At 49.9% G+C, this 71864-nt stretch overlaps 1 protein-coding gene and 1 long non-coding RNA gene across 11 annotated transcripts; one reads left to right on the forward strand and one right to left on the reverse strand.

The window, feature by feature from the left end:
• Positions 1-46700: 46700 nt before the first annotated feature.
• On the reverse strand, positions 46701-52811 carry LOC109742361 (uncharacterized). Of its 10 annotated transcripts, none has more exons than XM_040398223.3 (5): positions 52524-52811; positions 52239-52398; positions 50915-50997; positions 50406-50426; positions 46701-47016 (listed from the first exon to the last, which is right to left on the reverse strand). In XM_040398223.3, the coding sequence occupies exons 1-5, from the start codon at positions 52682-52684 to the stop codon at positions 46959-46961; spliced, it is 483 nt and encodes a 160-aa protein (XP_040254157.1). In that variant the 5' UTR covers positions 52685-52811; the 3' UTR covers positions 46701-46958. The 10 variants fall into 10 exon arrangements, 6 of the variants coding, with proteins under 6 accessions (XP_040254157.1, XP_020157038.2, XP_040254164.1 ...); XM_020301449.4 differs by having other exon boundaries at positions 52239-52410; positions 52524-52684; XM_040398230.3 differs by having other exon boundaries at positions 46914-47016; positions 50406-50475; positions 52239-52410; positions 52524-52684.
• LOC109742362 (uncharacterized) lies at positions 47756-52240 on the forward strand. Its single transcript, XR_012201729.1, has 5 exons — positions 47756-47993; positions 48080-48326; positions 49809-49924; positions 51109-51417; positions 51632-52240. It is a non-coding gene; the product is annotated as an uncharacterized lncRNA (long non-coding RNA).
• Positions 52812-71864: the final 19053 nt, after the last annotated feature.

Here is a 71864-nt window from a genome sequence, read left to right on the forward strand (position 1 = left end):
GCGGCGCCGTGTCTCCCGCTGGCGCCCGCAAAGTCGCCGCCGGCGTCGGTCACGGGGCGGCGCACCTTCTGCTGCTCATCGCCGATGCCCGCAAGGTGCCAGGCACTCGTGCGGTGCAGGAACGAGAGGGCGAGGACGAGGAGCAAGGCGACGCGAGGGTACTGGCGAGATCGACGCCCGTTTCTGAAGAAAACGACAGCAACCACTTGACTGATCTCTGAACTTACTGAAACTTGACAGTGACCAAGCATTGCAGGTGTTCGACAGTGGGTTTTGGTAAAGAGATAAATTTTTCTGGGGTTGTAACTTGGTGAGACGATCACTCAAAGCACCCAGGGGCTGCATGAATTTACTTGGAATTTTTGGAGAAGGTTTTGAATGAATTTCACCAAATTTGGCAAATCTGGTCCAAACTTGCAGCTGATGTAGTTTGAAATTTTTGAACTGGAGACCAGTGGATCTTCATGGTTCCAGGTTGAGGGTTCAAAGGACTAGGAGGGGGAAGAAGTTTGGGGCCAAAAATCAAAACAGAAAGAGGAGTTCCTTTGTAAATCTCCAAGTGGTAGAATAGTAGACAGAAAATATTTGAATAGAATTTGAATGGAAAATAAATACATGGGTGGGTTCAACTTGCTGGATTAGGTGCAAATCATGATCCATAGGTGAGGGAAGAGTTAGGAGAGATCATTTGCACTCGGGCCATGGCAAAGAGGAATTGTTGAAAGTGGCAAAAGACTTTCCAAAAGCCATAGTGCATAATTCAAAAAGATTTACCAAAGGTTATTTTCCCAAATGAAAACCATTTTGTCTTGAGCCCAAATGAAGAGCAAGAACTCCCAAGGTCAAAGGCAGATCTTGGGTGAATCCAAATAAAATTTTTGCCATAAAGAAAAATATTTGAGAGTGAGAGTTCTCTTGAAGAAAATTTTTTAAATCACTCCCTTCGAGTCCAATAAAAATCTTTTGAAAATTCCAAATAAAAACTTGGGTGTCACAACACCTACCCCCTTAGGAAAAATCTCGTCCTCGAGATTTCTGCTGATCCTCAAATAGATATGGATACTCTGCTCGGAGGAAATCTTCCCTTTCCCATGTGGCTTCATCCTCAGTGTGGTTGCTCCACTGGACCCTGAAAATTTTTGTCGTTTTCTGACGGGTCCTCCGTTCAGACTCTTCTAAAATCTTTACTGGCCTTTCTCTGTAGGTGAGATCTGGTTGCACATCAATGTCCTCATGAGGTACATGTTTCTCCGGGTTACTCACACATTTCCTCAACTGCGAGACGTGGAATACGTCATGGACGTCTGACAGCTCCTTGGGCAGGTCTAGTTGGTAGGCTACCGTGCCTCTTCGTGCCTTCACACAAAATGGTCCGATAAATCTTGGGGCTAGTTTCCCCTTTATTTTGAACCGTTACAGACCCCTCATAGGAGATACTCGGAGGTATACGGAATCACCAGGTTCAAAGCTGACCTCACGATGCTTCTGATCATAGTAGCTCTTTTGTCGGCTCTGTGCTGTCTTGAGTCTGTCCCTGATTTGTTTAACTTTTTCCTCGGCCTCCTTAAGCATATCTGGGCCGAAGATACGGCTGTCACCTGTTTCTGACCAATTCAATGGGGTACGACATCTCCGTCCGTACAATGCTTCAAAGGGTGCCATTTGCAAGCTGGCTTGGTAACTGTTGTTGTACGCAAATTCGGCATACGGCAAACTCTCTTCTCAACTGGATCCATAGGTGAGCACACAGGCTCTTAGCATATCCTCTAGGATTTGGTTTACACGTTCTGTTTGTCCATCTGTCTGAGGGTGGTATGCTGTACTGAAAGCTAGTTGCGTGCCCAGAGCTTGTTGTAGGTGATCCCAAAATTTGGAGACGAATTGGGTGCCTCGGTCCGATATTATAGTCTTTGGGACTCCATGCAAGCAAACTATACGGGAGAGATAAAGTTTTGCCAGTCTGTGTGTGGAGTAGGTAGTCTTCACGGGAATGAAATGAGCAACCTTGGTTAGTCGGTCTGTGATGACCCATATGGCGTCATTTCCGCGTTGTGATCGGGGTAATCCGACAATGAAGTCCATTCCTATTTCATCCCATTTCCACTCCGGTATTCTGTTTGGCTGGAGTAGCCCTGCTGGCTTTTGATGCTCGGCCTTGATACGCTGACATGAATCGCAACAAGCAATAAATGTGGCTATATCTCTTTTCATACCGTGCCACCAAAATCTTTCCTGGATGTCCTTGTACATTTTGGTTCCTCCAGGATGGATCGAGTATGGGGCGGTGTGGCTTTCCGTCAAGATCTGTTGCTTGAGTTCCTCAATGTTAGGTACGCAAAGCCTGTCCCGGTACCATAATGTTCCTTCACTGTCCATGACGAATTCTGAAGTCTTACTACGGTTCATTTTCTTCTTTATGCCTTCGATACTGGGATGTCCCTGTTGAGCCTTCTTGATTTGTTCCACTAGGGTGGGTTGTATCTCCAGGTTCGATATGGTGCCCTCAGAGACTAACATCATGTTGAGCCGAGTGAACTCTCGCTGAAACTCAGGCCTCAAACTTTGCTGACCGTCACTGTCCGGGCTGGGGTTTCGACTAAGGGCATCGGCCACTACATTTGCTTTCCCCGGGTGGTAGTGAATACCGACATCATAGTCCTTGACCAGTTCCAACCAGCGTCGTTGGCGTAAATTCAGCTCTGGTTGTGTGAAAATATATTTGAGGCTCTTATGGTCTGTATATATTTCACAGCGATTTCCCAATAGAAAGTGCCTCCACTCCTTGAGTGCATGTATGACCGCTGCTAGCTCCAAGTCATGTGTTGGGTAATTTTCCTCATGCTTTCGCAGATGCCTGGAGGCATATGCGACAAGTTTGCCATCCTGCATTAGTACACATCCGAGACCCTTTCGGGACGCGTCACAATACACTTCAAAACTCTTGTGTATGTCTGGCACAGTTAAGACTGGTGCGGTTGTCAGCTTTTTCTTGAGTTCTTGGAAGCTCTGCTCACATGTTTCCGTCCATACAAATTTCTTGTCCTTCTTGAGTAACTGTGTTATAGGTTTTGCCACAGTGGAGAATCCTTCAATAAACCTCCTGTAATATCCGGCCATTCCTAGGAAACTCCGCACATCTGTAACATTCGCGGGTGGCTTCCAGTCCAGTATGGCCTTGACTTTTTCTGGGTCTACGGCCACGCCTTCTTGGTTCAATATATGGCCCAAGAAACCAACTTGTCTTAGCCAAAATTCGCATTTGCTAAATTTGGCGTACAACTGATGTTTCCTTAATTCTCCCAAAACAATTCTAAGGTGCTCAGCATGTTCTTCTGCTGTCCTTGAGTAAACCAGAATATCGTCAATGAATACCACCACAAATTTGTCCATGAATTTCATGAACACTTTGTTCATGAGGTGGACGAAATATGCGGGGGCGTTTGTTAGTCCAAAAGGCATCACTGTAAACTCGTATAACCCATATCTGGAAGTGAAAGCTGTCTTGGGAATATCTTCCGTCCGTACCTTCAATTGGTGATATCCCGATCTCAAATCAATTTTTGAGAATACCTTGGCCTGTGCGAGCTGGTCAAAAAAATCATTTATTCGTGGCATCGGATATTTGTTTTTGATGGTGACCATATTGAGGGCTCGATAGTCTATGCATAGTCTCAGTGTCCCATCCTTCTTCTTGGCGAACAATACGGGCGAACCCCATGGTGAGGAGCTGGCTCGTATAAACCCCTTGTCCAGTAATTCCTTTATCTGCTTCTTCAACTCCACCAATTCTGAGGGTGCCATTCTATACGGCTTCTTATAAATGGGAGCGGTGCCAGGTGCTAATTCAATGCTGAATTCGATCTCTCGGTCTGGTGGCATACCTGGTAGTTCTTCCGGGAACACATCAGGGAACTCGCATACCACTGGCACTTTTCTTAATTCTGCGATGTCCATCTTGTTCAGTACTGGTTTCTGTGATCGTGGCCTTTCTTGAGCGGAAACTCTTATAGTCTTGCCGTGATGGTGAGTGAGAATCACTGTCCGATTGAAACATTCGATGAATCCTTTGTTGGTGGTTAACCAGTCCATTCCTAAAATGACATCCAGTCCTTTACTTTCCAATACGATGAGATTCGCGTGGAATGGTAGTCCTTCGAACTCAATGACCACTCCTTGGCAGTAACCCTGAGCAATTTGCTTGTTTCCGGGGGACTTGATGATCATAGATTTTTCCAAGGGGAGTGTCGGAAAACCATGTTGCGAAACAAAACTCTTCGAAACGAACGAATGGGAAGCTCCAGAATCAAACAAAACCGTGGCAGGTACTGTGTTGACAGGGAACGTACCGAGCACGATGTCTGGGGCATTCTGCGCTTCTTCCCTGGTCACATGGTTCAGGTGACCCTTCCTGTGGTTGTTGTTGGGATTGAAGTTGTTGCGCTTGGGGGCGGGATTGTTTCCACCATTGTTCGGCTTGGGTGCCGAGTCTCTTGGCTTCGGGCACTGTTTAGCATAATGCCCTTGCTGACCACAAGCATAGCAGGTGACTCCTGGACGGTATGTGAACTCCTTGTCTCTGGCATGAAATTGTCCGACGGGTCTTGGCTCAGTAGTCGTGGATCTCCTCGTGTCTGTCCTTGGGGCCTCAGCCTTGCCTCGGTTGCTGCGGGCAAGAGTCGTCTTGTCCCTCTCCCGCTTGCGGATATCTTCCAGACTACGGCGCTCATTCTCCAGGGTGATGGCCTTGTCCACCAGCGTCTTAAAATCCGGAAAGGTGTGTACAATCAGCTGGCATCTTAGCGTTGGTGCCAGGCCGTCCAGGAATTTTTTCCATCTTCTTATTTTCTGTCATGTGCTCGTCGTAGGCATAACGAGACAGCTGGGTGAACTGACCATTGTACTCTGTCACTGACATGCCTCTTTGCTTCAGGTCATCAAACTCTCTTTTCTTGATCTTTAGGATGCTCCTGGGGATGTGTGCCCCACGGAAGCCTTCCTTGAATTCCTCCCAGGTGATGTTGTGTTCCCTGGGATGCATGTGTAGGAAGTTCTCCCACCATGCTGCGGCTGCTCCAGTAAGGTAGTGTGGTGCATAAAGCACTTTCTCATGATCTGAGCATTGAGCGATAATCAGTTTCCTTTCAATCTCACGAAGCCAATCATCGGCTTCCAGCGGCCTATCGGTGTGAGCAAAAGTTGAGGGGCGAGTCTTCTGCAACTCGGATAACTTGGAATGTGGTTGATAGTGTTCGCGGTGGTTTCCCATGTTGATGACATGGTTCATCATCTCTTGGTGTTGTTGCTGACTTTGCTCGAAGAGACGGCATACTTGTGACCGTGATGCTTCGCTGTCCTGTTGGCTGGACTGACCCTGAGTGAAATTGTTGCTGGTCTGTGTTCCGTAAACCTCTTCTGGCTGATTGGGCATGGAGCGAGTCCACGGGCGAGACATTTTTCCAGTCTGGGGTATCATTTGCAAAACCCATGAGAAAAACCGTGTAGCGCAGGAAAACCCTTGCAAAGGCAATAATCAAAAAGGCTTCAAGGTTTTCAAGAAACACAAATGATTTTCACGGAGAAGAAGTGCTTAACCCAAATCTTACATGCGAAAGCAAACACAAGATACAGCACTCAGGTTGTGCGTACACAATCCTGACATGTTATTAAAAACTAGCGTACTACTCCGGAAGGCAGCAAACACACCAATACAAACTAGCGTACAGATAAAAATAACACATCATACAAGAAGGCATAACACGCGGCTACTCGGTGCTCTCAGTCAGAGATGGTGAAGATCTCCTTCCCCTTGCCGATGGCAAGGCTCAGCGGTCCAGGAGAATCAACCTCCTCCTCTCTAGCTGGCTCCTGGCGTGCGACGCTGCGCTGCGGTGATGGTGCGGGGGCGACTGGTGGTGGAGCGCGTGCGGCGGGCAGTGCGGCTCTGACTGGAGTAGGAGCGATGACTCGGTCGAACTCCTCAGTGGTAGGCAGACGGCGAGCAGTGGCCAAAACGGCCGGTGCATACGAGGCTGAAGACGAGACGAATGTCAGAGGCGGCGCCGTGTGGAGAAGCTCCTTCCTGCTGGCAGGACCGCCCCGGACTAAGTCCATGCGGGCAGCCACAAGATCATCTACGAGGTTGTCGAAAGACTCCTCCAGAGCCTTGAGATACTCCACAACCATCTCGATGGCTTCATCTCGCTCTCCCCGATGGCAGGCAAACGCATAGTGGCTGGTGTAAGGCACATGGCATGGGAGGTAGCGGTAGCGACGAGTCTTCATCGTAGGAAGGATGTCCCGAAGGCGAGCTATCGCCTCACGGGCAGCCATCTGCATGGCATGCCTCTCCGTAGGCATGGCCCTTCCCGTAAAACGGAAGTGGCGAGCAGCAGATCGTCCTCCCCTGAATTGCACCACAGCCTGGTGCATAGACACGTCGTCACTGAGCTTGTGCTGATAGAGTGTGAACTCCGGGCGAGCTGCTGGCCCGATCGCGAGCTTGGTGATGGAGACGAGGAGCTTGACAAACCCCTCGGGCACGTTGGTGAACACTCGATTCTCACAGCCGCTGCCAGCCATCTACAAAAGTAGGCAAAAATTCTGAGTAGTCATGTCATAAATTTTATGATGACCAACAGAAAATAGCTACAATTGCAAAATGCTGAAGAAGCACTAAAGATGCTAATAACCGATTAGCGATCGCACCTAGTGGCTTCCTACAGTCAGCCTGGCTCTGATACCAAGCTTGTCACGACCGGTTTTTCAATAAAATAATTATTGAGAAACCAATCCCTGTTACGGACCAGCGAGGAAGAATTCCTTCTCACTGATAGACAATACATTGGTCACAGAAGAAAAATACCAGGAGTACTAAATATAATACAAAGTTGAGCAGAGACTGCCCAACAATTTATTACATGCACGCCGATAAAACAACGCGGCGAATAGGGTGGCAAACTACTAACTCACGATAAAAACGGTGGTGGAAATATCATCGCGAAGCGAGTGATATGAATCCAGAATACTACAACTCTTCGAGCGTCGGAGTGAGGCTCGAGAAGACTTATTGCGGGTGGCGGAAGCGTAAACGATACAAGTGACCAATATTCGGGATCGCGCAGGACTGACTGGGACTCCTCTAGGCGTCAGACGCGCTATCAAACTCTTCATCCAAGAGATCGCCTTCGTCAACATCTGGCCAAATCAACAAGCCAGGTGAGTACTTTGAAAGTACTCGCAAGACAGTTCGGACATAAGGTATAACAAATGTAAACATGAAACATATGAACAGGTTAACCAGTGCGATCAGACATAGAGATAATAAATACTGGGTGCCAAGCGAGGGTCTGAATGACGCCTCGAGCGGAAACTGCAGAATAGTAATACTGGTGCCAAACGAGTGTCTGAAAGACTCCTCGAGAGGAAAATGCGGAATAGTAATACAGGTGCCAAACGAGTGTCTGAAAGACTCCTCGAGAGGAAAAATGCGGAATAATAATACAGGTGCCAAACAAGTGTCTGAAAGACTCCTCGAGAGGAAAATGCGGAATAATAATACAGGTGCCAAACGAGTGTCTGAAAGACTCCTCGAGAGGAAAATGCAGAATAATAATGCCACAGTCGGGCGTCGGGGCGACACCACATAAAGGGCTTATAACAGAAAGTAAAGACAGTGCATGCCGCAGTCGGACGTCTGAGCGACATCACATAAAGGGCTTATATCGAAAGTGAGAAACGAGTACACGCCACAGTCGGACGTCTGCGCGACGTCACATAAAGGGCTTAAATCACAACTCATCAATACAATAGCTCGGAGACATAAATTATCACAAGCATGAGACACAAAATAAAGTTAGTCCATCTACTGGAATAACAATAAATCTGGGATTTTTCCGCTTGAGCTTGTTCACCGGGGCAAGATTTTCACACGGATAGATTTGGATGTAAAGTCTACATTACTGATCATGGATACGATGATTTGGAAAGAATTGACTCTGCAGAGTTTGTACTTAACCACAGCCAACGGATTTCAGTAGTCACGGGGACTAGTTCCGTCTACGGTGTTCTGGAAGGAACACGTCTAACCAGTACACACCCAATTTAACCATCCGAAGCCAGGGATCACCCTCGGCAACATTCAGGAAAAACCCTGAGTCAGGGAGGCTACAACCTCGCGTAGCATGGGATCAAATTTCTATACGCGCGCTATAAGGGGGTGCCCCCCCTCTCGGTCCCAACCGGGAACACCCATGCCCCCTGACCGAATGACTGGCTTTAATCCTGGGCCAAGGTACCATCATCCCGGCCTCTCTGTTTGGTGTGTACACGGAAAGAGGTTACCAACTTACTAAACCGTATCCTGGCAATGAGACATGTGGTAGCACGGAAAGGGGAAGGGACGGTAACACGGCTCCAACCATGTTAACATCGGAAAAGTCGGATGACACAAGGCTGGCATGCTACAACAGTACCACCTTGCTGCCCTTCATGTCACCACATGATTAGGCCACCTCTCATCAGAGGTCATCGCAACTTCGGAACATGCGGGAAAAGATCGATAACGTGGCTCCAACCACGTTAACGTTGAAGAAAGTCGGATGACGCAAGGCTGGCATGCTACAACAGTACCACCTTGCTGCCCTTCATGTCACTACATGATTAGGCCACCTCTCATCAGAGGTCATCGCAACTTCGGAACAACCGGGTCGTTGCCTTACAAGCAACAAGGTGTTTATCGACACTCACATGCCACGCACAAACTTTCACATGAACATGCAAAACATCTGCCATATCAAATGTTCAAACATGCTTGCCTGGTTCGGAGAAGTCGGAGTCTAGCTCGGCGAAGTTCGCGGCTCCGTCCCCTCTCCCGGAACCTACGGCAATCACGAAACGGGGTACTAACGTGAAAACCAACACATGCACAGAAACTTTGCCAAATATTTTTCAAATAAATCCCATAAAAAACTAGACAAAATTTGGAGATTGACAGAAAAAGAATCACTCAAAAATACCTTTTCATTAAAAAGTTATAAAGGTTTCTGTCCAGGGACCTTTCTGTAATGAAACAGAAAAGTTCCAGGGTTTTAACTGAGAAAACAGAAAACGCTTCGGCTGGGAATGCGCAAGCGCAAGGAGAAAACGTATTTTGCCCGAAGGCGCCAACAGAAAACGGTTCGGGGAAATAAAACAGAGGCTGACACGCGGGGCCCGCATGTCAGGTTTGAAAGCTCGCCGGCGCCCGAAGACGGCGGTGGACGCCGGCGTCGAACCACGGCGAGTTAGGAGAAACGGAGGGTACCAAGAGCTTCAGTGTCTTCTTCCACGTCGGTGGGTGGTGGACTCGTCCAACGGGGAGTACCACGCCGACGGTGACACTATCTCCGGCGGACGGCGGTTCGGGTGAGGTTGGGGAACTCCGGTGGAGGGCTGCAAAGTACGAATTGAGGCGCGGGTCAGAACGGGTGATGCAAGGAGAAGCTACTGGCAAGAGAATGGGGGCTGCGGAGCACACACGGGGGCGAATCGGGCTGGACCCCGTGGCGGATCGCGGCGGCCGGAGTCGAGGAAGGAGACCCCCTCGCGGCTCTTCAAGTGGCTGGGCGTGCTCTAGGGGAAGTGTAGGGCTGGTGGGTGCTCGAGTTGAAGCTCGGGACCTCTATTTATAGGCAGTTCGACGGGGTGGCCGTGAACGGTGAATCTCCGGCGAGCGATTACGGCGGAGCAGTGGGTTGGCAGGGGGTTTGAGCGGTCGAGCAGCATCAGTGGATGTTACTGGACTCGATTTGCAGCTGAACGGGGTTGGTCTTGGCGTAATGGCGTCTGCCCACGGTGAGGTGACCGCACGGGCTCAACGGCGGCAGAGAGCGCGCTCCGCGCCCTGCGGTTCACGACGAGAGCGGCAGCGCATTCGGGGGAGTGGACGGCCACGCGGCGGGCTCCGGTGGTTTGGGCGGCGCTGGGTGGAGTCGGCGGCGCCGTGTCTCCCGCTAGCGCCCGCAAAGCCGCCGCCGGCGTCGGTCACGGGGCGGCGCACCTTCTGCTGCTCGTCGCCGACGCCCGCAAGGTGCCAGGCACTCGTGCGGTGCAGGAAAGAGAGGGCGAGGATGAGGAGCAAGGCGACGCGAGGGTACTGGCGAGATCGACGCCTGTTTCTGAAGAAAACGACAGCAGCCACTTGACTGATCTCTGAACTTACTGAAACTTGACAGTGACCAAGCATTGCAGGTGTTCGACAGTGGGTTTTGGTAAAGAGATAAATTTTTCTGGGGTTGTAACTTGGTGAGATGATCACTCAAAGCACCCAGGGGCTGCATGAATTTACTTGGAATTTTTGGAGAAGGTTTTGAATGAATTTCACCAAATTTGGCAAATCTGGTCCAAACTTGCAGCTGATGTAGTTTGAAATTTTTGAACTGGAGACCAGTGGATCTTCATGGTTCCAGGTTGAGGGTTCAAAGGACTAGGAGGGGGAAGAAGTTTGGGGCCAAAAATCAAAACAGAAAGAGGAGTTCCTTTGTAAATCTCCAAGTGGTAGAATAGTAGACAGAAAATATTTGAATAGAATTTGAATGGAAAATAAATACATGGGTGGGTTCAACTTGCTGGATTAGGTGCAAATCATGATCCATAGGCGAGGGATGAGTTAGGAGAGATCATTTGCACTTGGGCCATGGCAAAGAGGAATTGTTGAAAGTGTCAAAAGACTTTCCAAAAGCCATAGTGCATAATTCAAAAAGATTTACCAAAGGTTATTTTCCCAAATGAAAACCATTTTGTCTTGAGCCCAAATGAAGAGCAAGAACTCCCAAGGTCAAAGGCAGATCTTGGGTGAATCCAAATAAAATTTTTGGCATAAAGAAAAATATTTGAGAGTGAGAGTTCTCTTGAAGAAATTTTTTTAAATCACTCCCTTCGAGTCCAATAAAAATCTTTTGAAAATTCCAAATAAAAACTTGGGTGTCACACACGGCCTTTTCAAACAGGGTTAACATCACGTTGGAAGTTTTATTCATGGTCGAAAATGGAACTACCAGCCAGTTAACATCATGCTGATCAACATTCATGCATAGCACATCTTCATATGATGCACAGTCAAAATGCCCACATAATGTCGAGTGTGCGAAACACAGAGAAAACGAGGGACGAAGTTTTGGCAAGTGTTGGACATGGTTTTGGGCTACCCCGTCTAGGCTTTCATTTTTAACATGCACAACCCACGACCTCGGATGGGAGGTCCATAGGCCTGTTTGTATTTTCTTAGGGCCGTCATGTATCGACCGGCCTATGGACCTCCCATCCGAGGTTTTCTTTTTGGCAGCCCAATTTATGTATTTTTTAAAGAAAACGCAGAGGTCTGTTCTATTTTTCTATATAAGAATAGGAACGCTAGGTCCAACTTATGTTTCCCTTCTAACTATATTATATATATTTAAATTATTTTATATGTTATTATATATTATTTTTATTGTCATCATATATTTAACAGATACTTACATATGTAAGAAAACAATATCCCACATCTTATTAACTTATAAAAATAATTTCTTAACAAATAAAATCCTGGATTGTTTTGGCACGAAAATCCTAGTTGATTGTGTACAAAAGCTTGGTAAGATTTAAGGACGAATGTAATAATATCACTTATTATTTAAATATATTTATAACAAAATGCTCAGCCCCTTTTTATTTTTTGATAACATTGCTGGCCCAACCCAACATTATAATTAGAATCAGCCCAGCAAAATCATGTATTTCGAGAAAGTGCAAATGGCCTATAATTTTTTATGAAATAAAATAAATGGGCCGCATGGGCGCTACATTATTTGTTCATCCAGCCCAGCTAATGGCTGTAATTCAAAAAAAGAAGTCAAATTGACTGTAAATTCTACCGCGCAAAAAAAAAGACTGTAAATTCTGAAAAAATGGGTTGAATACGTGCCACATTTTTGGAGGCTGAAATGTGGGCCAATAGGTCGAAGCCAACGCAAGTCGTTGTCAATTTAGTCAAGAAATGATTCTAACATGTTAGCCGTTGGATTTACATCCAACGACCGGCATCCATCTTCAATCTCTCGTCTTCTTCCTCCAGCGCCGCCGGGACCGCCTCCTGCTGCTAGCAGCTCTGCTTAGCACGCTTCGCTATGAAGCGCTACTCCACCGTTGGCCAGGCCATCCCTCCACCCCTCCACACCTCCTGTTCTTCTCCACCGACTGCCGAACCACACCGCACTAGAACCAGTTAACCCTCGTACACCTCTCCGTCTGTGACTCTACTCCCGCGTCTTCCCATCTCCGACTCGTTACTGTCCGGGGCCTCGCCGTCGTCCACCACCTTGGATGCGCTCGGCGCGGCGTGGTCAACGTGGTCAACGAACGACACCATCGGAAGTAGATTGTGCGTGGAGAGGCTCACAGCTGGGTCCACGGCCGCACACAAGGAAATGCCTCCTTATTACGCGCAAAATAATGATTCCTCCACCTGACATCTGGGACCCACCGGAAGGGCCTCTGTATTTCGCGAAAATAACATGCCCCCCGCTGACATGTCGGACCCACCAGCTATGTTCGCATGCAAGGAAGTGCCTCCTTATTACGCACAAAAAAAATGAATACTCCCCCTGCCAGCTGGAACCCAGCATAGTGGGAGGCTGACTTGTGGGCCTACCAAGTTGACGGGGACGGAGGGCTTTGTCAACTTAGTCAATATGAACGATTCTAGCTCCTGTTACCGTACGATGTTCATCCAACGGCCGTAGTGATTCTTCAACCTCTGGTCTTCTTGCTCCAGCCGCCCAAACCAGCGCCGGTCGTGCCGCGTGCTCCTGCCTCCCGTGGCCGGCTGTGATGCTGCGGAGGCCTCACCGCCCCCTACTACTCCCACCGCTGGCCAGGCCATCCCTCTACTCACCCACACCCCCTGTTATTCTGCGGCGACAGCAGCCTCACACCGCAGCCAAACCAGTGAAACCTCGTACTCCTCTTCGTGTGGGCATCCACTGCTGCGTCTTCCCCGGCTCCGAGTCGTCCCCTTCCTAGTCCTCGCCGTTGTCCACCGCCGTGGTGCTCTCGGCGCGGCGTGGTCAACGTGGTCAAGGAACGACTTCCATCGGACGTGGACTGTACGTGGAGAGGCTGACAGCTGGGTCCACGGCCGCAGCAAGGAAGTGCCTCCTTATTACACGCAAAATAATGATTCCTCCACCTGACAGCGGGGACCCACCGGACGGGCCACCGTATTTCGCGAAAAAAACGTTTCCCCCTGACTGCTGGGACCCACAGCTACATATTCGCACGCAAGGACGTGCGTCCGGGAAAAAAAACGATTCGCCCACCTGACTGCTGGGACCCACCAGCTACATCTTCGCACGCAAGGAAGTGCGTCCGGGCAAAAAAAAAACGATTCGCCCCCTGACTGCTGGGACCCACCAGCTACATCTTCGCACGCAAGGAAGTGCCTGACAGTCGGGACCCACCTGGTCGAAGCGTACGTAGCGTTGTCATTCTCGTCGCGAACGTGTACGTACATATATACTGGTGGATGTAGAGGCGCGCACGTGTCGTAGTAGAGGCGCGTACGTGTCGTAGTAGAGGCGCGCACGTAGCATGTACACGTACGTACAGTGGCCAGGGTGCAAGAAAGAAAATACGGCCACGTATGTGTACATACGGGCGGGGTCTCGAACGCCTACTCGCGCATACGTACAGCCAGGACTCGTGTACATGGCTGAGTCGGAACAGAGAAACAACGTCGTCGTCGTGTTCATGGGGAGGCAACAGAATGCGTCGTGTTCATGGGGAGGCAACGGAATGCGTCGTGTTCATGGGGAGGCAACGGAATGCGTCGTGTTCATCGGGAGGCAACGGAACACGTGGGAGCCAACCGGCTGGGTCGGAACGGAATGCGTGGTCGTGTTCATCGGGAGGGCTTGGACGGAACAGGCGATGGAAACGAGGCCTGGCGTACCGCAAAACGGAGGAAACAGACCTCCTACGTTCAGAACGGGGTCCTGTTGATCGGGAGGGGTGTGGCGTACCGCAAAACGGAGGAAACGGACCTCCTACGGTCGAAACGGGGGTCCTGTTGATCGGGAGGGGTGTGGCGTACTGCAAAACGGAGGAAACGGACCTCCTACGGTCGAAACGGGGGTCCTGTTGATCGGGAGGGGTGTGGCGTACCGCAAAACGGACGAAACGGACCTCCTACGGTCGAAACGGGGGTCCTGTTCATCGGGAGGGGTGTGGCGTACCGCAAAACGGACGAAACGGACCTCCTACGGTCGAAACGGGGGTCCTGTTCATCGGGAGGGGTGTGGCGTACCGCAAAACGGGACTCCACGGGAAACTGTTCATCTCCACCGTCGACCTCCTCCAGCCTCCACGGGCTACCGTCGACCTCCTCCAGCCTCCACGGGCTCCTGTTCATCCAGCCTCCACCGCGCGCTACTCCACCGGCTACTGTTCAACCACCCCTCCACGGCACCCCTCCACCGTCTACTGTTCATGCAGCCCTCCACACCACGGGGTCCTGTTTAACCACCCCTCCACGGGCACCCCTCCATCGTCTACTGTTCATCCAGCCCTCCACACCACGGGGTCCTGTTCATCAAGAGGCAACGCCACCGCTCACTGTTCATCCAACCCCCCCCCCCCCCCGCAACGCTCACTGTTCATCCAATCGATCGGCTTCAGTTAGTAGCAGTAGCGAAGGAATCGCTCGATCGGATTCAGTTAACAGCCATCGATCGATCGCTCGGGTTCAGTAACGCGTAGCCTGCAGTGCAATCGCTCGGGTTCAGTTAGAGTCCAACGCCTCGCTCGGGTTCAGTTAGAGCCAACGCCCCGCACACACGCGCGTACGTGTACGAGAGAAACGCGCATCGCTCGGCCCCCGACCTCCCACCGTAACCGGGAACTCCCCGAAATTTTCCGCCCCCTCGCTTCTACCACGGTTTTTTCCGTCATGGACGGCCCAAAGAATGTCATGAAGCTGCGTCTCCGGCCCGCCCAGGACGAAAAGCCCATTTTCTGTCATGATTTTTTGTCATAGAAGTAGGAGCCCACCACATCTATGATGATACCGGGTTTTGTCACAATTATCGTCATAGAAGTGTCATATGTATGACAGAAAAAAAATTCGTTCGGCCCAAAATGTCACGGATGTGTCTTTTTTTGTAGTGCTCAGCTGTAGACAGCGCAGTCACCACCTCCATAGCCTGACCGGATAGCGCCGGCGTCTGACCGGGATCGGCCACCTCCGCGGAACCCGTCTGCTCAACGACGACAGGCGGAGGAGGCTGACGGTGCCGGTACCGGCCACCTCGACCACCACGATGACCACGGTAACCACCTTGCTGCCGGTAGTCTGGGCCAGATGCCCCCTCAACAAAGCCACCCGGAGGACCATAAAAAGGTCTCTCAACTGTACCATCGCTCTGCCAAGCATAACCACGCCCGCCACCCATCGACGACGAACCTCGGTGTTGGCCATCACCATACGCATTGTAACCAGCGTCGCCCCATTGTCCCCGGGGCGGTCCGTTAGCACCACTGTTGGCCGGGCCACGGGGCAAACCCGCACCTCCAGCACACTTGTCAGACTGAGGCGGCGGTGTATGCGTCTGCGCCGGCCCAGGCCGCTTTTGCAGCGGCCTCGCGACGTAGTGTGGCGGCGGCGCAGCCTGAGGCTGATGGCCGGGCGTCTGAACATGGTTGCGGGGAGGCACGACGGCAGGCCCAGGCGGCGGCGGCCTTGTACCTTGCGCAGCGCCGCCCCGTCCTGCCGCAACCACCGCAACCGGTCCCTGCGGCGGTGGCCGAGGCGCATGAGCAGCCCTGCCCCGACCCGCGGCAGCCACCGCAGACGGTCCCTGCGCCGGCGACCTCAGCCCTAGCTGGCCTCCCCCGCGTCCCGCAGCGGCCGTCGCTGCACGGGGCTACTGGGTCGAGGCCCCCGCACCCGGCGGAAGCAGCTGCTGGACCAGCGAACGAGGCGCCACAGAAGACCCGGGCGCCGCCGGCTTAGGCTCCGGCGGTCTGGCTCCGCGACCCGCCATGCACGCCGCTAAGGGTGGGATGCGCGCCGCACGGCCTGCCGGGCACGACGGGAATCCAGGGACGGCATAATGTCGAACCCTAGGCGGCGACGGAGCTTCACGATGCGAGGAGTCGCTCGTGCATGCAGGAAAGACGTCGTCTACAGTAGGAGTCGGTTTTGCCTGGGCCTCATGCCCAGCTAGTCCCGGTCCACACTGCAATGACTCCCGCTGGACCAAAAGCCCAATCGACGGCCCACCCGAACCTCGCTCCGCAGCCGCCAGCACCTCAAGGCCCAACAGCGTTTTCAAACGCACGAACCGCGCTTCACGGATCACAGCTGGTCGGTCGACCGCCGGCGCCGGCGCCTGCGCCGCTGGCGGCCACCGCCTCTTCTTTCTCTTCACGACTTTCCACGAATGTTCCGTAACGAAATCAGACAAAGTCGGTTTCGGAAGACTAACCTTAGGTAACGGCCCCTTCCAAGGCTGGATCGCCGTCGCCGCTGTTCGCCGATGGACTATTCGCCAGACGATCTCGATCTTGTCCTCCGCCCGCAGCCCTAGCCTTGCCGGATCATCGGGACGGATCGCCTGATCCACAAGCTGAGCCACCTCATACTCAGGGTATCCAATTCTAAGGGCTTCGCAGATCGCGTCGGAAGGGGTGGGAGACGGCACGCCTGCCGGCCGAGTCGCTGTCCTCGTCGTCCGAGTCGCCGGCGCATTCGGCCAACCCCCAGAACCGGCCTCCTACGTGCCTCCTCCCGCCGGATAGGGTAGCGCCGGTGATCACCGGAGGCGGCCCTGAAGCCGCCCCCAGAGTCGCCCCACTAGTCGCCCCTCTCATCATACAGCCTTCACCACCCGCGCATGGTTGGAATGATCTTTTTTGCAGACGTGAAAATGGTTAATATAAAAGAGAGTTTCTTAATTTATCGTGTCTTCGATTTGCCAAAGACTAGCAAATGATTCAGGTCTAGCACAATTTTCATGGTTGGTCGAAGGGGTCGAGGAGGAGAGGATTCTGCCGATGCCACTGCCGCCAGACGCATGGTACAAAGGAGGGAATATATGGACATGCGTGGAGTAGAGGAAGAACAAGGAGCGTCATGGTAACTGCCCTTGCAATAATCGGCCCAGGCGAGTGGTGTGCATCGATCGACATTAAAGCTGAATTGCTCTTCAATCGCCGGTGAGTGGAACCGAATCAATATGTGGCGATTGGCGGCCCCCACCGCTCTCCTTGCCGATGCATCGCCTCTCCCTGAATCGATTGGTGAGGTCCACACTACGTCGGCTCTTGTACACGCTCGATAGGATCGAGGCCCAGTTTTGTTTCCTCTCCAAGAAGAACGATGTGGATAGGATTTTATCCTTTCTCGGTGGTTTTTTAGGGATAACCAAGTTTTATTCATCATAAGCCATAAAATATGTGTTAACTAATCTAGTCACTAAGAATAAACTCGTACTCCCTCCGTTCCAAAATAGATGACTCGACTTTATACCAATTTAGTATAAAGTTGAGTCATCTATTTTGAAACGGAGGGAGTAGCAGTTAGCTTGTTTCTAGCTTAGTTTGTTTGGCAAGAGCCCGCGACTTGTGCGTGCCTTGCATGTAGGCTGCATAGGCCTGTAGCGCGATGTGACCACGTCACATCAGCCCATGCGTTTAGCTCGGGTGGTTTAGCACGACGCGAACTCGTGGGATGGCACGAGTGGTCAGGGTCGTGGCGGATAGGTAGGAAACTACCGGTCACTCCGTTTCCCTTCTGTACCCAATAAATAGAGGAAGAAAAAACGAGAAAAGTCGCAAGTTTTGCACGCAACGCAAAATCCACGGAGTCATTCCTTGTGTGATCGAGTGATTAGCACAAACTAGACTCTGACAATTGGCATGAGAGCCGCTTGCGATCCTGGCAATCATGTCGACGTCGGTGGAGCGGGCAAAGGCAGAAGCCGCGGCGGCTGCGGCGGAGCGCGCGCCAGTCGTACCAGGCGCCGGCGTGACCTTCCCCATGCTCACTCCGACCAACTACATTGAGTGGGCCTTGTTGATGCAGGTTCACATGGAGTCTTGGGGACTCTGGGACTCCGTCAAGGGCAACCCCGCAACGGTGCGCGACGACAAGAGCGCCCTGGGCGTGATCCTTCGGGCGGTGCCACCGGAGGTGCTCAGCGTGCTCGTGGTGAAGAAGACAGCGAAGGACGCCTGGGACACGCTGAAGGTGATGCGGATGGGCGTGCACCGCATCCGCGAGGCCACCGCGCAACGCCTGCGCGTGGAGTTCGAGCAGATCACCTTCCGCGACGGCGAAACTCTCGACGCCTTCGGCATGAGGATCACCGCCCTGGTCAACCAGCTGCCCACGCTGGGGGACAACGTGGAGGAGGTACGCGTGGTCCAGAAGGTGCTCCGCGTTGTTCCCTCACGCTACGCACAGATCGCTCTCGCGATCGAGACGCTCCTTGACCTGACCACGATCTCGGTCGAGGAGCTGATCGGGCGGCTGCGGACTGCTGAGGAGCGCTGCGGTAACAACCCGGCGTAGACCAGCGGCAGCCAGCTGCTCATGACGGAGCAGCAGTGGTATGCGCGGCATCGGGAGCGCGAGCAAGGCCGGAGCTCGGGCTCCTTCGGCGGTGGCAGCAACGGCGGCGGAGGGAACCGCCGTCGTGGCAAGCCGCAGAACCAGAAGCGCGGCAATGACAACCAAGGTAACGGCAGCGGCGCTAGCCGCGAGTGCGCCGGCAACGGCGGCCGCGACATGAGCAAGGTGAAGTACTACAACTGCAACAAAAACGGGCACTTCTCTCGCGACTGCACCGAGCCGCGGCGTGAGCGCAAGGAGCAGGGTGCACCTGGCTCAGGAGGGCACGCACGAGTCCGCGCTCCTCCTCGCAAACGCACACGAGCTCGCGGTGACCACGGTCGGCGCTGGTGAGCACGTGCTTCTCAACGAGGAGCATTCCCAGGCGCGCGCAGCGGCGGATGGCCAGCTGTGCGACATGTCATGGTACCTGGACACCGGCGCCAGCAACCACATGTCCGAGCGGCGAGACATCTTCTCCGAGCTAGACACCGGGGTGCGCGGCACAGTCAAGCTCGGCGACGGATCGGCCGTGCACATCGAAGGGAAGGGAAGGGCACGATACTGTTCCAGTGCCGCAATGGTGAGCATCTTGTATTATCTGAGGTGTGTTTCATTCCGGGACTGTGTAGGAACATAGTTAGCATCGGGCAATTAGATGAGATTGCCTACGAGACGACCATACACCACGGCGTACTCCAGCTTCGTGACCGGGAGGGCGACTTCTCGCCCATGTGGAGCGCAACCCTGGCCGGCTCTACATCCTGCAGCTCACCCCGGCACGGCCGGTGTGCCTCGCCGTACACGGCGGCGAGGACGCGTGGCGGTGGCATGCGCGCTATGGCCATGTCAACTTCCGGGCTCTATGTCAACTTGCCCGGGACGGCATGGTGCATGGCCTACCACTCGTTGACGAGGATGATCGGGTGTGCGAGGCCTGCCTCGCCGGCAAGCATCGACGCGCACCCTTCCCCGACAGGGCGCACAACCGAGCCACAGCATCGCTGGAGCTGGTCCACGCCAACTTGTGTGGACCGATCAGCCTGCCAACGCCGGGCAGGAAGAGGTACTTCCTCCTACTGGTCGATGACCATAGCAGGCATATGTAGCTGGTACTACTCGCCGCCAAGGACGAGGTGTCGGCGGCGCTGAAGCGGTTCCAGGCCATGACGGAGCTCGAGTCCGGGCACAAGCTCAAGGTGCTGCGCACAGACCGAGGGGGTGAATTCACCTCCCACAGCCTCGGCGAGTACTTCGCTGACCAGAGGGTGCGACGGCAGCTCACCGCGCCCTACACGCCCCAGCCAAACGATCGTCGGCATGGCACGCATCCTTCTGAAGGCCAAGGGCATGCCGGGACGCTTCTGGGGCGAGACCGTAACGACGGCCGTGTATCTCCTCAACAGATCCACGACAAAGAGCATTGAGAAGATGACCCCACACGAGGCGTGGTGTGGGCGTCGTCCAAGCGTTCAGCACCTGCGCACTTTTGGGTGCATCGCACACGTCAAGGTAACGAAACCAAGCCTGAAGAAACTTGATGATAGGAGTGTGCCCATGGTGTTCCTGGGGTACGAGCCCGGCTCGGCGGCGTACCACGTTCTGCATCCCTCGACGAACCGCGTGCATGTCTCGAGGGACGTCGTCTTCGACGAGGATGACGCGTGGGATTGGGACGCCGACGCGGGTGGAGAGAACCACTCGTCGGTGCTAGAGACGTTCACCGTCGAGCTCGAGCACGGCCTGCGGGCCGACCCCTACGACGCACATGATGCCGCATCGACGGCAACCTCTCCACCTCCGTCACCTCCCGGGGTCGGCGCCGGAGGCGCTACACCATCCACTCCCACGACGCCGGCTCCCACGACGCCAGTCCCAGAAACGTCCAGCATTGAGTTCGCTTCCCCGCCCACCGGTGTGTTAGTGCCATCTATCGATGTGGAGGCGCCACGGCGGTACCGCACATTGGAGAATTCGTGGGACACCACGGATGAGGTTGAGACGGTGTACAGTCCTCTCTGCCTGTTTGCAGGGGAGGAGCCAGCCTCGTATCTCAAGGCGGAGAAGGAACCAGGGTGGCGGAGCGGCATGGACGAAGAGATGCAGAGCATCATCGACAACTGCACTTGGCAACTCACCGAGCTCCCGCCTAGACACCGCGCCATAGGCCTCAAGTGGTCTATAAGCTCAAGAAGGACGCCCACAGCACGGTGGTGAAGCGCAAGGCGAGGTTGGTGGAGAAGGGATACGTCCAAGTTCAGGGAGTAGACTTCGAGAACGTGTTCACGCCGGTGGCCCGGATGGACTCTGTGTGCGTCCTCATCGCCCTCGCAGCGCACCACGCCTGGCCGGTTCATCACATGGACATCAGGTCCGCCTTCTTGAACGGCAACCTACTCGAGGAGGTCTACGTCGTCCAGCCACCGGGGTACGCCGTGCCCGGCAAGGAGGAGAAGGTGCTGCGCCTACGGAAGGCGTTGTACGGGCTTCGTCAGGCGCCAAGGGCATGGAACGTCAAAACCGGCGGATCTCGGGTAGGGGGTCCCGAACTGTGTGTCTAGGATTGATGGTAACAGGAGACGGGGGACACAATGTTTACCCAGGTTCGGGCCCTCTCTATGGAGGTAATACCCTACTTCCTGCTTGATTGATCTTGATGAATATGAGTGTTACAAGAGTTGATCTACCATGAGATCGTAATGGCTAAACCCTAGAAGTCTAGCCTATGAGTATATGGTCATGAATCTGTCCTATCCGGACTATGCTCTCCGGTTTATATAGACACCGGAGAGATCTAGGGTTACATGAGGTCGGTTACATAGGAGGAAATCTTCATAATAGGTCGCCTAGCTTGCCTTCCACGCCAAGTAGAGTCCAATCCGGTCACGGGTATTGTCTTCGGCCTTCGTATCTTCAGAGCCCATCAGTCCGGCCCATGGATAACAGGCCGGACGCCCGAGGACCCCTTAGTCCAGGACTCCCTCAGTAGCCCCTGAACCTGGCTTCAGTGACGAGGAGTCCGGCGTGCAGATTGTCTTCGGCATTGCAAGGCGGGTTCCCTTCTTCCGAACTCCAGGATAGTCTTCAGATGTGATCATTGTATCCGGACCTGTAACGCACTCCACACACAACCGTAGAGAGAATATAATATTTGCACGAGTCTGGTCTGCTGACAGCTTTTTACAACACGACGTATGCCTGTCCGGCCATAATCGAACCGTTTCTTTTTATCTGCCATCCCACGTCTCAAAACGCGGTTGCTACTGGCACGTCTTGTCAAAGCAGAGATCGTGTCCCCCGATCACGGGATTCTCATCAATGCGGGCATGGGTAACCCAACCGCGTTGTTTGCACGACCCTTGGGAATAGGCGAGTTTAAGGCGAGCGGGGAGGCGCTTGACATTCGCGGCCTCTATAAGGGGGTAAGGATTCCCCTCTTTTACCCACGCCCCTTTTATTTCTCAGCCCTTCCATCCTCGAGCTCCAGCGCCCAAGCTTTAGCTTTTCCCTTGTTCAAGAAAGCACTCCAAAGATGTCCGGATCCGGAGCTGGAGGTAAGTGGATGGCCTCTTCCGTCAAGAAGAAGGATATCAGGGAGCTCCGGGAGGCCGGATATCTGGCCAAAGAGATCGCTCATCGACTCCCGGCCAAGGGACAGGTCGTCCCCACTACCGAGCCCCACGAGAGGGTTGTGTTTCTCACACACTTCGTCCGTGGGCTTGGGTTCCCTCTTCACCCATTCGTCCGCGGGTTAATGTTTTACTACGGGCTGGATTTCCATGACCTAGCCCCTAACTTCATCCTCAATATTTCGGCGTTTATCGTCGTTTGTGAGGCTTTTCTCTGCATCCCGCCTCACTTCGTCCTGTGGCTGAAGACCTTCAATGTGAGGCCGAAAGTAGTGCGCAGTCAACAAGCAGAATGCGGAGGCGCTATGGTGGGCAAGATGCCCAACGTCACCTGGCCTGAAGTTTCATTTGCGGAGACGGTAAAGGGGTGGCAATCGGGGTGGTTCTACATCACTGAGCCGTGCAACGCTGACTGGTTGGCGGCTCCCGAATTCCGATCCGGAATCCCGATGTGGCTCACCTCCTGGCAAGAGAGGGGCCTAACCTGGGGTCCCTCGGACGAGCTGACTGGGCTCCAGACGTGCATCCAAAACATGATAGTAAGGAAAATCAAGCTCGTCAACGTGGTCCAGGTCATGGTTGTTTGTCGGGTCCTTCCATGCAAACGCCGAACTTGTAATTTGTGGGAGTTCGAGCCAGCCAAGCACCGGACGCTACTGGAGCTCTTCGGCACGACGCACGAAGAAATCTGGAAGGTGCTCTTCAAGGCCGGCGAGGCGCCACCGCCTACGACCGAAGACCGCGGGCTTAGCTTGAAGCGCCAGCCCAACCCGGTAAGCTCCTTTAAAGTTTTGAAGGAGTATCCCCTATTAGCATATTTTGAGAGGAATTTTAAGCTTCCTTCCCCTATTTTCAGGCCTGGATTAAGTTGGCCGAGGAGATTAACTGTCCGGCTCCGCTGCCCGAGGACCAAGAATTTCCATTATTGGAGAAGATGTTGTTCCCTGCACCTTATGAGGTGCCGGAGAAGACGGCTAAGAAGGCGGCCCAAGGGGCCAAGAAGAGCCTTCGCCGAAGACGCACTCCGGACGCGACGTCCGAAAGCGAGACTTCCTCTTCGTCCACTGATGACGATGATGAAGAGGAAGAGGAAAACGACTCCCCACCCGAAGCGGGGAGGAAGAAGAGAGCGGCCCCCACAAGCCCGGAGGCGAAAGCGCCTAAGAGGGTTAAAGGCTCCCTCGCGGATAACTCTGCGTGGGTTGTTGACAGCAGTCCGGAACAACCTCGCCGGACCAAGCCTCGGGCCGCTTCGTAAGCACCAGAATTCGCAAATGTCTGGCTTTTCCGGTTTGTAATATTGACATATTGTAAACCTTGTCTTTGCAGTCCGGCGCGCGATAACTCCTCGCGATCCTCGACAGAGGATTCGCTGGACACAGAGGAGATGGCTAGCATATCTCCGCCGCCTGCTCATTCCGTCTCACCCAGGGGTGATGACGAGGTGGTGTCCAAAAAGGCCTTCCTGGGCCAGGGGGAGGTTATCATCGGGGTGACACCCCAGGATGACCCCTCGTACGCCGGACACCTGGGGGAAAAAGCCCCCATGGGGACTGCTGATGGGGCCTGATACGTCTCCGTCGTATCTATAATTTTTTATTGTTCCATGCCAATATTATTAAACTTTCATATACTTTTGGCAACTTTTTATATTATTTTTGGGACTAACATATTGATCCAGTGCCCAGTGCCAGTTCCTGTTTGTTGCATGTTTTTGTTTCGCAGAATATCCATGTCACGGAGTCCAAACGGGATAAAACGGACGGAGAATTATTTTGGAATATTTATGATTTTTGGGAAGTAAAATCAACGCGAGACGGTGCCCGAGGGGGCCACGAGGCAGGGGGCGCGCCCTGGACCCTCATGGGCACCCCGTAAGGCGGTTGCCGCTCTTCTTTTGTCGCATGAAAGCTAATTTTATGAGAAAAATCTGGGCGAAAGATTCAACCCAGTTGGAGTTACGGATCTCCGGATATAAAAGAAACGGTGAAAGGGCAACAGAAAAGAACGCAGAAACAGAGAGTGACAGAGAGGAAACCATGGACCAGAGGGGAAACCCTTCTCCCATCTAGGGAGAAGGTCAAGGAAGAAGAAGAAGGAGGGGGGCTCTCTCCCCCTCGCTTTCGGTGGCGCCGGAACGCCGCCGGGGGCCATCATCATCACCGCGATCTACACCAACACCTCCGCCCTCTTCACCAACATCTCCATCACCTCCCCCCCTATCTACAGCGGTCCACTCTCCCGCAACCCGCTGTACCCTCTACTTGAACATGGTGCTTTATGCTTCATATTATTATCCAATGATGTGTTGCCATCCTATGATGTCTGAGTAGATTTTCGTTGTCCTATCGGTGGTTGATGAATTGCTATGATTGATTTAATTTGCTTGTGGTTATGTTGCTGTCCTTTGGTGCCCATCATATGAGCGTGCGCGTGGATCACACCATAGGGTTAGTTGTATGTTGATAGGACTATGTATTGGAGGGCAAGAGTGACAGAAGCTTCAACCTAGCATAGAAATTGATGCATACGGGATTGAAGGGGGACCAATATAACTTAATGCTATGGTTGGGTTTTACCTTAATGAATGTTAGTAGTTGCGGATGCTTGCTAATAGTTCCAATCATAAGTGCATAGAATTCCAAGTAAGGGATGACATGCTAGCAGTGGCCTCTCCCACATAAAACTTGCTATCGATCTAGTAAAGTAGTCAATTGCTTAGGGACAATTTCGCAACTCCTACCACCACTTTTTTACACTCGCTATATTTACTTTATTGTGTTTTTATCTAATCAGCCCCTAGCTTTTATTTACGCGCTCTTTATTATCTTGCAAACCTATCCAAAAACACCTACAAAGTACTTCTAGTTTCATACTCGTTCTAGGTAAAGCAAACGTCAAGCGTGCGTAGAGTTGTATCGGTGGTCGATAGAACTTGAGGGAATATTTGTTCTACCTTTAGCTCCTCGTTGGGTTCGACACTCTTACTTATCGAAAGAGGCTACAATTGATCCCCTATACTTGTGGGTTATCAGGGCCCGAATTCCCTTCAGCCCTCAGCCGGATACCATCCCGGAAACCTATATGGCTCCGGGGTCCAGCGAACGGCATTCCCCACCAGGAGGGGGTGTGCCTGTTCCACCGGTGACCTCTGTCCAACCAGAGGCACCGGATAATCTGCTGGAGGCGCTACGAGGCGCCTCTATCATGGATGAACATTGTGTCCTTATGGACACGGTAATAGAGAAGGTTCAGTCTGTTAAAAGCAGACTGACCGAAGCCTGCACTAGCCTTCTAACGGGCTTTGAGGTAAGTAATGTGATTATGGGAAAAATATCACAGTATAGACAGTAGCCCCTGATGCTCTGTTTGGTGTTCGGGAAGAAAAGCCGAACAGAGGATAAAAAAATCGCAGGAGTCTAACATAAGTTGTCTATGTGAATAAGCAGGTATCGCTGCAGGCTGCCACTGCTCATGCTGCGGAGGTTTCCAGACTAAAGCAGAAATTGGAGCGGGCCGAGAAGGAGCTCGGCCACGTGAAGAAGCAGTTGGAGGATAGCCGAGGTATGCGATAACCTGTGTGTAAATTTGAAAAGAAATGAATAGTCCGACTGGACTAAAGTGTCATAAACTTTATTAGGGGCCACGGCCGAGGTGGTAGCCCTGAAGAAGGCGCTAGCCGAGGCCGAGGATAAAGCGGCCAAAGAGCATGTCTCACGCGAGAAACACGCGGCCCGGGTTGGCGAGGCACAGCAACAGCTCCAGGGCGCGATAGAGAGATTTGAGGCCCTGGAGCGCGATTGTAAGGCGCAAGAGTCCGAATTGGTGAAGGCTCGCCAGAGCGCTCAGGATGCGCGCCCGAAGCCCAGAGCGCCCTCCAGGAAATCGAGATGGCCAAGAGGATTGTGGCAGGTAAGTTCTTCACCATGCAGAGCAAGCGTGTAGAGGCAACGTCCCTTGTACTTATCCTGAATTTTGGTTTTTCAGGGGCATTTACAGGTCTACCGCACAGTGTGTCGGATGCGGCCGAGCATTATAGAGCCGAGGAAGGGATGTCTACGGAGAAGCTGTTCTGGTCCCAATATCTGGGATCCGAACATCCGGTGCCCTTCAGCGACCAGCTGAAGCAGTTGGTCGAGCTGCACAGGTTGGCAGAGTTAGCCATGAAGGACTTTATAGTCCGGCTATGGCCTGTCGATCCTATACCGACCAGCTACTTCGGACTTGTGCAGCGGCTTGTGAGTGCCTGTCCGCGGCTCGAAGCCGTGAAGCGGTCGGTCTGTATTGAAGGTGCGCGTATGGCCTTTGCCCGCGTCAAGACGCATTGGGCGAAGCTGGATGCCAAGAAGCTGATGACCGAGGGACCGCCGGAGGGCAAGGAGCATCGTCGACCCGAACACTATTTTGATGGTGTCCTGGAGGGGTCCCGTCTTGCGGTGGAGCAATGTTCAAAGGATATTATATTCCCATAAGAACATGTGTACTATCTTGCCCTGTAATATGGAACAAAGATGTTATGTAGTATAATATTTATGATTTTAAATTCTACCTCCTGTGCGGCCGTTTATTAAATCTGAGGGATCCAGTCGTCGGCTTCTGCCCCCACGTAGATAGTACGGGGGTGTTCGGGATAAATCTAAACACTCTTTACTCCACATTCTGGTCCTTAAAGGAGGTGTTTAGCACAACGAACGAGGCAATCAGACTATGCGGCCTTTACCGCCCCCACTTAGCCATAGGAGTTTGACAATTAATAAAGTTGGCGAAGCCCCTGATGTTCGGAAGGCCGAATTAGGGGCGCTATACACGCCTAATCGGAAGAACCGATTCTTCGCAAGAAGCGGGAAAAATCTCCAACGATTTAGAACCTCACGAACAGCTGACCGGCTCTCGCCACATCATGACAGTCAGTTTTTGGCTTTCTCTACTGAGGTGCTCGTCCGGAAGAACCGGGACACAATCGCAGTAGTTCTCCCTTTACTACCCTAGCCGACATAGCGGAACGTAAGGTAGTAAGCATAGGAGCCGGGCAACCCAACTATTGACCAAAGACATGATTCGGAGCCGATGCATATAATGCTATAAGTTCGGGGTGCCGAACTATACTGTAAAAGTGTTCGGACTTTTATTGCCATGATGCGGGGTGTTATTAAGCCCCTGGCGTATTAGTACGTACCATGGTGTACGTGTGCAATGAGTAATAGATACCGAGGTGAGGAAACGGAAAAAATAAAGTAATGGGCTGAAGCCACCATTTATTCACCGTTGTGGTGTAATCAGTATGTCAAGGCGTACTTTGTACAAGTAATGCGATAAGCAAGTAAGGCTATTGAAAATGCCGTAACCAAGGGCGAGCTGCGTGCGGGTATGTAAAACAAGTATAGTAATCGTTTATTAGAAACCACCTGGGGGGTTCCCTTGTACGCCAGAGCTCCTTGCCTCCTTGGTGTGTTCTGCCAGCAGGTTGTCCGTATAGCCCTTGAAAAGAGAGGAAGACATGTACAAAGAAAAAGCAGAAACGTGCGAATCCCAGGGTCTATCAAGCCGTACTGTGGATTGCGAGCGAGTTGTGCCTCCGTCAGCACCCCATGAGTGCATAGTTTAAATGCGCGCGGTACTAATACCATTGCCTCGTCGGGGCTGGGACGGAGGCCGAATTTGCTAGACTGGCTCGTGACGAGCCGAGCTATCCTTCTGCAGTGTAGTCCGGACCCTCTTAATGATGTCCAGGGGCTCGGCAACCGGATTATAGTGTTGCTTGAGAAGGCCACTCTGTACTTCTGCTGCTAGGGCGGTGGTGCGTTCCTCTGTACGGAGGGAGCATTCTGTGTTTCCATTTACTGTGATGACTCCCCGTGGACCGGGCATTTTTAGCTTGAGATAAGCATAATGTGGCACCGCGTTGAATCTAGCGAATGCGGTTCGTCCGAGCAGCGCGTGATAGCCGCTGCGGAATGGGACGATATCGAAGATTAGTTCTTCACTTCGGAAGTTATCTGGGGAACCGAATACTACCTCCAGCGTTATTGAGCCCGTACAACGGGCCTCTACGCCTGGTATGACTCCTTTAAAGGTAGTCTTCGTGGGCTTAACTCGTGAGGGGTCAATGCTCATTTTACGTACTGTATCCTGATAGAGCAGGTTGAGGCTGCTACCGCCGTCCATTAGGTCTCGAGTCAGGTGGAATCCGTCGATGATTGGGTCGAGGACCAGTGCGGCTGAACCGCCATGCCAGATGCTAATTGGATGGTGTCGGCGGTCGAATGTGATCGGGAATGATGACCATGGATTAAATTTTGGGGCGACGGGCTCTACCGCATAGACGTCCCTGAGTGCGTGCTTGCGCTCCCTTTTGGGAATATGTGTAGCGTATATCATGTTTACCGTTTTGACTTGAGGGGGAAATTTCTTTTGCCCCCCGGTGTCCGGCTGCCGGGGCTCTTCGTCATCGTCCTCGCTCTGTGATTCCCCTTCTTTGTTTCTGCTATTTACCTTGCTGGCTTGTTTAAAGACCCGGCAATCTCTGTTAGTATGGTTGGCCGGTTTGTCTGGGGTGCCATGTATTTGGCAAGGACGGTCGAGTATGCGGTCCAAGCTGGATGGTTTTCCACTGCTCCTTTTATAGGGCTTCTTTCGCTAGCCGGACTTTGAGCCACTGAATCCGGCATGAACTGTTGTGTCATCGGTGTTATCGTCATTGCTTCGGCGTTTGTTTCTGTTGCGCCGGAGCTTGCCGGTGCTATTTTTGGCCTCGGAGGGGCTTTTTTCGTTGGCCGTGTTTATACTTCGAGCCAGCCAACTATCTTCTCCCGTGCAAAAGCGGGTCATAAGTGCCGTGAGGGCTGCCATGGACCTCGGCTTTTCTTTGCCGAGGTGGTGGGCGAGCCATTCGTCCCGGATGCTATGCTTGAAGGCTGCCAAGGCCTCGGCATCCGGACAGTCAACGATCTGGTTCTTTTTGGTTAGGAACCTAGTCCAGAATTTTCTGGCTGATTCTCCAGGTTGTTGAACTATGTGGCTTAGATCATCGGCGTCTGGTGGCCGGACATATGTTCCTTGGAAGTTGTCTAGGAAAGCTTCTTCCAAGTCTTCCCAGCTGCCGATAGAATTTTCAGGCAGGCTGTTAAGCCAGTGCCGAGCTGGCCCTTTGAGCTTGAGTGGGAGGTATTTAATGGCATGGAGGTCATCTCCTCGAGCCATGTGGATGTGGAGGATGAAATCCTCGATCCACACTGCGGGATCGGTTGTGCCGTCGTATGATTTGATATTGACGGGCTTGAATCCCTCGGGGAATTCGTGATCCAGTACCTCGTCCGTGAAGCAGAGAGGGTGTGTGGCACCTCTGTATCGGGCCGCGTCGCGGTGTAGCTCTGATGGAGTCCGTCTGCGGCATTCGGCCCGGGCGTGGTTAGGTTTGTCACGTCCGAATAGGTAGCCATCGTCGTGCCTTGAGGTACGTCCGCGCGATCCGTAGATCGATCTTGTATGTCCTGCTTTATTGTCCAGGGTCTGCCGAAGGTCGTATGTGTGACCCCGAACTCTTTCTTTATTTTTTTGGGGTGGTGGGGCAGGCTGCTGTTCGGCCTGAGTTGCTGCTTTATCCCGACCGCGGGGTGGCCGGTCGGCCACCCTGTCTCGACCATGCGGTGGTCGTTCCGCATTACACGAGGGAGATGTATGCTCCGGTGCTTCCTCGTCGAATTGAGGTAGCAGTCTGCGTTTCGGGTAGCTCTTAGCTGGGCGCTTGAGGCCGTATTCTTCGGCAATCAGGACATCAGTCCATCTATCTACGAGCAGATCTTGTTCGGCTTGAAGCTACTACTGTTTCTTTTTCAGGCTCCTTGCAGTGGCTATGAGCTGAAGCTTAAAGCGCTCCTGCTCCACAGGGTCCTCCGGCACGATGAAGTCTTCGTTGCCGAGGCTTGTCTCTTCCTTGGAGGGTGGATGGTAACTATCGTCCTCCGAGTTATCTTCTGTGGCCTGTTCATCAGGGTTGTCTTGCCTGTTGTCACGTTCCTCCTGTTCGGATGCCGCACTAACGGGGTCTTCATTGTTTTCGGTGTCACCCGGAGTGCTATTTTCTCGGGTACCAGTGTTGCCATCCTTTGAGCGATGAGGCTTAGAACGGCGTTTGGGGCGCCGATGCTTGAACTGCGTCTCAGAGGGTTTGTTCATATTCGGCTCTTCTTTGTCGTCGCCAGATCCTTTGGGTGTATCAACCATGTACACGTCGTACGAGGAGGTGGCCGTCCAACGTCCAGTGAATGGCGGGTCTTGGCCTTGCTCATTGTTGGCATCGTCGTCCATACCTGTGATGTCTTTGGAGCCGTAGTTAAGCAAGTCGGTTAAGTCGTCGACGGTGGCTATGAAGTGGGTGACGGGTGGGAAGCAAAATTTCTCGTCGTCCGCCTCTAGCTCAAACGAATATAGGTCGGCTGTGAGTCTTCCTCCTGAAGGAAATATGCCCTAGAGGCAATAATAAAGTTATTATTTATTTCCTTATATCATGATAAATGTTTATTATTCATGCTAGAATTGTATTAACCGGAAACATAATACATGTGTGAATACATAGACAAACAGAGTGTCACTAGTATGCCTCTACTTGACTAGCTCGTTAATCAAAGATGGTTATGTTTCCTAGCCATAGACATAAGTTGTCATTTGATTAACGAGATCACCTCATTAGGAGAATGACGTGATTGACTTGACCCATTCCGTTAGCTTAGCACCTGATCGTTTAGTATGTTGCTATTGCTTTCTTCATGACTTATACATGTTCCTCTGACTATGAGATTATGCAACTCCCGTTTACCGGAGGAACACTTTGTGTGCTACCAAACGTCACAACGTAAATGGGTGATTATAAAGGTGCTCTACAGGTGTCTCCAAAGGTACTTGTTGGGTTGGCGTATTTCGAGATTAGGATTTGTCACTCCGATTGTCGGAGAGGTATCTCTGGGCCCACTCAGTAATGCACATCACTATAAGCCTTGCAAGCATTGTGACTAATAAGTTAGTTGCGGGATGATGTGTTACGGAACGAGTAAAGAGACTTGCCGGTAACGAGATTGAACTAGGTATCGAGATACCGACGATCGAATCTCGGGCAAGTAACATACTGATGACAAAGGGAACAACGTATGTTGTTATGCGGTCTGACCGATAAAGATCTTCGTAGAATATGTGGGAGCCAATATGGGCATCCAGGTCCCGCTATAGGTTATTGACCGGAGACGTGTCTCGGTCATGTCTACATAGTTCTCGAACCCGTAGGGTCCGCACGCTTAAAGCTATGATGACAGTTTTATTATGAGTTTATGTATGTTGATGTACCGAAGGAGTTCAGAGTCCCGGATGAGATCGGGGACATGACGAGGAGTCTCGAAATGGTCGAGACATAAAGATCGATATATTGGACGACTATATTCGGACTTCGGAAAGGTTCCGAGTGATTCGGGTATTTTTCGGAGTACCGGAGAGTTACGGGAATACGTATTGGGCCTTATTGGGCCATACGGGAAAGAAGAAAAAGGGCCTCAAGGGTGGCCGCACCCCTCCCCTTGGTCTGGTCCGAATTGGACTAGGGAAGGGGGCGCCCCCTTCCTTCCTTCTCTTTTTCCCTTCCTCTTTTCCTATTCCATATGGGAGGTGGAATCCTACTAGGACTAGGGAGTCCTAGTAGGACTCTACACTTGGTGCGCCCCCACCTAGGGCCGGCCTCCTCCTCCCTTGCTCCTTTATATACGGGGGCAGGGGGCACCCCAGAGACACAACAATTGATCATTGAGATCTCTTAGCCGTGTGCGGTGCCCCCCTCCACCAAATTACACCTCGATAATACCGTTGCGGAGCTTAGGCGAAGCCCTGCGTCGGTGGAACATCATCATCGTCACCACGCCGTCGTGCTGACGAAACTCTCCCTCAACACTCGGCTGGATCGGAGTTCGAGGGACGTCATCGAGCTGAACGTGTGTAGAACTCGGAGGTGCCGTGCGTTCGGTACTTGATCGGTCGGATCGTGAAGACGTTCGACTACATCAACCGCGTTGCGATAACGCTTCCGCTGTCGGTCTACGAGGGTACGTGGACAACACTCTCCCCCTCGTTGCTATGCATCACCATGATCTTGCGTGTGCGTAGGAATTTTTTTGAAATTACTACGTTCCCCAACACCTCCAGGGTCAAGTTCTTCAAAGAATTTAGTACGTCACCCAAAGGCGAATGCTGGAAGATGTCTGCGGCGCTAAATTCGAAAATCGACAACCGATCCAGCTCGGTGTCCGCAGGTATATCCGATCTGGAACGTGTAGCCGGAGACGAGTCCGGGATTTCGTTGACGCAAGCATTGCAGGATATCGAGTCCGCGTGCGGCTCCAACGCCGCGGACTTTATGGCCTCGGAGGGCGCGATCTGCTTTGGCTCCAAGGCCGTTGTAGCAACAGGATCCATCTCCTCGATGTGATCCGATGACAGATTTAAGTCAAGCTCATCGGAGAGAGGGGGAGTGATCGCCGCGGTCTCAAATCCATCGAAGATCAAGTCTCCACGGATATCCGTAATGTAATTCAAGCTTCCGAATCTGACCTGATGGCCAGGGGCGTAGCTATCGACCTGCTCCAGGCGGCCAAGCGAGTTGGCCCGCAGTACGAAGCCGCCAAACACAAAGATTTGTCCGGGGAAAAAGATTTCTCCCTGAACGACGCCATTACCAGCGATTGGAGGGGCCATAGAGCCTTACGTCGACGGCACAGTGGAACTCTCAATTAAAGCACCAATGTCGGTGACAAAACCGGCGGATCTCGGGTAGGGGGTCCCGAACTGTGCGTCTAGGATCGATGGTAACAGGAGACGGGGGACACAATGTTTACCCAGGTTCGGGCCCTCTCTATGAAGGTAATACCCTACTTCTTGCTTGATTGATCTTGATGAATATGAGTGTTACAAGAGTTGATCTACCACGAGATCGTAATGGCTAAACCCTAGAAGTCTAGCCTATGGGTATATGGTCATGAATTTGTCCTATCCGGACTATCACTAGTAGAAAAAGGGTCATCTGTCCCGGTTGGTAAGGGCCTTTTGTCCCGGTTGTTGAACCGGGACTAAAGGGTCGTTACTAATGCCCTAGCCCTTTAGTCCCGGTTCTTACACGAACCGGGACAGATGGGCCTCCATATGGCCGGTGCGGCGAGCCCAGGAAGGAGGGCCTTTGGTCCCGGTTGGTGGCACTAACCGGGACCAATAGGTATCCACGCGTCAGCATTTCAGGGGCTGGGGTTTTTGTTTTTTAAGGGAGGGGGGTTGGGGGTTTTGGGGGGTTAATTTAGGTGTTTCATATATTGTGTTAGCTAGCTAATTAATAGAGAGAAGTGTCCTCTCTTATCTCCGTGCTTGGTCGACGCTACGTACTATATACGTATAGAGAGGACTAGACACGCTAGCTAGTAAGCAAATGAAGGAAACATAAGATCGTCATGAACATATATATGCATACAGAGAGAAGTGATATCGACCACCTCTCCTTCTCCGAGAGATTGGTCGAACAACAAGTTCTCGTATATCTATCCAACACTACCGGCTACATATATACAATAATTATCTCTTACAATATAATCTCCTAATTATATATGTACACAGGGTCCACATAGTATTCTCCGTTTTCAGCGAACACGTGGTCAAGGAAGAATGCCGCCAATTCCTCTTGAATTGCTCGCATACGATCTGGTGGTAGGAGTTCATCCCGCATCCGAAAGATCTAATTTGAAGAAGGGGTCAATACATATATATATATATATATATATATATATATATATGAATAAATGAAACTCAACACAAATGATGGTGATAAAATAAAATTGTGAATATTATTGCTTACGCACTTCATATTGTTCGTCAGAGTAGCCCCGCTCACAGGTCGTGTAGCGGATGGACTCGCAAACGTAGTATCCACAGAAATCATTCCCTTGTTCCTGCCACAACCACTTTACAAGAAATAGAGGTCAATCAAACTGATAAGCAAGCATGCTAAATGGTATTGATGAAACTAGCGCTTGAATCACTAGGAGATGCACGGAACATGCTACTATAGTACTTACTTTCGGGTGTCTAAATTGCAGCTTCTTCGGCAGTCCCGGAGCTTTTTTGGTGAATTTTCTCCAAACCCTGCCAGACAAAGAAAACAATTACTTGATATCAGGAAATGAACAAAGTTGCTGATATGGTGGATAATGATCGATTTAACTTACTTCTCGAGCATTTGAGTCATGTCCGCATAGTCCTGGGGATCTTTTCGTCTCGAGTCTAAGACAGTTACTAGTCCCTGCTCAAGCTTAATCTCTAGGAGAATATAGTGGAAGCTGCGCATGCATGCATAAGTCATCAATTACATTACTATAACCTGGACTAATAAGGGAAACCGAATATGCACAAGACAGTAACACTCACTTGAAGTTGTAAGGAAAGAGTATTATATCTTTGTTTTCATTTATTACCAACGATCGTAGCAAGTTGGCCTCGGTATTTTCGGCATGATATTTAATCTCAGTTGCATCTATGAGATTTGTGTTAATGAATCCAATATCACCGATTTGTCTTTTCTTCAATTCGGCGATCTTCAATCTGCATAATATAGCGAGGATAATTATAAATACATGCAATGAAAGAGCTGACCTATATAGAGAGACTTAATGACAGAAGTAGTACTACTTACAGACAGTAGCAAGTGATCGTTGATTTATCGAGGGCCTTTTGATTGAAAAACTGGAAGAACTCCTCAAATGGAACATTCAACATTTCAATTCCAACGAGGTCATGCTCCTCTTTAACTCTCAGCGTCAAAGTATTCCTCCCCCCAGACTCTCTGCAGGTTTTCATGTACCAATCATGTAATCTTCGCATCATCGTTGTTAGAGATCTTTCATCTTTGACGAGAGGCTTCCCGTAATGGTATTTGTGTTCGTCCACCTCCAAGAAATCATAATGTACATCATCGGGCAGGTAATCTCCAAGCTTGCTATAACCGGGCACCATCCTCGGATCATTAGCGACGATGTCGCTAGACACCTTGAGCGGGGGGCACGATTTGGTTCGCCGAGCTGGGCAATTTTTTTCCCAGCTCGTCGTTCTTTTAACCTTTCATCACTGACAGTACTTCCCGACCGCTCCGCTTTGACAAATGTCTTTGCAATAATGCGCTCATAGTTGCCTTTCGGCGAAGACTTTGGTGGTTTTGTCAGGGCAGCCAGAGTGCGCTTCGCTTTCATCGGATCTACCTTCTCCTCCGGAGGTGGATGTTTCTTTGCTTTCACCCCTTCAAAGAAGTTTGTCACTTCGGCTCACACGATCTTCGTGGTTTCCTCCTCGGTCCTCTCGTATGGTAACTTCTCTGGAGTCTTCAGAGAAGGACCGAATCTGTATTGCCTCCCGCCTCTTGCTGTACTGCTAGACGCTGGCAGAGCAGACGGAGCGGCTGCGGCTGTCTTATTTCCTTGCTTACGAGGCGGAGGAGAAGGACTACGACGCGCCGGAGCAGCCGGAGCGGCGGCGGGTCTCTTTCGCCCTTGCTGACGAGGCGGAGAAGGAGGAGGCTGGCTGCTCGGGCGCGCCGGCGCAGGCGGAGAAGGAGGTGGAGTGCCGCCACGCGCTGGAGAAGGAGGCTGAGTGTCCTGATCACTCGCCGGAGGACGAGGCGGAGTGCCGCCACGCGCCGGAGAAGGAGGTTGAGTGCCCTGATCACTCGCCGGAGGAGGGGGCGGAGGAGGAGGCGGAGTGTCCTTACTCGCTGGAGGAGGAGGAGGACGCGGAGGCGTCCAGTTCGGAAGGTTGATGAGCTCCTTCCGCCATAGGCATGGAGTCTTCAGAGCAGAACCCAGCCGAGTCTCCCCTTCACCGGTAGGGTGGTCAAGCTGGAGGTCCTCAAATCCCTCCGTTATTTCATCCACCGTCACCCTAGCATATCCTTCTAGAATCGGACGACAGTGAAAAGTTGCGCCGGGTTCAGGAGGTCGAACAGAGCCGACAGCCGCCTTGACTTTGAAGTTCTGCCATTGCGTCATAAGGTGGCAATGTTGAGACTCCGTGATAGCATCCACGGGGTAGCTAGCAGGAGCCGTCAAGACATGCACCGGCTGAAGCAGCTCGGTGGAAGCCACACTGCTTCTCCACTGAGATGGCGGGGTAGCTTCGGGGGTAGTTTCGGCAGGTCGCTTGCTGCGAGCTACGTCTCGTTCCTCTAGCGCTTGAACCCTTTCGTGCAGCTTCTGAATTTGGGTCCGCTCCACTTTTTTCCTCCTCTCCTGGCATTTGTAACCGCCTGCGTCCGGAAAACCAACCTTCCACGGAACGGAGCCTGGCGTGCCTCGTGTCCATCCAGGGTGCTCAGGATTCCCGAGGGCCATTGTGAGCTCGTCGTTCTCTCTGTCTGGAACGAACGTCCCTTGCTGCGCTGCATCGATATAGTGCTGAAGCCTCTTGACTGGTATTCTCAAAAGCTCGTCCGTCCAAATGCACTTCCCTGATACAGGGTCCAAGGTTCCGCCAGCCCCGAAGAACCAAGTCCGGCACCGGTCTGACCAGTTCATTGTCTCTGGTTTGATCCCTTTATCAAGCAGATCATTCTCAACCTTGGCCCACTTAGGCCGGGCTTTGAGGTAGCCACCTGACCCCGTGCGATGGTGAAGCTTCTTCTTCGCAGCATTTTTCTTGTTTGTCGCTAACAACTTCTTACTCTTTTCCGATGTCTTGTGGGCCACAAATGCGGGCCAGTGATCTCTGATCTTCTCATATTTGCCGATGAATTCTGGTGTCTCTTCTTTGTCGACAAACGTTTTCAGCTCATTCTTCCACCTCCTGAATAGGTCTGCCATCTTCTTAAGAGCATGAGACTTGATTAATTGCTCTTTAACTGGCTTCTCCGGATCCTCCTCTGGCGGTAGGGTGAAATTTGCCTTCAGCTCAGTCCAAAGATCATCTTTCTGCATATCATTGACATAAGACACCTCAGGGTCTTCCTTCTTAGGCTTATACCATTGGTGGATGCTGATCGGGATCTTGTCCCTAACAACAACCCCGCACTGAGCAGCAAATGCTTCCTTTGTCCGGATGGGTTCAATCGGTTGGCCGTCGCGCGCGATTGCTGTGATCTCAAACCTTTCATCCGAGCGCAACTTTCTCTTCGGGCCTCGTCTCTTTACCGAAGTTGTGCTCGATCCGGAGGGCTAGAAAAAAGAAGAAAGACGAGAGTTAATTAATATGTGTACATACCAAAACAATGAATGCATCAATTAGCTAGTCAGCATAGGATTAACTAATATATTTACCTGGCCGGACTCTGTTCGGTCACCGGAGCCGTCACCACGGGCTCCTTCTTGCACCAGCATTGGGTCACCGGAGCCGTCATAATCATGTCTTTCCTCCTCCACTCTTCGATCACCGTAGCCTGCTTCTTCACCCTGTTCTTCCAGACCATCATTGTCGTTAAGATACGACAAGACATCACCTCCGGCTAAGATTATGTCCCCCAACACCTCTTCTTCTTCCTCGTCTCGTCCGTGCTCCATTGTTTCTGCAAATATTACAACATGGCAATTATTACACAAACATGACAGCAGGTGGATATATTATTGCAAACGTAGACCTAGCTTATTCCGGGTTTGGGGTGGCCTCGGCAACGCTTCAAGGGTAGGGGCGCGGCGGGAGGGGGTAGGAGACCGACATTGTTTTTTTCTAGGGTTTGGGTGTCCTCGAGAGTTTTGGTCGAGCGAGAGGGCGGGGGGGTGCTCCCGTGGTATAAGTTATCACGGTCGAAGTTATCCAGGAGGGGGTTATATCGACAACGACGACATACATACATGGGAAAATAATGTTATCGGGGAGGGGGTAGGTCGAACCCCCCCTCGTGTTGAAGTTATCGGGACACGGGGTATATCGACAACGACATATCCGATAAAAAATAAGAAGACGAAGAAGAAATAAAAAGAGGAGAAGAAGATATTAATAGAGGAGAAGATTGAAGAAAAAAAAGAGGAGAAGAAGAAAGAAATTTTCTCTTCTTCTCCTCTATTCCTTTCTTCTTCTCCTCTTCTTTTTCTTCTTTTTTCTTCTTCTTATTTATTTCTCATCTTCTTCCTCTCCTCTTCTTCTTCTCCTTTCTTCTTCTTCTTATTTTCCTTTTTCCTCTCATTCTTTTTCTTCTTCCTTTCCTAGCTAGATATATAAAACTTTTCTAAAAATGTAACTTTTGCATATATAAAACTTTTTCTTCTTCCTTCTTCTTCCTTCTATTCCTTCTTCCTAAATATATAAAACTTTTCGAAAAATGAAACTAACCTAAAATGTACTAAATCAGAGAACATATATAGATAAAACTTTTCTAAAAATCTAACTTTTGCATATATGTATTTTTAAAACATCATTACAATTGAAAAAATACATACATACATACAAAAAACATGTAAAAAATACATACGTACATAAAAAAATACATATATCTAAAAAATACATACATACATACATACATATATGAAAATCTAAAAACATGTAAAAAAATAGCACGGCGGCGGGGCCGGCAGAGGCGCGGTGCTCACAGAGGGAGGAGCGGGCGGCGGGCGGCATCGGGGCAAGCAGGGGCGCGGGGAGTGGCATGGAGACGGCGTCGGGGCAGGAGCGGCGCGCGCGGGGCAGGGGCGGCGCTCATCGGGGTAGGGGCGGCGCGCGTCGGCGCAGGGACGGCGCGCGGGGACGACGTCGGGCGAGGGCGCGGCGACGGCGAGGGCGCGGGCGACGGCGACGACGGGCGCGGGCATGGGTGACGGCGACGGCGGGGCGGATCGGGGGCGCGGCAGAGGCACGGCGAGGGCGCGCGGCGTGGTCGGGGGGCAGGGCGACGGCGGCGTGGTCGGGGGCGCGGCAGAGGCACGGCGAGCTCGGGCAGCCTGGCGGCGTCGTCGGAGGGATCGAAGAACTGGTAAAATTTTCACAAGTGCTGGCTTATATAGCAAACCCATTGGTACCGTTTGGTGGCACAAACCGGTACCAATGCCACCTTTAGTCCCGGTTGGTGTCACCAACCGGGACCAAAGGCCTCTTTTCAGCGGCCTTTGGTCCCGGTTGGTGGCACCAACCGGGACTAAAGGGGGGGGCATTGGTACCGGTTAGTGCCACGAACCGGTACCAATGCACCCCTTTAGTATAGGTTGGTGCCACCAACCGGGACCAAAGGCCTTGTGCTGCTGCGCCCGCGTCGAAAGTTTAGTCCCACCTCGCTAGTTGAGAGGGGCGCGCAGTGGTTTATAAGCCCCACTGCCGCTCCCCTCTCGAGCTCCTCTCCATTGCAGGCTTATGGGCCTAATTGTCACTGCTATGCCTGATGGGCCTACTGGGCCTTCTGCGGGCCTGAATCCTGGCCCATCGATGGGTTTCTAGTCGTATTCAGGCCGTGGTGGCCCAGTAGGTGGCATATTTTTTATTTTTTGCCTGTTTTTTTGTTTTCTTTTTTGCTTTATTTATTTTGTTTTGTTTCTACTTACAACAAAAAACTTATTTATTTTATTTTGTTTTGTTTCTAATTACTTATTTATTTTACTTTATGATAATTCTTTTCGCTATTAAAGTTTCTAACAAAAAAAGTTCTTTATGAAAATTCTTTTTGCTTTCAAAGATTTTGAACAGAAAATACTTCGATAATTTTAGTTGCATCAATTTTATATAATTTTAGTTTCAATAATACTAGAGGTTGCTTATAATGTTTTGAATAGAAAATACTTTGATAATTTTAGTTTCATAAATTTTATTTATGTTATTAAAGTTTATTTTATTATGTTTCTACTTATATATTTTATTAAATTTTATATTATTTTGTTTCTAATTACTTATTTATTTTATTTGTTATTTTTCATGCACCATTTTTCATGCATTTACTGATTATTTTGAGCTATAAGACCCTAAAATTGAAAAGCATTTCAAATGAACTCTGAAAAGGTTGAAAGTTGGCATGGTATCATCATTTCATCCACATAGAATGTGCAAGAAAGTTGAGAGGGTTACGGCAAAAACTGGATGCACTTCGTGTACAAAACGGACAATCTCTTTCGAAGTATCAGGATTTCATACGGAAACTCGTCTGTTACAAAGGGATTTCATTTTTTTTAACTTATTTGAACTCCTGACTTTTTGTGTGTTCAAAATGCACCATTCAAAGCCACACCATCAATTTTCAACCCTTTCTGACTTCATTCGTTATTTTTCATGCATTTATTGATTATTTTGAGCTATAAGACCCTTAAATTGAAAAGCATTTCAAATGAACTCTGAAAAGGTTGAAAGTTGGCATGGTATCATCATTTCATCCACATAGCATGTGCAAGAAAGTTGAGAGGGTTACGGCAAAAACTAGATGCACTTCTTGTACAAAACGGACAATGGTATCATACTCGTCTATTACAAAGTTGGCATGGTATCATCATAATAGTTGCGGGAGAAAGTCTTCACTTTTTCTTCGCTTGTGTCATTTGCTTATTGCGCCGTAACCATGGATAATCTTCATCGTTTATCAGGATGCTTGGGTCAGCCTTGACTTTGAAGGGAGGAATTTCATGAAACTTTTCATAATCTTCAGACATGTCTGTCTTGCCCTCCACTCCCACAATGTCCCTTTTTCCTGAAAGAACTATGTGGCGCTTTGGCTCATCGTATGATGTATTCGCTTCCTTATCTTTTATTTTTCTCAGTTTGGTAGACATGTCCTTCACATAGATAACCTGTGCCACATCATTGGCTAGGACGAACGGTTCGTCAGTGTACCCAACATTTTTCAGATCCACTGTTGTCATTCCGTACTGTGGGTCTACCTGTACCCCGCCTCCTGACAGATTGACCCATTTGCACTTAAACAAAGGGACCTTAAAATCATGTCCGTAGTCAAGTTCCCATATGTCAACTATGTAACCATAATATGTGTCCTTTCCCCTCTCGGTTGCTGCATCAAAGCGGACACCGCTGTTTTGGTTGGTGCTCTTTTGATCTTGGGCAATCGTGTAAAATATATTCTCATTTATCTCGTATCCTTTGTAAGTCAATACAGTCAAAGATGGTCCCCTGGACAACGAGTACAGCTCATCACAAACAGTGTTGTCACCTCTGAGACGTGTTTCCAACCAACTGCTGAAAGTCCTGATGTGTTCACATGTAATCCAGTCGTCGCACTGCTCCGGGTGTTTGGAGTGCAGACTGTTCTTGTGTTCATCGACATACGGGGTCACCAAGGTAGAGTTCTGTAGAACTGTGTGGTGTGCTTGAGACCAAGAATGCACGTCCCTGCATATTATTGAGTCCGCTCCTAGCGTGCCTTTTCCAGTCAGTCTCCCCTCATACCGCGATTTAGGGAGACCTATCTTCTTAAGGCCAGGAATGAAGTCAACACAAAACCCAATGACATCCTCTGTTTGATGGCCCATGGAGATGCTTCCTTCTGTCCTAGCGCGGTTACAGACATATTTCTTTAGGACTCCCATGAACCTCTCAAAGGGGAACATATTGTGTAGAAATACGGGCCCCAGAATGACAATCTCGTCGACTAGATGAACTAGGACGTGCGTCATGATATTGAAGAAGGATGATGGGAACACCAGCTCGAAACTGACAAGACATTGCGCCACATCACTCCTTAGCCTTGGTATGATTTCTGGATCGATCACCTTCTGAGAGATTGCATTGAGGAATGCACATAGCTTCACAATGGCTAATCGGACGTTTTTCGGTAGAAGCCCCCTCAATGCAACCGGAAGCAGTTGCGTCATAATCACGTGGCAGTCATGAGACTTGAGGTTCTGGAACTTTTTCTCTGGCATATTTATTATTCCCTTTATATTCGACGAGAAGCTAGTCGGGACCTTCATACTGAGCAAGCATTCAAAGAAGATTTCTTTCTCTTCTTTCGTAAGAGCGTAGCTGGCAGGACCTTCATACTGCTTCGGAGGCATGCCGTCTTTTTCGTGCAAACGTTGCAGGTCCTCCCGTGCCTCAGGTGTATCTTTTGTCTTCCCATACACGCCCAAGAAGCCTAGCAGGTTCACGCAAAGGTTCTTCGCCACGTGCATCACGTCGATTGAAGAGCGGACCTCTAGGTCTTTCCAGTAGGGTAGGTCCCAAAATATATATTTCTTCTTCCACATGGGTGCGTGTCCCTCAGCGTCATTCGGAACAGCTAGTCTGTCGGGACCCTTTCCAAAGATTACGTGTAAATCATTGACCATAGCAAGTACATGATCACCGGTACGCATGGCGGGTTTCTTCCGGTGATCTGCCTCGCCTTTGAAATGCTTGCCTTTCTTTCGACATTGATGGTTGGTCGGAAGAAATCGACGATGGCCCAGGTACACATTTTTCCTGCATTTGTCCAGGTATATACTTTCAGTGTCATCTAAACAGTGCGTGCATGCGTGGTATCCCTTGTTTGTCTGTCCTGAAAGGTTACTGAGAGCGGGCCAATCGTTGATGGTTACAAACAGCAACGCGTGCAGGTTAAATTCCTCCTGTTTGTGCTCATCCCACATACGTACACCGTTTCCATTCCACAGCTGTAAAAGTTCTTCAACTAATGGCCTTGGGTACACATCAATGTCGTTGCCGGGTTGCTTAGGGCCTTGGATGAGAACTGGCATCATAATGAACTTCCGCTTCATGCACATCCAAGGAGGAAGGTTATACATACATAGAGTCACGGGCCAGGTGCTGTGATTGCTGCTTTGCTCCCCGAAAGGATTAGTGCCATCCGCGCTTAAACCAAACCATACGTTCCTTGGGTCACCTGCAAACTCAGCCCAGTACTTTCTCTCGATTTTTCTCCACTGCGACCCGTCAGCGGGTGCTCTCAACTTCCCATCTTTCTTACGGTCCTCACTGTGCCATTGCATCAACTTGGCATGCTCTTCGTTTCTGAACAGACGTTTCAACCGTGGTATTATAGGAGCATACCACATCACCTTCGCAGGAACCCTCTTCCTGGGGGGCTCGCCGTCAACATCACCAGGGTCATCTCGTCTGATCTTATACCGCAATGCACCGCATACCGGGCATGCGTTCAGATCCTTGTACGCACCGCGGTAGAGGATGCAGTCATTAGGGCATGCATGTATCTTCTGCACCTCCAATCCTAGAGGGCATACGACCTTCTTTGCTGCGTATGTACTGTCGGGCAATTCGTTATCCTTTGGAAGCTTCTTCTTCAATATTTTCAATAGCTTCTCAAATCCTTTGTCAGGCACAGCATTATCTGCCTTCCACTGCAGCAATTCCAGTACGGTACCGAGCTTTGTGTTGCCATCTTCGCAATTGGGGTACAACCCTTTTTTGTGATCCTCTAACATGTGATCGAACTTCAGCTTCTCCTTTTGACTTTCGCATTGCGTCCTTGCATCGACAATGACCCGGCGGAGATCATCATCATCGGGCACTGGTTCCTCTTGATCTTCAGCAGCTTCCCCCCTTGCAGCATCATTGGGCACATCGTCTGGTTCCTCTTGATCTTCAGCAGCTTCCCCCGTTGCAGCATCACCGTATTCAGGGGGCACATAGTTGTCATCGTCCTCTTCTTCTTCGCCGTCTTCCATCATAACCCCTATTTCTCCGTGCCTCGTCCAAACATTATAGTGTGGCATGAAACCCTTGTAAAGCAGGTGGGTGTGAAGGATTTTCCGGTCAGAGTAAGACTTCGTATTCCCACATTTAGGGCATGGACAACACATAAAACCATTCTGCTTGTTTGCCTCAGCCACTTCGAGAAAATCATGCACGCCCTTAATGTACTCGAAGGTGTGTCTCTCACCGTACATCCATTGTCGGTTCATCTGCGTGCATTATATATAATTAAGTGTGTCAAAAACCATTACAGAACATCATGAATAAATAATTAAGTGACCAAATTAATAGAAGTTCATCATCACATTAAAACCAAAGTACATACATAGTTCTCATCTAACAACATATAGCTCTCCAGAGCATCTAATTAATTAAACCATACATTGAAACTATGTAAAACATTTCAATGCGAAAACAAATGCGATCACAATCGCAACCAAGGTAACAATTGATCCAACGGCATAATGATACCAAGCCTCGGTATGAATGGCATATTTTCTAATCTTTCTAATCTTCAAGCGCATTGCATCCATCTTGATCTTGTGATCATCGACGACATCCGCAACATGCAACTCCAATATCATCTTCTCCTCCTCAATTTTTTTTATTTTTTTCCTTCAAGAAATTGTTTTCTTCTTCAACTAAATTTAACCTCTCGACAATAGAGTCGGTTGGAATTTCCGGTTCACATACCTCCTAGATAAATAAAATCTATGTCACGTTGGTCGGCATAATTTTCATAAACAATAAATGAACCAATAGTTATAAAGATAATATATACCACATCCGAATCATAGACAGGACGAGGGCCGACGGGGGCGGATACCAAAACCATTGCACTATATAATAACAAGCAATAAAATAGTAAGAAAATTAGACAAGTATCTATCTAAAGTAAGAATTTTTTTCTTTCAGAAAGAAGATAAGAACAAGAGGCTCACCACGGTGGTGCTGGCGACGAGATCGGCGTGGGCGATCGATGGCGGTGAAGACGGGAATGGGACGTGACGGGCCGCTAAACCTAGACAAATCTCGAGGAAAATGGAGCTTTGAGGTCGAGCTTCGAGACGAGAAAGCTTAACTAGTGTGGCTTGGGCATTTCATCGAACACCTCATGTACATAGGAGGTGAGGTAGAGCACCACAAAGCCCTCCCCTCGCCGGCCAGAGAAAAACAGAGCACTGGAGTGCTCTGCTCGCGGGCGAGGGGTATATATAGGCACCTCATTGGTCCCGGTTCATGGTATGAACCGGGACTAAATGGCAGCCTGTGGTCCCGGTTCAAGCCACCAACCGGGACCAATGGTGGTGGGCCAGGAGCGAGACCCATTGGTCCCGGTTCGTCCCACCAACCGGGACCAAAGGGGCCAGACGAACCGGGACCAATGCCCCCACGAGGCCCGGCAGGCCCCTGGCCTCACGAACCGGGACCAGTGCCCCCATGGGTCCCGGTTCTGGACTGAACCGGGACTAATGGGCTGACCTGGCCTGAACCAAAGCCCTCTTTTCTACTAGTGTATGCTCTCCGGTTTATATAGACACCGGAGAGATCTAGGGTTACATGAGGTCGGTTACATAGGAGGAAACCTTCATAATAGGTCGCCTAGCTTGCCTTCCACGCCAAGTAGAGTCCAATCCGGACACGGGTATTGTCTTCGGCCTTCGTATCTTCACAGCCCATCAGTCCGGCCCATGGATAACAGGTGGACGCCCGAGGACCCCTTAGTCCAGGACTCCCTCAGCGGTGAAAAGGCTGCTGAAGTACATCGCCGGCACGATTGACTACGGCTATGCCTACGTCCGCGGGAAGGGCACGCCGGAGTTGTTGGGATACAGCGACGCGGATCACGTCGGCGACATCGACGACAGGAGGAGCACGACGGTAGTCCTCTTCTTCCTTGGCGGCAGCCCGGTAAGCTGGCAGTCCCAGAAGCAGCGCGTGGTGGTGATCTCCCTCATGCGAGGCCGAGTACATGGCCGCCACTACTACTGCCTGCCAAGGCATTTGGCTAGCCCGGCTGGTTGGAGAGATGTTGAACGCCCCCAAGTCAAGCAGCCGAAGCTACTGGTCGATAACAAGTTGGCCATCTCTCTCTCAAATAACCTCGTCTTCCATGATTGAAGTAAGCACATCGAGCTGCGGTATCACTTCATTCGCGAGTGCGTGGAAGAGGGGCGCATCAACATCGACTACATCAGCACCAACGATCAGCTCGCCGACACTCTCACAAAGGCACTCGGACGCATCAGGTTCCTGGAGCTGAGGAGGAAAATCGGCATGACAGAAATAAGCAGGCAACGACAAGATTAGGGAGGTGTTCTGTTAGCTAATCTAGTCGCTAAGAATAAACTCGTAGTAGTTAGCTTGTTTCTAGCTTAGTTTGTTTGGCAAGAGCCCGCGACTTGTGCGTGCCTTGCATGTAGGCTGCATGGGCCTCTAGCACGATGTGACCACGTCACATCAGCCCATGCGTTTAGCTCGGGTGGTTTAGCACGACGCGAACTCGTGGGATGGCACGAGTGGTCAGGGTCGTGGCGCATAGGTAGGAAACTACCGGCCACTCCGTTTCCCTTCTGTACCCAATAAATAAAGGAAGAAAAAATGAGAAAAGTCGCAAATTTTGCACGCGACGCAAAATCCACGAAGTCATTCCTTGTGTGATCGAGTGATTAGCGCAGACTAGACTCTGAGAATATGGAATACACCTCGGATCATGAGATTGATCAAGCCACACATGACCCCTCTGACCTAAAGAATGAGCAAACTTGGGGACGGGCTTCTTTTCTCGGTGGTAAGATGGAAGTTGGAGCAAGGATTGTTTGGTGGGCTTCATCGAGGGCCCAATCACCTACAGGCCTCCAGTTTTGTTGCCGGACTACCAAGTCCAATCGCAAGGAAGCAGCACGCCAGAGTTTCATCGGACGGCCAAAAACGTCTGAAACTGAAGATTCGACGATAAAAAATGTTGATGGCCTGAGAGGACCGGAAAAGTGGACGGTTATAATGTCTTTAAATAAGAAATGCAAACCAAATCTACAAGCCATGTCTGCTGTTTATTGAATCAATGCTGCCTAGCTCCTACTCCATTTTCTCCTCTCTTTCTGTTCTAGTATACCTGCACCTGTGTACCTGTGTATCAAGAAATAGTTATTACCATTATCACGCTTGTTCAATTCAAGATCCAAAGGCAAGGTATACAACAAGGAAGAAATCATTTCACTTAATTTTTCACCACATTCGGCAAGCTTCCCCAACATTTCACAATACTAGATGACCCGTTGCGCCAATGGCGCAAAGGCCGAGTGCGAGCCAAGTATTGAAAGAGTGTGCATTAAAATATGTAGACACAGAATGAAACATATGGAAATAAGTACGGATTGATGATAGATAGATGGTTCATGATGATACATGTTTTCTAAGACGAAAAAAAACTGATCCAAACCAAGAGTAATCTGCAAACAAAATTTTAAAATAGTTTGACAAGTCTTAAGTCATACTCCATGCTATATCTCGGAGCTGTGTGTTATTTACAAACTCTAGTAAAAGATTAATGAATTTTGGAATTTCATATCACCGGCTTACAATTCAAACCCAAACTCGGGGCATATTTGAATTCAAATCTGAAAAAAGGCAGTCAAATACTCCTGAAAAGTCTTGGACATTTTCACAGTTATATAAGTAGTAGCATAGGTGAAATTTTTCAAGATATTTCTGATGAGTTTTGAGCACTGAAATTAATACTGAGTAGATTATGAGGGAGTAGAGGAGGAAGAGATATTACAGTCATTTTCATTTTTTTTATTTTGTTATTTTTCTTTCAACCTTACTGACCAATGGGTCCCTCTCGTGAACCCACCAGTCAGGCTGGCGACTCCCTGCCCCTTCACGTTTTACTCCTACTCCACTACCTCCCTCCTCGATCCATTTCGTCTTCCTCCTGGATCCTCTTTCTGGTCGAGCTCGCCGGGGACACCGCGGCTCGCCGCAGCAACGCCAGCCATAGGAACGGGCGGGATCCACCGGCCCTCCGTCCGGCTCGACGTCCACGTCCCAGGGTCCAACATGCAGGCCCGCTGGACAACGCCGTGAATTGCCTCATTTTTCCAGTGAGTCCTTGATCCTAGGTACTTTCCCTAACTCTGTTCAGCTCCGGCCGTCGTTTTGATGCTATTCGTGGACATCGAGCATGCAGCAAACTTTTGGACCGAGGCCGCCTTCCTCTGTTCCGTCAGCCGCCGTTGCGACGCTGTCACGGTCGTCCTCCTCCCCGAGCAACTACAGGGACCGTGACGGGCCCCGCGTCTCCTCTGGACCAAGAATTCGAAGCAGCGGGTCTCTCTCTCTCTCCTACTTCTTCCTTGAAGCTGACTGCCGTTGCTGCCGTCCTGAATTCGCTGTCGTTCGTCCCCATGCCGTCCAGCCTCGCTACAAACAGTAGGGTGAGAAGCCGCCCTGCCTTCTCGTGCCCTCTTTTCTTGGTCAACGTCGGTTTTTTCTCATTCAGACCGTCGCTGGAGATGGTTGTGGCGCTGCCTCCTATGACCATTTTTGTCTGGGCCAACATGTTTAGGCCACGAGGTTGTTGCCCCTCGCTTTTGCTGCTTACTGCTGCTTGCCGCTGCTACTTCTGCTGTTTGTTGTTGTTGTTTGTTGGCTGCTCGCTATTGCTCTGCTTGCTGCTGCTCGTGGGCTGCCTGTACTTGAGAAAGAGAGAGCTTTTTGCTATATGCATCCATCTCCTCTTTTATTGCTGTGTGGGCCCACTAACATCCTCAGTGTTTTGTCTACTCACTCAGTTTCATTCAAATAAATAGACACCTCATGTATGTTGAAGTAAAAATTTGATTTACAATCTGTTTGCACAATTGTATATATTTTTCCTTACAAGATTTTTAAAACAAGACTAATATTGAGTATATTTTTAGAAATTAACTTTTAAACAACTAAATAACCATGCTCAAACTTGTTTCGTAATTTTTAATTACATGCGAAAAAATAAAAAATGTTTCATTCTATTTCTTAAAAATATATTACTGTTTCACTATGGCTCGCCATGTTTCGTACCATAATTTTACATTGTGTACCAATGTGTATCAAACTGATTCTTATTAATTAACACTGTTTACCATGTTTCAGAGCTTGCATTTTAAAATTGTTGAAATATATTAAAAATTGGTCTCATATTAAAGTTCTTGTTGTCATAAACACAAATATGCAAACGGGTCATAAATTGTACTTTGGTTTCAAAGATAAAATAGATTTTTACTTGGAAATAAAATGCAAAAGTATGGGATGGTGGAGCCTAACCAGAACAGTGTGCTTTCATGTGGTCAGAGAAAGACGTAATCAACTACCAGCCGTATCAAACAATCAATGCATTGCATGGCATCGGATCTCCAAATTAAATCAACGGCTCCCACATGCACGGGACATCCCGTGCATGGGAGAATTGCTTTTCTCGTACTATATTATGTTTAACTCTACTGTTTATCAATCGAGCAGTTTCCTTGTGTGCTTGTCTAGCTAGCTTGCACACACGTAGCTTCCTGGCTGATTTGATCTACCAACTTCAGAAACCAACATATATTAGGCTTAGTCAAGTTGTCGCTGAGTATGAAAGTTTACTCTAATATTTGATTTATCAAGAAAATCATAGGAAAATGCTCAACCTGCTGAATTTGTAAAATCAATAAAAAATATATAATCATTCCAGTTCTGCTTGGAGTAGTACTGCTATGGAGTTGGGATGGTTTAACTTGTACTGTAGCCATAGGAATGAGCATATTCAGTATTGCTATTTAGAAATAAAAGATGATGCAATACTGGTAAAATTAACTCATGATCAACTGTTAGAATTTGCTGCTATAAATAAAGGTCCCTTGAATTGCATGCCCAGTTCACATAATGAGTCCTTTGTGCAGGGAGTTCTAGCGACACATTATACAAGGAGCTATGGCATGCTTGCGCTAGGCCGTTGATCACAGTGCCTCGCCAAGGTGAAAGGATTTACCACTTTCCGCATGTTTACATGGAACAGGTATGTCTCGCCGCATTGGTGTTTGCTCTTCTTGATGCCCGATAACTAATAAATGAATTTGCTACTCAGCACAAACAGTACCTATTTGTGTTATGGGACACCGCTTTGTTCTTGTGTTAAAAATGACAATATGACTTTGTTTATGCAGAATAATCATTCAGGTATTTAAATGATTATCATCCAGGTATTTAAAGATTGTCCACATACATATATACAACATGTTAGGGTCCTTGTGTGTGCGTGGTGTGTGCTTCTCTAGTATGGTCATGTATTAGTTGACAAATGAATATCCAAGAGACAGTGTTCCAGCCTTGTAGGCCTCACCACAAGTCCCTTGGGCCCATTTAAATTATCCGCTTCCTTTCACAGAATATACATTTGTAAGTGGTACTACAACATAAAGAGAACTATCCTTGGGCCCATGCAAATATAAGTGCATACGGAATCTATCTGCAGTAGAACAGAATTCAGTTGTTATCACCTCAGCCCACCTGGGATGCAACTGCAATCAGAAATAACAATTCCTTGAGGTGCTTTTCAAGTTGTAGAATCTGCATCAGCTAATCATGTGAGTCTACTATAAAATAAGGAAAATTCAGCAACATGGTTACGAAGCCTAGTTAGAGACTTGATAACGGAAGAAGCACTTTGAACAAAGTTCAGAGAACCAAAGTATGTTCAGGAATTTGTCACTAATATAAAGTAACAATGCAATGCCATTTCACATTCATAAATAAAGCAGGTTGGGTCTAGAATGTGAAGTTCAGGGGGGTGGGTCTAAATTGTTTAAGACTGCCTACTGTCCAGCTAAAAATCAAATATAAAATATGGTGTTTAGCAGGTATGTTGATAAAAGAAGACCAATAAAACATTAGGCAGGTCTTCTTTTGTCCACGTAAAACTGTTGAGTTCCTTTCTGAAGCATTAAAAGACCTCATATGCGAGTTCCACCATAAAACAGTGAAATATATCACTTACTATAGTGATTACCTCTTTTCTTGAGTAGTTCTGCGCACCTCTCCCAGGTTGAATCTCCCACTAAAATCATTTTTTACCTTAGCCTTTGTACCTTCCTGGAAAACAGAAAAAGAACATGATTACTCAAAAATAAGTTTACTGCATTTAAATAAAATACTTTCTTGTGATTCTTTTTCGTGCATTTGACTAATCTTCGCTGCCATCAGGATGCTAGAGCACCTTCACTTCCCAAACATAATAAAGGCTGGCACTGCAAAAAATCAGGGTGTCTCAAGAAGTACTGTGAATGCTTTCAAGCAAATATTCTTTGCTCCAAGAATTGTAAATGTATGGATTGCAAGAACTTCAAAGGAAGTGAGGAACTATAGGCTATAACTCAAGGGGATAATGCATCTGATAGAAATAACGTTCAGCAAACAGCTAATGTCACTCTGAATGGTGCCATTGGATCCTCTGGATATAAATATTCACATGTACGTAGAGAAAGACACCCAGAAGACCCCCTTGGTCCTGAGGTAATTTCAAGTTAGCTAGTTCTGCAACTTCAAGCAATCTGCCATTTTAAGTCAGATCTCGTGTAACACATCTATTTTGTTGCTAGTTTCCTTTTATTTCTGCTTCAACTATAAATCCAGTTGGGTGTACATCCACTTGATCACTGTTACTAATTTTTTTATCTAACTTCAGCTATAAATTTTGATGAGCTGGTAATTGTTTCATGTGCTCTAGGCTAACCACTTGGATGCTTCACAAGCTGCTTCTTCTAGTGGACTTGAAGGCCGTATTGGTTGTCAGAGTAGATCTAAAATGGTCTATAGGTAAGTAAAAAATGGTCTGGTTAATTTGAATACTGGATAGCCACCTCGCAGAAATAAATAAATGAATAAAACCTTAGAACAAAACTGATCTATTCTAATATATGAGGAGCATGATACAAGCGCATGTGTAGATTAAGAAAAACATCAATGACACAAACTACTGTGAGCGAATGTGCGGAGAGATTGCTGGCTATTAGATCATAATCTATTTACAACATGTAAACTTAGCATATTCACCTCAAAAAATTCAGGCTAACAAACTTACCAAGCTAGGAAAGCAACAGGCATACAGGGCAGATAATCTATGGAATACCGAGGCAAGCAATAGGATGAACATGTCTTTGGTGAGGTCTGAATCTATACCTATTTACAGTGTTACTGCATCAAGTCTGTAAATCTCGCAAACTTGGCTGCACAAATATTATAAGTGCCATTATTTTTTCCTCAGCCAACGTATGGCAGCAGATTCACAACTCGAGCGTGCCACTCTTCAAAATAAGAATCGCATCCTACCATACCTCAGAGCCTGTGGTAAGCAACACCAGCTGGGACGGCGCCATCGGCTGCTGGTATCTGTCTTCTTCAGCTACAAGTAACGGTGAAGCTGACGACGAGCCAGTGTGTGAGGCCACGCCCTGTTCCTTCCCTCTCTGGTCTTGCTTGCCCATTTCCTTGCCCCTGCTTGGCTTGCTGTCAGAGGTTTATTCAAAAAAAAAGGAACCACACACACTTGCATAGATGAGCAGAAAAAGAGAGGGATAAAGACCAGGAGCAAAGGGGGATCAGGACGCAGAGAAGCTCACCTTGGCATCACCGACAGCGCTGCCACTTCGACCCAGCCGAGGGCGCCTCTTCTGTCTGTCGGCGGCAGCAACAGCACACCGACCGGATCCTTGCACCCCCGCCTGGGGCCGTCGCCCTGCAGTCTTGCCAGCCCAACTCGACCTGAGAGCGGCTCCTCCATCCGCTGGCACCGCCGCCGCCTCAGCCGTCACCTTGCAACCTCGCCCGCCCCCACTGCCGTTGCCAGGAGATGCAGCCGCTCCGTTCTCCTCTGGCCAGATGCGCCATTGCATCCCGCACTGGCCACCTGATTCGTTGGGTGGGCACGCGTGATGATGGTGATGAGGAGAGAGGAGGAGAGACAGGGGTGGCGGCGGCGGCGTCTGGAGAGGATGAGCGGGGAAGGAGAGGTGGCGGCGAGGCATGGCTATTGTTGTGCCCTGGCCTCGAGGAGGACGGGCGATTGGTGGGGAGGAGGACACGGGATTGGTGGGTGAATCATCCACGATGGCCGCGGTTAATGTATTTTTCACGCAAGGCGCGGGCGACGAACACACAGCACGCGCACTTCCAAACTAGGCCCGTGAGAGACGAAGGCCCACTTGTCATCCGCCTGAGCAAGAAAGAGTGGTGTGGAAAGAAACAAGCTGTGGGATTTCTGACACCGGGGTGAAAAACCTCCAGCAAGGCAGATCGAGCGAACGAGATCAAAAGCGGGATGCAAGTGCCCTCGCTAGGCGAGTTGCCTAGCGTGGTTTATATGTTCGATACCTTGGTGGCCTTTGGAGAGATTGAAGGCAAGGCCATCGCGAGGGGTAAGAGAATCAAAGCAGCGAATAGAGTAGCAAAATGTGAACTAGCTAGAGGCCACCGGATGTAGAAATGGCCGGGGAACTCGTCCATGCATACTTGGCAGACATCAGGAGGATGGCGGTGAGGACTTGGTTTTTCCCTATCTTTGAGAGTTGAGACTATGCTCTATGTGTGAGAAGAATATCTGAGGGGGCGCATGTTGTTGTGGCATAAAGGGTAGACCTGCTCGGCCCAAAGGACCTTTGGGTGATTGCCCAATTCATCTATTGTACTTGAAGGGTCGCTACTGTAGCCATTTTGCTATTTTACGGGATTGTTAAGCGCGGCGATGGGCCAACCCTCCCCATCGCGAGGCTTATGATTGTATTTTTCTTCGTTGGGGAATAATTGGAGAATGCTAGATTCAGTGGGTTTTTTTTTTTTTTTGCTTTAAGATGCGGATCTTAACATTGTCTTCTAATTAGAGCTGAGAATCAGTGGTATTTAGAGATATATTTAATATTTTGGGAACCATGTGTATATACACTTGTTGCCTGAAGTGATCCTTTCATTACCCCTGAACTGCTGACAGCATCGGCATTGCACATGCTAACCGATTAGGTCAGTATGCAGCATGTACGTAGCTGGGACGTGGTCTAAGCACGATCCCATTTTTCCCTTTGTTGGTTTTTTCTGTAAACCCGGTCAGAGTGGCACGTTTGTGAGAAGGAGGTCGTGGGATGGCGCAATCAATCCGGATCACGACGGGCTGGCCGGAGTTTGTTAGCTAGGCTTTCGGTTGTACCAGGATATAAGGGAAAAGGAATGAAACCGAAAACGCTGCGCTGTTAGCTGCGGCACAAAAGGACTTTCCTCTCTCTCGCGTGCGTGTGTTCTTCAGCTCAGGTTCTTCGCTCGATCGGCTATTCGGCAACGACACTCCTAATGTTTTTTGGGTATACTTCAAACTTCGATGGCATGGCAGCCTTCTGCTGGAAATTAGTCAAATTTAGAATACAGCCCCTGTAGCTAATTGTTTTTTTCCCTTCTCATGAACAGATGGTAACTGACGACGACGATGATAGCTCAGACGACAACGACAATGATGAAGCGTCAGTGATGGACAATGAAGCGGCAGCCAGAGCAAACGATATGTCGGTGGACGAGCCGAGGCCTTCCAAGCCTACCCCTGACGCTGATGGGTGGACAGTTGTGCCACCGAAGCGCGGTGGCCGGGGCAAGAACTAAGCGCAGAAAGGAAACCATGGCAACAAACTTGCCACTTGAGAGGCCGTTTTGGTCTGAAGGCTTTGAAGTGCGACTAGCAATACCTTGGCAACCACTTGTGCCATTCTGGCCTAGAGGTTTTCAAGTGTTGCACTCTGCCTGTATCGCTTGGATTTTGTCAGGAATGTTGCTTGTGCAGCATGTTTTTCTTTCTTGCTCTCTAGGTGTTCGACCGATCCCCAGTCCGTCGACGGATGCGGTGTCCGGTTTGTGAGATCTCTGCATGGTTTGAAAAAAAAAATACCAAAGAAGCATTTTGTTCTATAATAAACTTACTCCGTCTGTAAAAAAATATAATCGCGTTTAGATCACTTTATATTTTTCACGGAGGGAGTACATGAAAATAAAGGATCGATACAGTTCTTCTGGTATTAATGAAACATAAGTGAAGTGTTTAACTGGCAGCTAGTACAAGGCTAGCTGTAATACTGGCGACATATGGAGCTAGCGCTCAGTGTTAGAGTTGTGTCGAATATTGTGTACAAGGTAGGTTACAGTTGGACTCTGAGTTGTATTGTGTTTAGATAGGATATGTAGTCGTGTCCAAGTAGGACACTTGTATCCTAGACCTCTCATATATAGCGAGGCTAGACACACGATGTAACCCATGCCAACATAATAACACAGGCGCACAAGGGGAGCCGGCGGCGTGTGCCGGCGCCCGGGTGGCCGGTGTGCGGTATTGTGACGGTGTCACGGGGAGGAGCACTCGTAGTCAAGCCCCGGGGATGTAGCCATATCGGTGAACCTCGTTAACAAATCTCGGTGTCGTGCTCGTTTGATTGCTTGGTCCTCGGATGATCGACGATGACCTCGGATTTATTCTAACAAGTGGTATCATGAGCAAGGTTACGAGGAGACTGCGGTTTGTTGATCTGAAGGAAGAATCGAGTTGAGATACAGCCGGCTATCGGTGTGGTTCTTGACGAGATCGGAAGAAAGCAGATCAGTGGGAGGCTCGTGCGCACACAAGGCTGGACGTGCGGCGATGGATGAAGAGAATCGATCGGGCAAGCGTACAGCGGTCAGATCGCATGCAAGCGGCGGCGAAGGAATCGTGTAGCTGCAGGTGTTCTTGCGTCTCGAAGCCGACGAAATCGATCGAATCGATCCTAGCGGCAGTGGCGTAAGATGCACGGGCCAGTGTGGAATACGTGAGGCAGGAGGTCCAAGGTGCGGGCGTGCGTGGCCTGTACGGGCGTGGCCCAGGCAGGGTGCTGCGTGTGCTAAAGACCGTGGACAAGTGCTGTTGATCCGAACGCTTGTATGTGTGTACAGGAGCCGTGCACACCAGGCAACGAGATTTGTTTGGAAATAAAAAAGGGAGACCGAGTCTCCACTGATAGGCAGGCAAATCAATCGGCGGAAGAAATTCATCTAAGGGATATGTGTCCATCGGAATTAACAGGAGGTGCTGACAAGACAATTGCGCTACTATTGAAGTTGAGCCAAGGGAGCACTTTCACGTGAAGACCAACTGGTTCATTGATTGCTAGTAGTACGCGGAGGTTTCGTTCGTGTACTTGGGATCACGGGAAGACTGCTCGGTTATTTTTCACAGGGTCAGCCATACAAAGAACCATGGCGTCATCGGGTATCAGGTTTGAGGTGGAGAAGATCAACAGAACTGAAAACCTTGGATTATGGCAGACAAGGGTGAAAGATTTGTTGGCATAACATGGATGCTTGAAGGCGTTGCAGGAAGTCATGTCAGCTGAGATGGAATTATCATGTGATGGATGGAAATTCATGGATTGATTTGGGAGCCTGGGTCGGACTAGATAGTCTGATGGATCGACGCAAGTCGGTTGGTACAGAAGACGGTGGTGAGATCGGCGATGACGACATTGGAGCGTGACGCCGATGGTGACCAACTTTTGGGTGTGGAAACACGTGGCACAGGCCCGAGGCTTGTGTGGCTTCAACAAGACTATGGCGCGGGGTCGGTTCAAGACGGTGCACATGAGAGCTTGAAGTCGACGGGGCGCGGGGTGGACTGATCATCTACCATGGAGTCATGTTGAAGGTGGAGCTGGATTGAGGGGCTATGGTGTAAGGATCCAGAGAATCGGAGCCTATTCAGCGGGGAAAAAGCGAGGGACACGTAGTTCGGACTGGAGCCCAGTGGTCTGATGGAAGCGTGAAACTCGTCATCGGTCGGTGATGATCGGTGGTACTCTGCAGTGTGGGTTCAATGGTGTGGGTCGCGACCCTTGAGACTCGACCGGGACAGCGGAGGCTCGACGCGATAATAGCGGCGAGGCGTGCGGTACGCACGGGGCATGGAGACAGGTCAGGGCTCTGGTGGTCATATATGTGGTGAGACAACTGCGAATTTGACTCGGGATGACTACAAGCAATGGTGAAATTCCTTCAAGTTTCAGACAGGCGGTCATGAAAGGAGCGGTGATGTTGAGTTCAGGTAACTCTTTTGTGTGACACCCAATATGTGAGTTGTTCATTTTCACGCAGGTCAGTGATCAGTGTGTGATGGCGTTGAACGGAGCTCTCGAAGTTGGGAGCATACACTAGAGTAAAGGGGAACTTAATTTTGCTCGAGTGTTGACTGTGGTCAAGAAAAGAAGGGACTACAAGTTGCAGGTGGAGTCACATGGAGTCTTTGGAGTAGCAGTGGTTTTCATGGGATAACCTCAAGTCCAATGTACATGGAAGTTTGGCGCATGAACAAATTCAAGGTGGTGGAGAATATTCGCCAAGTGGAGTTTGTTAGAGTTGTGTCGAATATTGTGTACAAGGTAGGTTATAGTTGGACTCTGAGTTGTATTGTGTTTAGATAGGATATGTAGTCGTGTCCAAATAGGACACTTGTATCCTAGACCTCTCATATATAGCGAGGCTGACACACGATGTAACCCATGCCAACATAATAACACAGGCGCGCAAGGGGAGCCGGCGGCGTGTGCCGGCGCCCGGGTGGCCGATGTGCGGTATTATGACGGTGTCACGGGGAGGAGCGCCCGTAGTCAAGCCCGGGATATAGCCATATCGGTGAACCTCGTTAACAAATCTCGGTGTCGTGCTCGTTTGATTGCTTGGTCCTCGGATGATTGACGGTGGCCTTGGATTTATTCTAACACTCAGCAGCCTAAACGCAAGTAGGTAGGAGTAACACGAACAGGACATGATGGAGACGACCGTACTAGCTAGGTAGTAGCTAGTTAGTCCGCCTGGACCGGCGTAGCTGCTCGTACATGACGGCGTTGGCCTGCATGCACCTGCGCAGCGCCTCCGCCGCCTGGGCGCAGGCCTCCATGTCCCGCACCGGCGCGTCGGGGTTGCACACCCTGACGAAGTTTTGCCTGCACCCGACGCCGTAGAGGGTGGACTTGACGATCTCGTCGATGACCGGATCAGCAGCCGAGGACGACGATGACCATGCGCTCCCCATCACCGCTCCACCAACAAACAGCAGTAGGTACAGAAACAAGTTTTTGCCCTTCGACCTGAGAGAGAGTCGACACTTTTCGTCCCTCCAATTTATACAGACGTCGCTCAGATTGTGCAGGCCTGGGAACGGTGTCAAAGCAACCTACCCCCAACCTAACCCAATCTTCAGTCCATCAGAAAACCTCCAACCCCGATGTACAGGTCGTTCACTATATCTCTATTGAAGGAAACAACACCCCTTGTGCCACATTGGCCCCTTCTGGATATCTGAGTGCGTATTTTGCAAAATCGAATCTACTAGCCACTATATTACACATTATTTATTTTGTATCAGTGTAACATGAATTTTGCTCACATACTTTTATCCCTGTAATTCATGTTCCATGTTTAGTTCTGAAAAAATTACATGATGGATCAAAATGATACTTAAAGATACAATATTGGTGGCTGCAACCTATTGTACCACACTGAGTTTGAATTTGTTGAGAACAGAATCCAGATGGACGAAGCAAGCACACAGTGGGATTTCTCTTAACAAATGCAGAAACTCACCTTGCGGAGCCGAATAATGAGCCATAATCTGCGTCTCCAAAACACCAACATTCATCTGAAATAACAGTGAACCTGCAGAAAGTTTTGCCATGGCCAAAACTGCAAAGCATTCAAATTTCATGAGCAAGCGACAGCAACCAAGAACTTCCGCTTTGACTGCCTTCCGAGAGATGGGGCCTTTGACAGGGTCTACAAGGGCCAGCTTGAAAATGCTGAAATATATACAGTAGCGCCTTGATTATAGAATCAAATGTAATGGTAAACATTATTGAGATAAAGTTTGCTGGCTTGCAACAAATTACTCACTGCTTCAATTATTTTTCTGATGCTGCAGCCTGTAGCTGTCAAGCAACTAGACCTTAACTGATATCAAGGCTACAGAGTTCCCAGTCTGAGGTCTTGATGCTCAGCCTCTTAGATCATCCAAACTTGGTGAGCTTAGCAGGATACTGCGAAGAAGATCAAAGGCTACTGGTGTATCATGTATGAGTTCATGACCCTTGGTTCACGTGTAGACTACCTGCTTGTTAGGTGCTGGTCTTTTTCTTCACTAACACATTCAAATTCCAATGCTCTTTGATCCTAAACTAACAGAAACCCCTACCCATTCAAACCCACTATGTTCAGCCCTAATAACCTATAGAAGGTATTCGGACAACATTATAGCATCATTTCCTATCCCTACAATCATCACCACATTTAGTTACTAGATGCAACAAGACTTTAGAAGTTGAACTTGCATCGACCAAATACAACCCAGCTGCCATATCAGGATGAAGCAAAACGGAAGTTGAACTTGGATGTTTAGTACTCCCTCCAATCCATATTAGTTGTAGCTAAAACGGATGTATCTAGACGTATTTCAGTGCTAGATACATTCGTTTGAGCGGCAACTAATATGGATCGCATGGAGTAGTTTTATTTCAAAAATATGCCTAGACAAGATTTCTTTCTGACTGCTAACCTGAATTCATGTTTGATCAACAGACAAAGTCCATGATCAAGGACAGGGATACAGGAGATGCCATTAGTTAGTGAACCTGTTAGAGTACGTAATGGGCCTAGGCTGGCGGTATAGCCCGTTAGTCTTAGGGTTAATTAGAGATAAGGGTCGCTTGCTTAGGGGTTAGTAAGCCTTGCTTGGGAGTCAAGTAAACATCTCTATATAAAGAGAGGAGATGTATCAATCTAATCAAGCAAGAATTAAGAAGGAAATCCCTTCCCTCTTGCCCGGCCGTGGGCAAAAGGCCCCCGGCCGGCCCTCTCGCGCCCTCCTTCTTGCAGCACCATAACAATCTGGTATCAGCTTTCCCGGGTTCGATCATATCCAGCCCTCCACCGAGCTCTTCCCACCCGCCGCCACCGCACACCTACCCGCCGCCACCAGCGTCTTCATCGGCGCTGCTGCCCCACACAGCAGGCGCGCCGGCATTGGGCGTGCTGGCGTCCTCAGCGGCGATTGCACCCTCTGCCCCGGCGCCGTCCGCCCTCGTCCTCACCTCAGAGCAGATGACAACCACAATCCTGGAATTACGGCAGGCCGTGGCGGGCATCAGGGCCTTCCTCGTCAGGCCCTATGCGCCCCAGCCGCATCCCCAACAGCCACCTCCTTCGCCGCCACACCAACCGCAGCTACCCCCGCCGCTGCCGCCCTCGACCTCGACCACGGCACCGTTCATCTCGTACCAGTATGGGATGCCCTAAGACGGGACTGCGACGACCTCGTTCCCATCAGCGCCGCTGCCGTCCCAAGGCGTCCCCATCCAGCAGATCAAGTTCCCGCCGTCGCCGTCACCGCTTCCGTCTTGGATCGCTACCCGCCACGTGTCGGCGGCGGTGAGGCTGCAGGCTGCTGCGCGCGACCTCCTAGCGCGTTGGCGTGTGCGGGAGATGCGTGGTCTGCAGCTGCCGCTCCTCCAAGTTGCCCCTCGCTGCGCAAAGGACCTCGATCTCGTCCGCTGCGTCGGGGATCTTGTGCATGCAGTTTCCCCCACGGGCGGCGGGCATGCTGTTTTCCCCGCGGGCAGTGACCTCAAAGTCTGCGACATCGGCGGTTGGGGGCGCACCCCTCCTCGTCATTCTCCATCGCAAGCCCTCCACTCTTCTCTGTGCGGTGCAGACCAACATCCGTCCGGCGGGGAGAAGGCATGGTGTCACCGACAGGAGTGCACCGCGTAGCACCACTGCTTTCCGCCGCCGGCCGCCACGAGGGCGCCTCTGCTGGTCGCTCTTGAGACCACTTCCAGGTGGCCATACACATGCACTCCTTTTGTCCAGATGGTGTCCATGGGATTCAGGTGGCTGTACACGTGCGCGTCCGACGTGCGGATGGTGTCCACTTTTTGTTAAGTGGTCCAAAATAAAGCGTCCCAGTCCATTTCAGGTTGAGAGTAATAAAACAAGCCGAGATGTAAAAGGCTTGTTTTTAGGTGTTAGGTTTGTGTTGCGTCGAGTCATGGTTATAAGTTGGTTAGGCTGCAGCTCGAGAACAAGCTGCATGTCCAGGTGGGGTGTAGTGTTAGAGTACGTAATGGGCCTAATGGGCCTAGGCTGGCGGTATAGCCCGTTAGTCTTTAGGATTAATTAGAGATAAGGGCCGCTTGCTTAAGGGTCAAGTAAGCCTTGCTTAGGAATCAAGTAAACCTTTCTATATAAAGAGAGGAGATGTATCAATCTGATCAAGCAAGAATTAAGAAGGAAATACCTTCCCTCTTGCCCAGCCGTGGGCAAAAGGCCCCCGGCCGGCCCTCTCGTGCCCTCCTTCTAGCAGCACCATAACAAAACCCTTTTCTTAGACATGAATACCCAGGGAGAGATTCAAAATGGGATGTGGGCGTGCAGCAATGTACCTACAGGAGGAAGCTCTGTTCCGCCATGCATGAATGACGTCGTTGTTGCATTGGGGTTCCTCGCAGAGGTGCCTACTGGCTGTGAAGAGAAACCTAGTAATGTACTCCCTCTGTTCCTAAATATAAGTCTTTTTAGACATTTTAAATGGACTACAATATACGAATGTATGTAGACATAGTTTAGAGTGTAGATTCACTCATTTTGCTCCGTATATAGTCACTTGTTGAAATCTCTAGAAAGACTTATATTTGGGAACGGAGGGAGTACCACAGAAGAAACATGTTGAAGGTGAACAAGGCATAGCCGAGGCCGTCGCCGCAGAAACAGAAGCTCATATTCAAGGAAAGACAACTCAAACTCAATGCATTATAGCCCCAGCTGAAACAAAAAAAATGTAAAAAGAAGCAATGGTACTAATTGCTAAGGTTTTTAGGTTCCCCTGACATGTAGCTTCCAATTTTGTGCCGCATTAGAGCTGAATTGTCATATGGAAACTAGAAACTGTAAATCACATTCTTGTCTCATAAAGGTGGCAGGACACAATCTCAAGGTATTGTATATGTTGCAAAGACATGCTACTGTGTCGGCGATCTAGGCAACTTGCAAAAATGATGGGAGGAACACTATTTATTTATTTTTTGCTTGAAAAACAAACTGAATAGTGAATCAAATGTGACTATGTGTCAAGTCTTTGTATAATAGAAATAAGCTTACAGAAACTGAATAGGACCAGATACTAACTAAAGGAAAATTGATGCTTATTTGCATGTATGTTGGACATATACAAAAGAATGAGAAGGCTTAGATAGAATATCGTCGAACAACGAACCAAGGGACATTTCAGTAATGTTTTGCTCCCCCCCTCAATACTCACCCTCTCCATTTGGCAATATGCACCGACACCTTACTGCCAAAAGAATAGTATCAGTCCTCTTTGAACTGCTCATGTCCAATTATCATTCTTCTTATCTCACTAGTGCCAGTTCCAACCTCAAACAGTTTTGCATCTTTCATGAAAAGGCCAGCTGAGGAGAATAAAGAAGATGCAAAGCCCAAGCTTGGGGATGCCCATGCACCTATGTACCCATTGCCATCAAGACAACGGATTGCCTGCCACAGGGGGAGGTTTAAGATTAATTACTGGACCCAAAAAAAGTTGATACATATTCTAACTCACAATAGGCTAAAGATTACAAATAATAAATCATTTTAGAGTGCTTGGATGACACAAGTGCATAATGTAACAAGAACTTGCCGAAGAAAGACAAAGTGAGTGTGCTTGGATGACACAAGTGCATAATGTAACAGGAATTTTGCCGAAGAACTTTCATGAACTTTGCCGCAGGTGACACAAGTGCAAAATTTGAGAAGTCAACTGCTACCCGTCCAATAAGGGTGACATTCTACGATATTGATCGAATTCCAAAAAATAAATCATAAAAAACAATACATGCGACACAAATTCTTATGGAACGAATTGAATGTTTTTAAGTCAAGTGCAACTTGCACTTTGAGGAGAAAGAAAATACAAAATTCACTGATTGGATGGCCACATTGCTCCCTCTAGCAAACATAAGGAAGAGCAATATCAGGACATGTGTGCATGAGGACAATGGGGTCCACAGCTAATTTCCAGATTAAGACCATACATCATAACATAAACACCTGCACCAAGAAAATGTGTCGAGAAGACATAATATTGCTATCTTGTTCAGGAACTCAATTTTTAATTGAGGTTCCAGAAGTCCTTTGGGGTGAATAGGACAGTAACTTGTTCAGGAACTCTTACAGTTTTCTGGTATATAATGATTAATGAGTTAATGACACATGCAACTAAGTATAAACATGATGATCTCAAAACAGCAACCAAAGAATAGAAAAGAGAAGGCCCTGTGGTACTAACACCCCTGGCATGTTCTTAAGAGGAAGAGAGGACTCAAACCTTTGACCGTGCAAATGATGCGCACATTAAGAGCGATCTTCATATCATGCATGTCTAGTAGCCACACATCTGTCCAGAACACCATGGTCGCACCATCACCCATCTTGATCTTGGTGAGTGCACTGAGGAGAACACATGTCGACATCGTTGAGAAGGAGCTCTGCACCATGCCCAGGCTTATCTGCCAAGTCCAGTGCATCAACCGATTCCATTGAAAATTGGTACTTTGCAGGGAGCAATTGTATCTGTTCCCGATATTTCCCTTCCCCTGAAAAGAGAGACAACCACAACGAAGTCGTTGAAGCTTCAAGTGAGATGCTCTTCCTATCAATTTTACACATACTAGTAAGATGTCCGTCCTACGCTATGGAAGCACAAAGATCGAAGATCAGGTGAAACATTGTTTTTTTTTAAACGAAGACGTTAGGAGCATCCGGCTTCAAATTAATAAAGCCCACATCAAAACAGGCAGAGTGTCGATCACACGGTCATTACACTTCGGAGACAAAAGCCAGGGCTACGCAATGAACAGAAGACTGGCAATGTTCTAAGCCTGGCAGTGATCGAGTTACAAGGCCGAAGCCCATGACCTTGAGCGCGCAGGCTCGCCAACAAAATAAGTTGCCCACCCTTAGGTTGGCAACACCGGCTCCCTAGCCGAGGCGTAGACCTGGTGAACACGGACTTGGGCAAGCTTCATGAGATCAGCGTCCTTCTGCTTCGCCAATGGACTCCATTGCTGCAGAGGATAGAGCATTTGCAAATGATGTTAGCCGGGTGCGACGGGTACTATCCTTCGATGGTAAATTTGTTACGGGTCAGCCACAAGGACCAAAGCATCGCCCCTATACTAGTCCATAACACCCTCTTGCTCTGGCCCTGAACCGAGTCCAGGAGAGCCCCAAGCTCGGACGAGGAGCGCGGGTCCCAAGAGACCCCAGCCGCCTCGCGCACTGCACTCCAAGCGAAACGCGCAAGAGGGCAGAGGAAGAAAACGTGATTAGCATTCTCTGGGTTCCCGCATAGCGCGCACGGCCCTGTTGCCGGACCATTCCTTTTAGCAGTGTCAACGGATGTAGGGAGATGGTCCCGGAGTAATTGCCAAAGAAAAACTTTGATCTTCAGCGGAACGCGCGCTTGCCAGAGACCTTTGACCTCTCTCTGTACCATCCCTTGGCACAGTTTGTGATACAAAGACTTAACGGAGAACTTCCTGGACGCATTGAGGTGCCATGACACCCTATCGTGCTCCTCTGTTAGCGACACGGGGGACACAAGGTCCAGCAAAGCATCCCACTTTGCTGTTTCCTGCTCATTCAGGTTACGACAGAAGGCAATAGCCTGAAGATCTGCCAATGCCTCTGCCACCCTTTGGTTTGGCATCACCGCAAGAGCATAGAGCTCTGGGAACTCTTCCCAGAGCGTTCGAAAACCCACCCAGAAATCTAGCCAGAAACGGGTGGAGCGACCGTTGCGAACTGAGAACTTGGCTCCTTGATCAAACGCGGGTCTAATGGCCTGTAGGTCTTGCCAGAAAGGGGAGCCCCTTGCTTCCCCTTCAAAGAAATTCCCATTAGGGAAGTACTTAGCCCGTAAGATGTCATCCCATAGACCTGTCGCTCCTTGCGAGAGCTTCCAGATCCATTTACACATGAGCGCAGTATTCTGCAGTCTGGTATTGATGATCCCTAATCCTCCCAAGGATTTGGGCCTACAAACCGCTGCCCATTTTACCATATGGTATTTACGCTCTAGGCCCGACCCTTCCCAAAAGAATCGGGCGCGCGGTGTGTCCAACTTGGCATGAACCCCTTCTGCCAAAAGGAACAGACCCATAGCAAACATAGGGAGCGAGGGAAGGCTCGAGTTGGTGAGAACCAATCTTGCCGCTGAGGACATGGACTTGCCTCGCCAAGGACTCACCTTCTTCCCCGCCTTCCCAGTTAAGGGGGCCCACTCGTCTATCGTCACTCTACGTGGCGCTAGAGGCAATCCCAGATATGTAAAGGGGAATTTTCCCACTTTACAATTGAGCAGGTCTGCGATGCGACGCCCCTCCTCGCTGTCTATCCCCATAGACAGTACTTCGCACTTGTGAAAATTAATTTTGAGACCGGACATCATTTCGAAACTTAGCAGCAAAGCCTTCACCGTACACTACTAGGAAAAGGGCTATAGCTGATATGGACATTAATGGCGCACCATGTATGTGGTGCGCCACTGCTATATAGCAGTGGCGCACCAGATACAGGTGCGCCATTATTGACATATTACTAATGGTGCACCTGGTGTGTGGTGCGCCATTAGTAGTTTTGAAAAAAAATATAAAAAATTTGTTAGCAGTGGCGCACCAGGGGATAGTGCGCCATTACTAGTTGACATAGTAATGGCGCACCACACCCACCATGCGCCATTAGTAGTTTTGAAAAAAAATGGCGCACCACACCCACCGTGCGCCATAAGTAGTTTTGAAAAAAAAATTAAAAAAAATTTGTTGGTAGTGGCGCACCATGGGACAGTGCGCCATTACTAGTTTTAACTAGTAATGACGCACTATCCCATGGTGCGCCACTACTAACAATTTTTTTTATTTTTTTTAAACTACTAATGGCGCACCACACACCAGGTGCGCCATTAGTAACCCTGGTGCTAAATGCACCCCCTGGACCGCCTTTTCAGTTTAAAAAAAAGAAAATGATGGAAATGTCAAGAAAATAAAATAAAATAAGTTTCCCATGTGATATGTGGTCTAGTTGGTTGGGAAAATTTACAAATATAAATTTCGACTTTATTTGCAAAATCTCTCTGGAATTTAGTAAAATGGGCATAACTTTTGCATACGAACTCGGATTAAAAAGTTTTGTATACGAAAAATCAAATACTCGAAAAGTTACATACGAATTGAACCGGGGGAACTTTGTTCAACATCTTTAAAATCCCCAAAAACCTAACAGAACGAAAGATACGGGGCTTTTAAGATCTAGAGGGGGGAATGAAAAAAAAAAACAAACTTATTAGTGGCGCACCATTTGCTAGGTGCGCCACTAGTAAGAGAAAAAAATATTTGATTTCAAAAAAAAATTGGAATTTTTTTTCAAAATATGATACGTAATATGACCGGAAAGTTTGAAATATTTTTTCAAAATTTCATCACACTCATGAACATGAACAAAGTCGTAGACATCAACAAGGTTTAATAGGATTGATATGATAGATATATCAACAAGTGCCTATGAAGTGAGCTGGTGTTGGGGTTGGATAGAACTGTGAAGTTAAGCGTGCTTGGGCTGGAGTAGTGTGAGGATGGGTGACCTCGCCATTACTATTTTGTTACTAATGGCGTGATAATAGTGGCGCACCTGTAGTGCGCCATTATTGGCAAAAACAAGTGCGCCACTAATTAGCCTTTTCCTAGTAGTGGCAGTGATGTTGTGATTGTCCGGCTGGAACAGTAGCAGTGTATCATCTGCGTACTGCAAGTGCGAGATCCCCCCTGGGATTAGGTGGCCGGCCACTCCCTTGATGTGGCCTGCCGCGGTCGCCCTGCGCAACATGGCTGCGAGGGCGTCGACCACAAAGTTGAATAGGAGCGGAGACATGGGGTCACCCTGACGCAGTCCCCGCTTGTTCCGGAAGAAGTTCCCTACTTCTCCGCTAACCGAAATAGCTGTCTGGCCACCCGTGACCAGCTGCATAATTCGGTGCACCCACATAGCCGAGAAGCCTCGGCTTAGCAGGACCTGACACAAAAAATTCCATTTCACGCGATCGTACGCTTTCTCAGAGTCTAATTTCAGGAGAATGGCCGGTTCCTTTGTGCGTTTTAGTTCGTGGATGATCTCCTGTAACGCAAGGGAGCCCTCCAAGATGTTACGGCCATGAATGAATGTAGTTTGGGTATGACTAATGGTGCGATGCACTATCGGGACCAGGTAGGAGGTGGTGGCTTTTGAATAGATCTTGAACGGGACGTTGATGAGCGCTATCAGCCTAAATTGACGGATATTATCTGCCCCTGCCACCTTTGGGATCAGCGAGAGGATCCCATAATTGAGCCTAGAGATATCTACCGTACCGCGCATAAAGCCGTTACACACTGCGAACACCGGCCCCTACAGGATCGACCAGAAATGTTTGAACATGGCAATAGGCCAGCCGTCTGGGCCTGGAGCTGTGTCAGTCTTCATGCTCTTGAGAGCCGCGTCGATTTCCTCGGGCAAAAAGGCGAGCCCCAGCTCCTCATTTTCCTTGTCAGTGACAAGCTGGGAGGGATCCCATAAGTCAGCACGCACCCCAGCACGCTGCTCTTCGCTCGTCCCCATTAGTTGGATGTAGAAATCGTAAACGTGGCACGTGATGGCCTCCTGAGCCAGCCGCTGATCGGATTGCAAGCGAAGGATTGCACATCTACGCCGTCTCCCGTTGGCGTAGGCGTGGAAGTACTTAGTGTTAGCGTCCCCTTTAAGGATCCACTTTAGGCCTCCCCGACGCCTCTAGTACTCCTCTTCCGCTCGCAGCAAGGACTGTACCTGGTTCTCCAACGCGTAGCGTCGAGCCCACTCCTGTTCAGAGAAAGGCGGCGCGTCCGCCTGTTGGTCGAGGCTCGCGATCTCTGCTAAAATGCCCTCTCTTAGCGATCTGTCCTACCTTCCCAAGTTGGCTCCCCAGCCCTTGAGGCTGGCCCGAAGGCGGCTCCCTGCCGCGATCCAGAAGTCCATGGGGCCCCTTTGATGGCCCACCTGGCTAACACAGGCCGACCACTTCTCTCTAAAAATGGAATCAAAATCTGGATTTTCAAACCACGTCATTTTGAAGTAAAACCGAGGACTACGCCTAATCCTTTCCTCCCCTGAGGCCAGGATTAGTGGCACGTGATCCGACCCGATCCTGGTCTCAGCAACTAGCGAGCAGAGAGGGTACATCAATTCCCAGTCGGGGGAGATGAACACTCTGGCAAGCACCGATCACACCGGATCCAATTGCTTGTTCGTCCAAGTGTAGCGTGCCCCAGATCTGGCTAACTCCCTAATAGCCATCGAGGCAATCGCGTTGTTGAACATGGATACCCTAGTCCAATTAATGTTGTTGTTGTTCTTATCCGCACCCGAGCGGATAAGATTAAAATCTCCCCCGACCACCAGGGGAGTGAGCGTAGTGCTCACCGCAAACACCTTCGCTTGCAGTTCGGCCAGAAACTCTGCCGAGCGCGCGTGATCCGCTGGCCCATAAACCTGGATCACCACCAGCTCCCTCTGAGACTGACGGTGGCGAATGTGGCCGGCAAGGAAAAAAGTGCCCGCATCCCACGCTAACACCTCATAGACTGCTTGGTCAAAACCCAGCAGCATACCCCCTGACTGCCCATTAGCAGCAAGGTGGTACCAGGAGAACCTCTCCAGGGGGTCGATCGACAACAGCTCGTGATGCCGAAAGTCAGATTTAATGGTCTCCTGCAAGGCTACGATATCTATCCCTTCTTTCCGCATGTATTCTTTCAACTGGGATCGCCTACCAACATGGCCGAACCCACGTATATTCCAAAAGATAGCCCGCATCTAAATGATTCTGTTTCGGAGACGGATGCCCCGTGAGGACACCGCTTTGGCCACGCGCCTCGCCTTGACCCTGCAAGGCGAGCGAGGGGGGCAACCCCTGTTGCCAACACCACCTCATCGGGCCGAGTCGCTAGTGCCTGTGAGGCCCCTGCCTCTTACCCTAGCTGATCAGCGCGTGCAGCAACCGCGGCTGCTATCGCCGCTTGCGCCTGCTCTGTCGCACGCAACAGAGGCAGCAGCTCGCGCATGCCCCCCGAGCACGACGCGTCCACACCACTCTCCCGCAACACCTCACTAAGATGATCATCTGAAAAAGACTGCAGAATCGTAAAGCGCGGGGGAGGGTTACCTCACATCTCGAGATTCTTCTGCGCCTGCATGAGCTGGGCCCGCTGCATCGCCGGCAGGCCAGCCTTAGCACCCCGGGAGCGCGAGCTGGAGCGGACCGGGGCCGTGGCCACCACCTTGGACCGCTTGGCCTGCACGATCAGGGCCACCTTGGAAGCCTCCTGGAAGAGGGCGTCGCCAATGGCCTGCGCGAGGGGAGCGGCGAGCGCCATCACCGACTGGCGCGGAGTTGGCAGCGTGCCCAGTTGTTCCATGGGCCTGATCCCGTCCGTGACCACCTTGCGCCCCGCGAGCTTCTTCGCCTGCCGCACGGATCCACTCTTGCTGCCTCCCTGCCCACCCGAAGCCGGAGACCCAGCCAAGGATGGGAGGATGGTGCTCGCAGACAGCAGAATCGTCCTGCGCTCCCCCGCTGGCACACCCATGTCACAGGATGCCATGATCCCCTTGTCAAGCAGAGCCGCAGCCTGAGGGGACACCATCCCCATGTTGGAGCCATATTGGTTAGCTACGTCCACCTCCATCGCCACCAGCGTTGTCGAGGCGAGGGCTTGACGCTTCTGGGCCGACGGCGAGCCCGCACCCCTGATGCCGAGCTTCTCCCAAGCCGCCGTGTCGATTGAGTCGTCCTCCATACTCGCGTCTGGATCCTTGTCGTCCTCCTTGTCTTGAGGCTTGTCCTTGTCGCTGTGATCTGGGCTCTTGTTGTGGCTTGGAGGCGGGGGTGGAGGCAGCGCCGGAGCCCCGCGCCGGGGAGGGTCGAGCTCCGGCTCAAGCTTGATGAGGAAACCTTCTCCGTTGAGCCAGAGCTGGACCGAGCACCGCAGCTTCTCAGGCTTGCGGCAGGCGAAGCGCATCCGCACCGGACCAGAGCGAATCAAGGTCAGCTCGTCCACCACCAAAGGACGGCCCAGCATCGTCAGCCCCACCATCAGCCGGTCCACCTTCCGGTGCTTGAGAGGAATGCCCCAGAGCTTCACCCAAACCTCGGGCATCGCTTCTCCTTTGGGCTCGTCAGCCACGGCATCGCGGATGAGGGCGGTGATGTTGTTGATGGACAGAAACAACTTGCCGCTGCGGGTCGCCATGCGCAGCATCGCCGGGTCCGGGAAGACCACAGGGTAGCTATCGATGTCGATCTGGGCCACAGTCCCACTCCCCCTCAAACAGATGCGGCAGCTCCACCTCCAAAATCTCCTTCGACAGCACGCCCGGGGCCGCGGAGAGGTGAAGGAAATATGCCCTAGAGGCAATAATAAAGTTATTATTTATTTCCTTATATCATGATAAATGTTTATTATTCATGCTAGAATTGTATTAACCGGAAACATGATACATGTGTGAATACATAGACAAACAGAGTGTCACTAGTATGCCTCTACTTGACTAGCTCGTTAATCAAAGATGGTTATGTTTCCTAACCATGGACAAAGAGTTGTTATTTGATTAACGGGATCACATCATTAGTAGAATGATGTGATTGACTTGACCCATTCCGTTAGCTTAGCACTCGATCGTTTAGTATGTTGCTACTGCTTTCTTCATGACTTATACATGTTCCTATGACTATGAGATTATGCAACTCCCGTTTACCGGAGGAACACTTTGTGTGCTACCAAACGTCACAACGTAACTGGGTGATTATAAAGGTGCTCTACAGGTGCTTCCAAAGGTACTTGTTGGGTTGGCATATTTCGAGATTAGGATTTGTCACTCCGATTGTCAGAGAGGTATCTCTGGGCCCACTCAGTAATGCACATCACTATAAGCCTTGCAAGCATTGTAACTAATGAGTTAGTTGCGGGATGATGTATTACGGAACGAGTAAAGAGACTTGCCGGTAAAGAGATTGAACTAGGTATTGAGATACCGACGATCGAATCTCGGGCAAGTAACATACCGATGACAAAGGGAACAATGTATGTTGTTATGCGGTTTGACCGATAAAGATCTTCATAGAATATGTGGGAGCCAATATGAGCATCCAGATTCCGCTATTGGTTATTGACCGGAGATGTGTCTCGGTCATGTCTACATAGTTCTCGAACCCGTAAGGTCCGCACGCTTAAAGTTAGATGACGATTATATTATGAGTTTATGTGTTTTGATGTACTGAAGGAGTTAGGAGTCCCGGATGAGATCAGGGACATGACGAGGAGTCTCGAAATGGTCGAGACGTAAAGATCGATATATTGGACGACTATATTCGGACATCGGAAAGGTTCCGAGTGATTCGGGTATTTTTCGGAGTACCGGAGAGTTACGGGAATTCGTATTGGGCCTTAATGGGCCATACGGGAAAGGAGAGAAAGGCCCCAAAGGGTGGCCGCACCCCTCCCCATGGACTAGTCCGAATTGGACTAGGGAGGGGGGCGCCCCCTTCCTTCCTTCTCCTTCTCCCTTCCCTTCTCCTACTCCAACAAGGAAAGGAGGAGTCCTACTCCCGGTGGGAGTAGGACTCCCCCCTTGGCGCGCCCTCCTCCTAGGCCGGCCGCCTTCCCCCTTGCTCCTTTATATACGGGGGCAGGGGGCACCCCAAAGACACAACAATTGATCTCTTGATCTCTTAGCCGTGTGCGGTGCCCCCCTCCACCATAATCCACCTTAATAATATCGTAGCGGTGCTT

This window comes from Aegilops tauschii, chromosome 1, assembly GCF_002575655.3.
Source record: "Aegilops tauschii subsp. strangulata cultivar AL8/78 chromosome 1, Aet v6.0, whole genome shotgun sequence".
Lineage (NCBI taxonomy): Eukaryota > Viridiplantae > Streptophyta > Magnoliopsida > Poales > Poaceae > Aegilops > Aegilops tauschii.

Bases quoted from the DNA above. Each gene is read 5' to 3' on its own strand.
- LOC109742361 (XM_020301449.4), bottom strand. From the start codon at position 52,684: ATGGAGGAGCCGCTCTCAGGTCGAGTTGGGCTGGCAAGACTGCAGGGC. The intron at 52,411-52,523 runs GTGAGCTTCTCT...AACCTCTGACAG, and splicing joins GCGCTGTCGGTGATGCCAAG to CAAGCCAAGCAGGGGCAAGG. The intron at 50,998-52,238 runs GTATGGTAGGAT...TCTGTTTTCCAG, and splicing joins TGCTTACCACAGGCTCTGAG to GAAGGTACAAAGGCTAAGGT.